The sequence below is a fragment of the Rhipicephalus sanguineus genome, chromosome 1 (assembly GCF_013339695.2).
Source record: "Rhipicephalus sanguineus isolate Rsan-2018 chromosome 1, BIME_Rsan_1.4, whole genome shotgun sequence".
Classification (NCBI taxonomy): Eukaryota; Metazoa; Arthropoda; class Arachnida; order Ixodida; family Ixodidae; genus Rhipicephalus; species Rhipicephalus sanguineus.
This window is the reverse complement of record NC_051176.1, coordinates 42,228,988-42,301,076: the sequence shown is the minus strand read 5'-3', so window position 1 is coordinate 42,301,076 and position 72,089 is coordinate 42,228,988.

The following is a 72,089-nucleotide window of genomic DNA, read 5'->3' as shown; positions in this document are numbered from 1 at the left end:
CTAATTACCGCGTACTTGGTGAGAAAGTCTCTAATTAGCTTGGTCTGAATTAGCGTGCTCTAATTAGCGCCGTGTTATTTAGCATGACCCTAATTAGCTCGGTCATAACTAACATGTTATTGAATAGTCCTGTATTTATCGTTAATGTTTTAATTACGACGACATAAATTACTCAGGTTTAATTCGCAAGGTTCTGAATAGTACAGAGGTAATTGCCGGAATCCTAATTAGCACTATACTAATTAACACAATCTTAGTGAGTAGTAAGGTCCTGATTATCTTGGTTTTAATTACACGTTGCTAATTAGCGTCGTGTTCATTAGCATGATCTTAATTAGTATGTTCATAGCTTTACACGGCTTCATTAGCATGGTCTTAGTAAGACGTGGCTTAATTAGCTTGGCCTTAGCATGACTTGGCTTAATCAGCTTCGTCATAGCACGTCCTGACTTAGCTAGGTATACCACCCAGCCAATTAGCTAATCAGCCGGTCGCACCTGCTCGGGGAGCAAGCAGACGATTAATAGGAGGACGAAGAGGGCACGCGCCGGCCGAGCAACGCGCTAGAATGTACAGGCCGACCATGGTGATTATACACATGGCCTCGGCGATTAGCTCTAGCGGCGGTGTTGTAAGGCGCTCGGTCGGAACTAATCTCAGAGGCCACGGTGCTGATTATTCTAAAGGATACTTAGTGCAGACATCAAACGCTTGAAAATGAATTCAAACTGCCCGCGCACACATAAGAAATATAGTTAGTAGAAGTTTCTGCCACTTTTCTTGCATGGGTGCACTTATGTACTCAGTGGAACGACAAACAAATGAAAGAAGTTGCCTCTAGTTTGAAGACACCACCCAACTTTCTCGACCGCCCTTGACGTGACGCCGCGTTCCATCGTAACCAATGGAACGGCGCGCGCGCTGAGGGATAGATTTCACCTTCTCGTACTGTTGGCCCGTTCAAAAAGGGGTGTCGCCAGAGCTCGGAAAGATCCCGAGTTTCGCCAAACTCGGGCCATACTGCATAGCACCCAAGCACACTACTCCGAACCGTTGCCCCGGTGTCTTATCTAGAAGAGAGGGCTCGCCAGGTATACGCGTGTTGCTATTGCATCCTTGGAACACCACATCGTTTCCGCGAGTACCGAGGAAAGCGTTCGGCGCGAAATGTTCGCCGCGTCGTGCCGTTGCCCGCTGAACGCAGTAGCCAACACGTTCGACAACGATGAAACGCACCTCGCCACTTCGCGCACACCAAAGTCAAATTCTCATCACAATAATTCACAAAACGCGTGCAAGTTCGCAACACCAGAACACGTGAGGGGGAGTGTCGTCGCAGACCAACTTACGAACACGCCTTTCCGTGCACCGCAAGAGCTGCACTGAATAACAATGACGTGCACCTCTCTTCAGGGGGCGCTAAGAAAAAGGTTTTTCGTAATAATTAAACACTGTCATACATTCTTGGCACATTGCACCTACATATAGGTATATATGCATACATAATAATGTTCGGGAAATAAATGTCATTTATAAAACAAAGATTGCTTTATCTTTGATTAAAACTTGGTTTTTCGCTATTAGTGTTTGTTCCCTCTAAGCATAGTCGCGCTTCAATCGCAGCACCTATAACTCACCCCTTGATGGCGTCGTTGGCAACAGGTTCTGAGCCGCTTTTCGTGCGAAGCTTCGCGATCTATTTGGATCGACATTGTCTTCTGTGCTAACGACGCGAAAGAAACCACGACACCATCTACTCGGCCGATCCCCTCCATTGGGTATGTGCCACGAGGAGATTTCAACAACAGCAGCAACAACAACAACCACAACACAGGTAGAGTGCCCCTCCCTCACTCCCTTTCTAACGCGAGAGCGTTAGAGAGCTCGTTCCGCAGAAATTCCGGTGTCAGCGTCACTGGTTGTGAGCGAAAAATCATCATCTTGTCCGTGACGGAAAACATAAAATAATGAAAAACAGCATATCCACGGAGTGAATGATGATGAGTGGGCGAAGCTGCGGAGATTCATCGGTAAACCCTGAATCTTCCGTGAATTCTGCCCAGTACATCATCACCGACGTGAGATCGGGCGCGTTTATACTAAAGGCTCGATGAGAGTTATGACGACTTGCAGCTCACTTTAATTTTACATGTAGGCTGTGAATTTTCATTGTTTAGAAAACCATTGCTTTAGAAAACATCTGGCGTCTTTCGTTAAGCAGCTGGCGTCATTTCGTTTTGCTTTAGAAACATCTGGCGTCTTTTCATTTTGCTTTTAGAAAACATCTGGCGTCTTTCGTTGGTTTATTTCATCAATCAACGGCGTTTTGAACAAAATTTTCATTGTTCAATCACGCACAGGAGAAATCTCACCAGGCACTACCTTGGAGGTAAACAATGGCTGCTAATGGGAATGAGAGACAAAAGAAGTCGGCTTTTAGCTAACACTTACACTTCTACTTCTACTAACGTTTCCTACTGGAACATGCCAATGGCTGCTAATGGGAAATGAGAGAGAGAAGAATTCGGCTTTTAGTTAACGCGCACGCTGCGAATTTTTTATTGTTCAACAACGCACAGGAGAAATCTCCCACCGGCACCACCTTGGAGGTCAAGATCTGGTACTAGCGTTACGACTGGTTACGCACTACTACTACTACTACGACTACGAGGGACGAACGGGTGCCGCCTTAAGGAGCTTCGCCCCTAAAAAATGTTAGGTTCGAGTGAGAATAAAACCCAGGCTGGCTGCGTGGCAAGCAGGTGTTCTACCACAGAGCCATCCAATGCTTGCAACTACCTTGAAATTAGCTTTAATGCTTCACAAACATACCGGTTGCGGCCTCGCCTCTATTGACACCACCACCGCCTTCGTTGTTGCGGCAACAGAAGTCGTGGCGGAAGGAGCAAGGAACCAGAGGTACGCCGACTGTTATGCCGAAGAGTTCCCGGCCACGTACCACGAGGTGCTTGCGCACTATAGGAAAGACCGAAAGAAATATCCGGAACCAAACGTGCGTCTGGACAGGTCGCAGGCGGTGGACCCGAGGCGGCTGCAGACGGGAACTTTCACAAACCCCTACCACATGCGCCACCTCTGGCCCGCTCTGCACCCGTTGCCTGGCTGCCCGTGGGGCGAGCACGGACGGGCCGATATGGCCCATGTACTTTGGGAATGCGCGAGAAATGAAGATAGGCTACGAGGAAGGACGAGGACAACTGAAGGACCCTCTGAAGCGGGCGCCTTGCTGAGCGATGGCAAACCGCCCTTCTCAGCGAGGCCCCCGAAGACTAGGAGGGGGCCGTCCAGCGGGCCAGGGCCGTCGCCGAGGACCTCGGAAGATGTTCCTTCAATGGTGGATCCCTGGCAGCCTAGCCCCGGGCACAATTACAACCGTTGGGCAAATAAAGTTTATTCAACTCAACTCATACGCGTCCTGTGTACAGGTGTCACATTACGAGATGTAATATCGCAGTAAAACGGGGTACAAGCCTATATTGACATCGGGCGTCACACCATGTGAACTGCATAAGGAGTTGGTGGCTTAAAGCCGGCCACCCATTACAAAAGGCACGCACATTACTGCGCGTATTCCCTTATGAAAATTTAGTGGGTGCATCGCAACTTCGAAAGCGTTTCACGCGCGTAAATGCTGCTGGTTTAAAGCATGCCACCCATTACAAAAGGCATACACATCAGTGCGCACATTCTCTTACACACACGTAGTGGGTACACTGTTGTCGTAAAAGTGCTGTTGAAGAGGGCGGAAACCTTTACTACAGGTATTGCGAGAGAGAGAGAGAGAGTGTGTGTGTGTGTGTGTGTGTGTGTGTGTGTGTGTGTGTGTGTGTGTGACAGAGAGAGAGAGAGACCGGGCAACTGAACATAATGACAAGCGAAATAGAGCATGATGAGGATGGAGCCGGATATCGCTATCGCGTTCAACTCTGAGAGGCGAAGCTCAAGCGTCCCCCAATTTTTCTTTGTTATTTATGTCTTTCCCTTTTACCTACTAAAGGGGCTCGCCAGCTCACCTCAATGCCCGCTGCTATGCTTTTTCTCCCCCCTCTTCCTATAGGCTTTCCTGTTTTCGCATTTGCCCTTTCCTCTTCCACATATTTGATTGGAGAGAATGTACGAGAATGTACGATGTATTTAAAAAAATAAATAAATAAAAATACACGCGCTAAGGCAGTCAGTCGCTGTCTTAAAACAGACAAGAGCACATGGTGAAAGGTTGGCTCCGACAAAACACCCTTTTCGAGGATCTTTCACCTCTTCTCAGGTCATAGCGACAGCAAGGAAAGCAGACTGTGAGACAGGTTTGGCAAATAATATCTTTTTGTTTAATACGAGCACATCAAAATAATAAAACTAAACATGCTTTTTTGCTAACGAAATATGGCTGCCGTATTTTCGCACGAGTTTGCGACCGAAAACTGTGCCTCGATCACTGGCTGGTGATCGAGGCACAGTCTTTACACCCACTGCTACGGACTGCGGCGCTTGCGTTAGCCGACGTGGCAGACGCAGGCAGGAGACAAGCGGGAACGGGTGCTGCACACCGGAAAGCGCTGTTCCAGAACGACCGGCGCTGCTTTCAGCGGTCGCGTGCTTCTGCCGCTCCGGGACACGCTGAAGAGGCAGGGCAACCACCGCTGGTGGCCGCTTTCCCTTCGCCCAGATGGACAGCGACACAACAGGACACGCTGCGAGCAGGGGGCGCAAAAACGAAGATCATGCCTCTGCAACCTCGCCTATATTGAGTCATTTCAATTGGCAAAGACATGCATCATCTAAATATACACTCTGCAACGATGTTTAACAGAGAACGGAAAACCTGAGTACGAAGGCTCTTAAATATTAGACATCAGTGATCGACGGTTGCCTTTGCATTGATTAGCCGGCAGCATGGTTTGCGCTTACACTAGGCTGAAACACTTGAACTTGGCGTTAGAAACAATGCAACAGAAGCCACACATAATAATAAAACATGCGAATTTAAATTAAGGACACGTGACATACATGTATTCAATAAAATATCAGCAAGGCGGCGAATTTCGGACAATGGGCCAAGGGAAACATCTGTTTCGTAAGTTCTGATTTCACTCTGTAAAACAATAATAAGTATGACCACATTCAAAAGCGATACGCAACAACCGCCCCAGCGTGGCTGAAAGGGAAGCGGAGGAGGAAGACGCCGTGGTTCGAATGGGCAGACAGCCGCCATCTTGATTGCCTTCGACGACAGTGTAAATTATTTCAAATTGGAAACCAGCCAGTAGGTCGAAATTTAGTTATGGTGTTGCAGTTCTGCAGGAGTCTACAACGAGAGGTAGCCACGAGTACTTTTCGAAATGTTTCCGTGATAGCGGAGTTGCACGCGTTTTGTGATCTAAAGGTGGCCCTCGCTTATTTCGCTTTTTCCTTCGCTACGCTACGTTCGTTTGCTTGAAATATTAAAAAGAATATCGGCGGTACTTTATGGGTCCTTTAAATAGACTATAAGCTAAAAGTAATATTTTCCTGAGGTACACCCTTAAGCAAAATTTGATAGACCACGGAAGCGCGAGCTGAAATAACTTTCTTCACCGTCCAGTGGCGAACCGTCTGCTGTCGAGAGCATATTCCTACACTTTTGGGTGTACGTGGTATAATGCAACGGTGTTTTACGCATCTGGAAACAAAGATCCTGCGTGGCGAGTTTTGCCAGTGTTTAAAGAACGCCCGCGAAGTATGAATGGTTGCTCTCATACGCTGCCGTACTGCAGCGCCGTACTGTAGAGCAGCGCTCTAAACCTTGCTTCGAGCGAAATAGGCACGCGCACCGTCAAGCTATCGCTATCAGGGTCGACGGCTTTTCCATGAAGTGTTCGGCCGTCAAAAATGCTGAAGCACTGGAAGCATTCTTAAACAGTAGAGTAGGAGTCAGAATGGAGTTGAAGCAACACCCTTAGATTTTCTACCTTAAACAGCAAAGGAAACCACTCAAATATCTTTCAAAAATATTAAGATCTCCACTGGCAGGGCAACTCCGGTCAGCCAGGAAAAGCTGCTAGAAAGCACCTAACGAAGTACTCTGCTGCATGCAGAATTATTTCGGTGGTTCTTCCAAACAGCAGAGCTCTTTTAACGGCGAAGCTGTTTAATCTGGCGGTAAATTGTGCTCCGTCGCGCAAAACACCGCTGGTGGGTATGCGTCATAGGCATTCGGCAAGCCCCACTTGCGAGTGCAGCAGGTGCGAGCGTTAAACGAAAACTCTGCTCGGTGAGGTGGAGCATCTTTGGTTGAAACAGCGCACGCAGGACGAGTACGAAGAAATAGGAGCAAAGGACAGGCGCTGTCTGTGGTCCTACTTCTTTGTTCTCGTCCTGCGTGTGCTGTTTCAACAAAACATGAACGCCTACCAACTCGTTCAAGAGTCCATTTCTATGAAGCGGAGCACGCGCAACATGTGAAAGAGACAGAGAAAAATAGGGATAGAAAAAAAAGAGAAACAGACAGAGCAAGCGAAAGAGAACAATAGCGAGGAATAAAGGGAATAAGAAATAAAAAGATTCAAGGACTTAAAAAGAGAGAGTTAAGAGATAGAAAGAAACAGAAACGAAAGAAAAAGATAGTAAAAACAAAGAGCGGGACACAAAGAGAAAGAAATAGAGAAAAAGCAGAGTGAAATAGAAAGAGAGGGAAGAAACAGAAATAAAAATAGAAAGAGCGAGAAAGAGAAAGAAAGTTCCTTTAAGCATTGCGGCTCTCCTGTGGCCAATTCTTTGATTGGATTGGATTGGATAAACTTTTATTGCCAATTCTTTGATGCCATGTTAGATAAATCTACTAACACCAATAATGGAAATGAAGGAGAGGGCTCTACATTATACTGTACGTAATCCCATATTCACGGCCACTGCAAATATATAGCTTCTGAAGACTCTTGGGTAGCATCTCAGTAGAGCGCGTCATTAGGCGCAGTAACAGTAATAAGTAGCGATTCTGGTTCTCTTGCATGTATATATCATTAAAACATTACTAAGTAAAAATATAGAGACCGAAATGCGAAGTTCAGTACATGTGTAAAGGCGGAGTCACTAATCAGAACTGTGACTTGATCTACTACACATTAGGTACATGCACTATGCCTTGCACCAGGAAGCCTGCACCAATTTAGCACACTAACCTCAGTGGTTCGGCCGTGGTCAGCGGGTGTCCCCTTAGGATCCGATTGGCTGAACTTGCACGCAGCATGGTGACGGGTGAAGGGGTTAGGACCGCGATGAACAGCGATAAGGGCAGCGTCGCCGAGTGCCGGTGCGGCGCTGCACGAAGCGGCGGTCCGTTCGGGGCCATTCACTGCAGGAACGAACCTCACTTGACCCGAGGCACCCAGGCTGTGTTCCTGCTCTTGCTGCGTGGGTGAGCGGGGGGTGACGTAGCCGTCCTCATTTGCCGTCGGCATACTGTCGCCGCCGAAGGGTAATGGCGTTTCCTTCATCGAAGTACGCGAGTCGATGAACTCATTCCTAAGATCCCAGGTATGCATCATTGCGTCCTCAATACCACCGTGAACGAAACCTTTGATGAGACGTTGTGGATGGCGTGCACAGCCTTTTTGCTGGAACGCTGCTTCGCTGGCAGTGCGCGAGCCGCATATGATGATGATGATGATGATGATCTTTTACTGATGGCGCTCACCCACAAAGGGAGATGGGCCGCGAACCGGGCGGCGGGATCTTTGAGATAAATACTTATGAAGCTAATGACAAACGCTGCAAGTTTAGACTAAAAGAGAAAAAAAACATAGCTTATAATTGAAAATTCCAGAGAGCCAACAGTCGGACTATCAGATGCGATGTTTGACGGATATGTAACAACGGGTTGTAATTATTAATGAAAATAATGCAATATACACTAGCATGGTAATTTTTTTGTTTCCAGTGTGTAATCAAACAGTGCATAGAGTGGACCTCCCTGTGGCTATAACCTAATGTAATGCCTGCAAATGATAAAATTTACACATCATTGATTTGTAATCCTAACTTTTGAAGGGGAGCGACGAGGCATGATGATTTCATCTCAGCCCCGTTGCTGTTCTTCGTTTTTTCCACTACGTGGTTTTGACCCGTGAAATTGTTTTGCAGGAACTTGGCTTTAACAAAAAAGAATTTTAATCTTAAAATTTACCCCATAATTTGTTTAGACCGATACTCTGGGGGTGGTGGCTTAGCAGTATTTATTTCCTCAAAAATTGCTCATTAGGGTAAAATTAGACGTCACGTAATTAATTTAGAAAGTGAAATTTCGCCTTTAGATATTTCTCTTCCGGGATTCCTTCTATTTTGGTTAGTAAATGGATATGTTCTAGCAGCTGTTCAAACTTTTGCTGTTCTAGATTCCACAATTTCTCCTTGTAGTAAATAAATTATATAGACGAGAGACTTCAGTTCCCATCAGACTTGATGCGGACTCCATGTATTTGACTAATCCGGCGCAGTTATTGAAGAGCCGAGAGACAGACTGTCTGTCAGAATGACTGCTACTGATATAGATGGGGGTAATTTTCGTAAAGCTAGGGCAATTGAATGTAATTCGACTTGGAAAATAGGCGTAAAGTCACGTAAATGAATTTAAAAAGACCGATCCAGAGACAATGATGCAATTTCTTTTTTGCACAAACTGAAGCATCAGTCGCCATCACGATGTTTATTTCTAAATTTGACAAATGGTCTTCGAAAATGCCATTTACGTATCTCTTTGGCAAATGCGTGCAGTTGTTGGAAACATATCGTCAAATTCTTTTCTGGGTATTTGTGAAGATCTGTTTAGCATCAGTAGTTCGTGGAGGTGCACTTGTAAGGTTTCCAAGAGTTTCTGTGCGAAAATGACGTGCGGACACCATAATGTAGACCATCGGCGATTAAAAAAACAATGTCGGCTCATTAATAAAAACATACTGCAGCATTCCCTGTGATGATGCATATATCTTTAGGAATGTTCGTATTGCTGGCATGTGGAACAGAGCAAGAAGAGATGGCAGGCGCCATTTTTATATGAATTATTATTTGCGACAAGTTTAGGAAACCTATGACATAAACGTAATGATTCGCGTTCTAGGAGTACCAGCTGCCGAAGTTTGTAGGTAGGTGCACCAGGAAACAAAACGCAGCCGAAGTTTACATGTCGGGCGAAGATGCAGGCAATAAATCATAATTAACAGATAACGAGTAAACCGGAGCATTTACTGCTTAGCCTACGTAGCAACCCGGCCGCGCGTGCTCTTTTAGCTGACCTATTTTCTATACGCGGACTCCATTTATTAGATGCGAAGCAGCTTATGGCGGGGGCTTTGCCCCTCACTCCTGCGTCCCACGGCGTCCACCCTCCACTGCGCATGCACATCCCCTCCCCTCTTTCTCCTCTCCACGCTCCCCTTCTCTCATCTAAGAATCCTCTACTCTACGGAGCGGCGCGCACGACAGGTGGCGTGACAGCTGCATACTCCGCTGGGGGCGCCACGGTAGTTCCGCGGTATGGAAACGACGGAGCGCGCGCGCCTCATTCTCTCTCCTGTGTAGCGCCGCGATGAGCGCTCGGGCCGCTGCCTCGAAACGGGAGAGGCGACGTGGCGATCCCGAACTTAGGGCTCGCGAAGCCGAAAGGAAACGTGAACGGCGGCAAGTGTACCCTGAACTACGGGCTCGGGGAGCCGAATCAAAACGCCAACGTCGAGCGGCGTTGTCTCTCTTCTTATACATTCTCATTCGTCCTCTCAATAAAATTACACCCTCTCCCGCTCAAGCTAACCACCTCCCCGCTGCTTCGCATCCACACATAGTTCCCTTGAGTGGGAGATGGTGTATTTTTTTTCAATATAAGTCACCCCTGAATACCTAACCGATCCAACCTACAAAATAATGTCTTCTTCGTAAAGCAATGTAATTTTTACAGGAAGACTTAGGAGGAAAATAACGATCGCGCTTTGTTTATTATCCAGGATAAGTCAATGTCCTCCAATCACGTTTCCAGTGTATTCACGTCCATCTGTAGATTTTGATACAGTGTATATACTTGTACAACTGTTGCAAAAAATGCGATGTCATCGTCATATACATACGCATGCACGCTCTGTTGTATAGGAATAGTACATAGTAAAATATGAAATAGCACTGGTGACAATACTGACCCTTGCGGAGACCTCTCGCATGTTATCTCTTAAAGAAGGCAAACCAGATTGTGAACATGAAAATTCCCTGTCGTTTCAAAGCAAATATACACATGCGACGAAGAAATGTGGTAAACCTACGTTCTAACCGAATTTATTAGTTTGACATGTTCCACGCAGTCATAAGCTGTGGTAATATCAGTGTTTCTAGCGCGGCAAATTGTTTTTTATTCCGAGCTAGTTGTATTGTGCTTGCCAAGTCAAAATAGGCGCGCCATATAGAACAGCCACGCCTGAATCCAATTTGGTATGGACTCAAGATCATGTTTTCATTCAACCAGTTATCTATCCCAATGTGTAAGGGTCTTTCTGTTAGTTTTACCAGATTAGCTGCTTGCGATTTGGACTTGATGTTTTCTAATGTAGGTCCACGCCGTGTTTTTTAAATAAAGAATTTTTTTCGCAATTCTCTGATAGTGTGCAATTCATGAATTTCTAATAGAGTATTTAACGATTGCAAGTAGGTCCTGTGGTAGAACCTTAAGTTCACTTTTTATTACCAATATATTAATGCGATCAGGACCTGGCGCAGAATTAGGCACTATTTTTACTACTTGCTCTAGTTCTGAAGCTCTGGCCTCTTCAGAGTCGTCACTTTTATCATGAGACCCTAAGTTGTATGAGAAGGCAGTGGTTAAGCGACTTTCAAGCCCTTTAGAAATGTTTTTCAAGAAGACTAGACAGCTCACTTGGCGTTGAAACCACCGATTCGACGTTTATGAGTGAAGAAATGATCTTTTTGGATTTCAGGAAGCTAAAAAGTGTTTTCCTGTTGCCAGGTTTTGAAAGGAACTCAGAATGTTGGCTATCATAACAGTCCTTCGCAGTGGTGACTGTTCTCTTAAAAATTACAACCGCATCTTTATAATCGCCCCAATTTCCTGATCATTGGTTGTAAAGTAGTTTTTGCCACTCAGCTTTTCTTTGTCTATAATCCCGTGAATAGTCCGAGTTTGACCAAGAATTAGTAGAACCTCTTCTAGAGACCTGACCTTCACGGTGAATTTAGATTTATTTAAGGAGTCTTTTATAACATAACTTAAATTCACGGCAGTTTGTTCTTCATTTCTATCTATCCAGATGGACAAAGCCGGACGTAGCAACTTTTAGAATGTATTGAAATTTACATGAGTGATCGAGTGCCTGGTTACTGAAGTCAACAGGCATACGCGGGACGCCGTTGGTAAAATTTCGTGTTCGATGAGGCATTTAAGGCATTCGCCTTAATAATGATGCTTTATTTTTCGCCACAGGAACAAGTGGAAAGTGCCAAAGGAGCATTAGTTTTGTCACGACACAAACTAATGTGAAAAGCGGTTCCTTGGCTGCGAATGTGGGCATAAGAACAAACACCAACAAACTCACTTGCAATATTTTATATGTAGCTGCGGTACCATGTGTAGGCTTACGTGGTACTTAGAAATACTAAGCGACCGAGATGTGCGTAGGAAACAAATAAGATGCCGTAGGAAAAGGCGGTATAGCTTTCTATACGACACGTGTGCCTCGCCCGGCAAGGACCTCTGTCCTTGGTCCTCTTTTATTTCTAATTTACATTAACGACCTGCCTTTGCATGTATCTTCAAATTTCCGCATGTTTGCAGACGACTGTGTCATTTATAGAACCGTTACTAACCCTTCTGACCACATCTTATTGCAAGAAGACCTCGACCACATCCTACAATGGTGTGATGACTGGCTTATGTCCTTAAACCCTACTAAATGCAAACTAATCTCCTTCACTCGTCGTCTAAATCCTCTTCGCTTTTCTTATAACATAGCTAATGTCCCTGTCGAATCAGTAACCACTTATAAATACCTTGGAGTCACCCTATCCTACAATTTGTCGTGGAACCCTCACATTGCTAGAATCACATCATCAGCTAACAAAACTTTGGGATTCTTAAAACGTCATTTACGCAACGCTCCGAGTCACGCAAAACTACTTGCTTATACATCATTAGTCAGATCAAAGTTAGAATATGCATCTCCCATCTGGAACCCGCCTGAAGTTGGTCTCACAAATTCTCTAGAAAATATTCAAAATCTCGATGGAGGTGAAAATGTTTGAGGCCCGTGTACTTAGATTTAGGTGCACGTTAAAGAACCCCAGGCGGTCAAAATTTCCGGAGCCCTCCACTACGGCGTCTCTCATAATCATATCTTGGTTTTGGGACGTTAAACCCCAGATATTATTATTAATATTCAAAATCGTGCAGCTAGATTCATTCGTGCTTCGTACTCATACGACATCAGTGTTACATCCCTCAAAGCAGAGTGCAACTTACCATCTTTGTCTTATCGCCGACGCATTGCAACCCTCTCATTATTTCACAAGTTTTTTCACTCGCCCCTTCATCGCCCTCCTTACATTATCCCCGCAGCTCACATATCTCATCGCACCGGCCATGCACTGCAAGTTTTTCGCCCACGTGCCCGCACTAAAACGTTTTCTGCTTCTTTTTTTCTCAGAGCAGCTAAAGACTGGAACGGCCTTTCCCACGATGTCGCCACAATCACCTGCCCATCAAGTTTCATGCATAGCATTTCAAATGTAACTTCGCATTGATCATTGTGACAACGCAACTGATTGTATATTTACCCACCCCTTATGTAATACCCTTTCGGGGGTCTTTAAGGAAATAAAAATGAATGAATGAATCTGCATGCGTACAGGGCATTTTCCTGCGGAGCCAGTGCCGGTATAACGCCTGGCTCGATGAGTAAGTTTTCTTGAAGCGGAATTTGTGACTGGGCAGCCGTGCACGTGATTAACCATGCGGGCACGAAGGCAACTCATCCTGCACTTAGCTCAAGTATAAATTGCGAACTTCCACTGCCTTCATTAGGCCTCCTTGGAATATCTGTTAGAGGTTACTAGAAAATCTACGGGCTACCACAGAGAGGCTACATGCCAGCAGCCGTGAAAAATAACTGATAAACAGATTCATCAAGCATTCAAGTGCAGAACGGAATGCTGGAGATTTGTTGAAACTGAAAACGACGCGGTGAGATGAAATCGTCATACTCCATGGCGCGTCATGGCGAGTGTCTCCAGTAGCGCAAGAAACAGGAATCTTAGCACGAGCACGTTTTCCCGATACATGCACAGGGTCGGAGGTATGGTTTTCCATTGCACGCATTTTCCCGTTGCTAGTCCACACAAATTTACGTTTATGTTCTTATTTCCTTTTCACTGCCATTCCAAGCAGCCTCTTTAGCGCTTGGCAAAGATGGTTCTTCACGTAAACGGCGCAAGTGGTTTCTAGTCTCAAGCCTCCCCTCGTGATACCAGTTATTCTTACTTTTCTCAGCGCGGCGTAACGTTTAGGTCTGAATTTTTACTCAACAAAAATGTTTGTTTTCTCAAGGTTGCGAGTTGGAACACGGTGGAAAGACTCATCGTGACATGAACAGGGAGCTCATTGATTGAATTGCCTGTTTGAGTCCTAATTGTAGCGAGGTCCTCATTTTATTTCTTCAGAACACCCTGGAATTCTAGATTAGGATATCCTGAGTTATACTCCTAATGTGTGAGCAGCCTGTATCGTACACGTGGCGCAAGATATGCGCATGAACTGTTCAGAGATGTACCTGATACGCACGCATTCAGTGCATATAACCGGCTGACGTTTTGCCGCCGTAGTGGAAAAGGTCTATACCTACTCGGTACCATGCTTGCTCAGGTATCGGCCGCATCTGCAATGGTTCAAGGGGCTGGCTGTAGGCAAATTTCCTGCAAACTGCACACTTTTGTACAAAGTCTTCAATGTCTCGACTCATTCCCGGCCAGAAAACGCTTTCACGCGCCCTCGACTTGCACTTCGTGATGCCTAGATGCCCTTGGTGAATTTTTCCCAGTATTTCACACTTCATGCTAGCAGGAATCACAATCTTGCACCCTTTTAACAACACACTTTGCACGTGTGTGAGCTCTCCGTTAAACGCTTTTAGCTGGCCATCAATAGGTGTGTTTTTGCTCAGGCTTTCCAGAACTTTTGCCAGGTATTTGTCCTTACTTGTCTCATTGGCCAGTCGTTGTTGGGTCCTGTTGCTGATACGGGATGAAAGCACACTCACGGCGTGTACCTCCGCATCGTCGTCAGTGAAATCGTTGTTGCAGTAGACAGTCGCCCGGGACAGCATATCGGCCAACAGGAGGTGTTTCCCTGGAATAAACGTAATTTGCAAGTCGTATCGAAGCAGGCGCAAAAAAAAGCGTTGCAGTCTTGGTGGCATGTCTCGGATTGCTTTCTGAGAAATCGCTATCAGTGGGCGGTGGTCTGTTTCCACGATAATCTTACGACCGTATGTGAAATGGTTGAATCTTTCGCACCCATACACTATTGCCATGACTTCCTTTTCGATTTGCGAATACCTTTGTTGAGATTCAGTGAGCGATTTAGACGCGTATGCCAAAGGCTTCCACGTGTTATTTTCACACTGTAACAAGGCAGCACCTACTCCGTTTTGCGACGCATCACATGAAATTTTGGTTTCCTTTTTTGGATCGAAAAGTGATAGCAAGGGCTGGCGACACATGCTATCACATAGCATCTGCCATTCTTTAGCGTGGTCTATAGTCCATTCAAAATGTGTGTCGTGCTTTAATAAGCTCCGCAGCAATACCGTTTTCTGAGCCAAGGACGGCAAGAACTTGCTGAAGTAGTTTGCGACACCCAGCATCCTTTGAACCGCATGCTTGTCCTTTGGTTCTGGCATTTGAGTCATGCACTTCACCTGATTAGGATTTGGTCTGATGCCCTCATGACTAATTACGTCACCTAGGAATTCTATTTCCTTGACACGCACTGCACACTTAGTCGCATTAAAAGTTAGTCCAGCTCGTTCTGCTGCTTGCAAGGCAGACTTGAGTCGTTGATCATGCTCCTTCATTGAAGAGCCCAGATTATCACGTTGTCAACGTATGCCTTTACACCTGGCAGATTCTGAAACACTTCATTCAACGCTTTTTGGAAAACCTCTGGTGCTGAAGAAGTGCCGAACGGTAACCTCAAGAAGCGGTATCGGCCAAAAGGCGTTGCAAACGTGCAAATTTTTGAAGTTTCTTCATCCAATGGTATCTGGTGGAAACCAGCGTTAGCATCGATGCGAGTGAACACTTTTTCACCGGCTAGTTCCGCTTCTACCCTACTGAAACGTTCCGTATAAAATCGTATGGAAAAAATATGGACTCCATACAGTTTCCTTATGAAAGATACGGAAAAAATATGAATTTTATGGACGCATACGGAAGTTGTATGGTATATATGGAAAGTTCATTATGGAAAATATGGAAGGATAAGGAAATTTTGCGGAGTATATGGAAAGGTCCTTATGGAAAATATGGACGGATAAGGAAATTTTACGGAGTGTATGGAAAGTTTCTTATGGAAAATATGGACGGATAAGGAAATTTTACGGAGTGTATGGAAAGTTCCTTATGGAAAATATGGAAGGATAAGGAAATTTTATGGAGTGTACGGAAACTTTCATAAGGAAGATGTGGAAACCTAAGGTGTTATGGAAACGTACGGATTTTGTAAGGTGCATACGGAAAATCATCATAAGCGTATGGAAAACGTGTGGATTGTGGCCTATGCGGAAAATGTACAACTTGTGTAGATACATTTTCACTGGTAAGGAAATCCGAGCTATAGTTGGTATGAATGCATTGTGGAATAGCGCAAATAAGACACAAGGACACAGGCAAGTGCCTGTATCATCTCACTCGCCTGTGTCAATGTGCGCTATTTGTGCTATTCGAGAATGGATACAACTTCTGCAGATATGACTGTGTGCAATACCCCCGTCACACGGCAATCTAATGTCATTTACAACGAATGACATTAAGTTAATGTCATTTTACCTGTGTTGCTGTCACACGATGAAAACAAATGAAGGAACAAGCATAAATTTAAGGGCCCCTTTTTATGTTAGACACAATATTATTGAGAACTACCACTCAATCAGAACACGTCAATATTGACGAGAACTGTTAGTTCTCATTACTATTGGCGAAAAACAAATGTCATTTTAAAATGATGACCATGACCTTAGGCCTCCTGAGCCGTGACTTTGGGAGCAATAAAAAATCTATGAAAACATGCTTGACATGCGCGTAGTACCAAAAATAATTTCTTATCACTAAAAGGTGCTCCTAGAATATAAACGCAGCCATTTTACACAACTTGCCACAGCTGCACGGCACGAACGAGGTCAAGCCAAGAGCCAGTTGAAAAGCAACGTGGCCAACAACTGACCTGGCTGCAGAAATGAGACAGCTGCAGCAATTTCGTGTAGCCACCGCCTCAATCACCACAACATGAGCAATCGGACGATCAACACCTGGGGGGGGGGGGGCGCTGACAGTGCGCCCCCCCCCCCCGAGTCGCAGCGCCTCCTTCCCTATTATGTCAGTGTGTGGAACTGACTTTGCGCCCCCCCTCTTAGGTGAATGGGGGGGGGCCGCTCCCCCTGCCCCCCCCCCTTGCGCGCACGCCTATGATAAGGAGGATGCATGGGTGCACTGGTGTTGTTGAGTGGAACCCATTCGTGTGATACGCATGTGCGGAAAACAGTTTTACGGCAGAAGTGAAAATATTTTTAGCGCGTAAGCTTCTCTATCAAATATGCAGAATATTTATTTATTTATTTCTGAATACTGCAATATTAAAAGATCATATTAAGGCGATTAAGAAATAAAGATATGCAGGCTTGAATAAACAAACAAGGCACAGTAATTAATGCAGGAATAAGAATCGTATATATGCAAAAGTATAAAATCACAAATAGACTTACCAAAAAGCACAAAAATATAACCCAACGTGAGCATTCACTCATGTTCATAGTCGTCTGTACGGTACGATGTTCATACTCACACCCCTCAACACTCACCCATACTCAGACTCACGGCTACTCACACCAATGAGTATGCACGTGGTGTCTACTCACACCTCTCGACAACTCTTACTCACACCTACTCACAACCAATGCCTATTCACTCACGTTAATACTCACGTCTAATCCCACCCGTCAACACTCACTCATGCCTACTCTTATTAATGAATATTAACTCGTGTTCATACTCATGCCTACTCCCACCCCTCAACACTCACTCATACTCACATGCCTACTCACGAAATGGTTCTTCCGCTGGCAGTTGTAACAAGCACGCCCGAACGCAGGACACTTTCTTGGCGCGTGTGTTCGCGCACATCTGGGACATAGGTAGTCTGGTGGCTTCCTGGCGTTGCTGTTTCCTTGACTCGCTTCTTGGTGCTGCCTTCCTGGCGCGGGGAAGTTCCGAATTGGATCCACTTGATGGTCCCGTAGCCATGTTTCTTGCTGCGCTGCTGTTGCTTCGGCTGCCTTACAAGTCTGTTCCGCTTTCTGTAGCGTGAGATTTGTGCTCCTCAGCAGCTTCTCTCGTAGTTTCTCATTTTGTATTCCAAAAACAATCTGATCGCGGATCATGGAGTCACGCAGGTCTTCAAAGTTACACAGACGAGCTTGTGTCTTCAAGTCTCGCACGAAGTGCTCAAAAGGTTCGCCTGGCTCTTGCATTCGTTTCCTGAACAAGTAGCGTTCATATGTTTCATTGCTCTGGCTCTCACAATACTCGTCAAACTTTTTGACTACCGTAGCGTAATCGGTGTTGCTTTCGCCTTCCGAAAAAACGAAGGTATTGAATACCTCTATGGCTTCTTCGCCTGCAGTTGTAAGCAGCAACGCAGTCTTCGTCTGTTCTGGTCGTGGTTGTCCAGAAGGTTCTGTAGCCGTCAGGAAGAGCTCAAATTTCTGCTTGAACAGTGGCCAGCTCTTGCCTATGTCTCCTGTGAAGCGTACTGCATCCGGCGGTCGAACAAATTCCATCCCGACTGCTCAGCGCGCCGTCGGCGCCTACGTGTGCGGCGATGGGTGCGCGGCACTTCTGACACCATGTATCAATGACCTACACGCCTGATAGCTGGTGGGGGAAAAGCCCGCTTTATTGAACGTCAGCCGGTTATATGCACTGAATGCGTGCGTATCAGGTACATCTCTGAACAGTTCATGCGCATATCTTGCGCCACGTGTACGATACACAGCCTTCCAAGTTCTGCTGCTCTCTCTTCTTGTGCAGCACATTTCTCAAGAAGCCAACAACAGCCAGGTTACACTAGTCATCAAATGTGACTCTTCTAGCAAGGGTTATTTGTCGGATAGGCGAGGCGTAAAAGAAGGATCTATAGCGAGGACGGTAAGTACGTTCACCAATTTGAGCATTGCAAAGGCAACTTTTCTTGACGTAAGTTGCCCCCATGACCCTATAAATAAGCCCTACAACAAAGCATGTAAATTAGATGCGAAATCATATATAGCTAGAATTGACACAAGCGTCACCTATCGACCGAATAGAAACTTCCAAAGACATGTGAATGCACTCGAAATAGAAGCGCCATTCATCCGCCAAAGAACTGCTTTTGCGGGCCTGAAATGTAAGACTTGCAAGTATTAAATTGACGTTGTAAATAAAGACACTCGAGCATTACGTCTATCATATAAATGTTTAATGGCATGTTTAATGAACTCCAGCGGATAAGGATAAATGTTTCAAAGGGAGCTATTGAATGTATCCGATATAATGGCTCTACAACAGAAACCAGTGACACTTAAGGCTTTTACCTAAGAATTTCTAACGGCTTTTACCGCAGTCAAAATTATCACTTTTAGCTATTGCTTACATGCGAGAGTGATGACACAGCGGAATACCCCCTCTTCTACGCTAACGATGAGAAGGAAACCAGGACACAGGCAGAGCGCCCTTCATTTTTCTTTGCTATTTATATTTCCCTTTTACCTACACAATGGGGCTCGCCAGCTCATCTCAATTCCCCCTCCTATGTTTTTTCTCCCCCAGCTTCCTATAGGCTTTCCTGTTTTCGCATGTGCCTTCGCCTCCTCCACTTTGTGATTGGAGAGAATGTACGAAGCTTAACCATACACGTGCTAAGACAGCCAGTTGCTGTATTAAAACAGACAAAAGCACATGTCGAAACGTTGGCTCCAACGAAACGCCCTGTTCAAGGATATTTCACCTCTTCTCAGCTAATAACGACAGCAAGGAAATCAGACCGTGAACAGGTTTCGCAAATCACATGCTTTTGTTTAATACTCGCACATGAAATAAATAAAACTAAACATGTTTTTATGGTGCCGAAATATGGTTGCCGTATTTTTGCGCCAGTTTCCGACCGAAAACTGTGCCTCGATCACCGGCTGGTGATCGAGGCGCAGCCTTTACACCCGTTGCTACGGGCTCCGATGCTTGCTTCAGCGATCGCGGCAGACGATGGCAGGAGAGACGCCGGAGCGGGTGCTGCACACCGGAAAGTGCTGCTCGAAAGCAACCGGTGCCGGTTTCAGCAGTGGCGTGCTTCTGCCGCTCCGTGAGATGCTCAAGAGGCAGGGCAACAAGCGCTGCTGGCCGCTTTCCGTTCGCCCAGATGGACAGCGACACAACGGGGCACGCTGCAAGCAGGCGGCGCAAAAACGAAGGTCATGCCTCTGCAACCTCACGTAAATTCTACCATTTCAATTGCCAAAGACATAGATCATGTAAATATACACTCTGCCCCGATGTTTATTTAACAAAGTACGGCAAACCTGAGTACGATGGCTCTTAAATTTTAGACATCAGCGATCGACAGTCCCCTTTGCACTGATCAGCCGGCAGCACGGTTTGCGCCTACACTAGGCTTGAACACTTCAACGTGGTCAGAAAAACAATGCAACAGATGCCACACATAATAATAAAACATCCAAATTTGAAATAACGACTCGTGACATACAGGTATTGAGTAAGAAATCCCGCAAGTCGGCAAATTTCGGACAATGGGCCGCGGCAAACTTCAGTTTCGTAATTTTGATTTCACTCTTTAAAACAATAATAAATATGACCACATTCAAAAGCGATACGCAACAACCGCCCCAGCGTGGCTGAAGTGAAGACGAGGAGGAACACGCCTTGGTTCGGGTGGGCAGACAACCGCCATCTTGATTGCCTTCGCCACCGGTGTAAATCTATTTTAAATGGTAGACCAACGAGAAGTCGAAACCACTCAGAGGTCGAAATTTATTTATGGTGTTCCAGTTGTGCAGGAGTCTACAACGAACAGGTAGCCACGAGCATTTTTCGAAATGGTGCCGTCATAGCGGAGTTACACGCGTTTTATGATCGAAAGGCGGCCCTCGCTAATTTCGCTATTTCCTTCCCTCCGCTATGTACGTTTGCTTGAAATATTAAAAAGAATATCGCCGATACCCTATGGGTCCTTTAAATGGACTTTAAGCTACAAGTAATATTTTGGTGAGGCACACCCGTGAGGAAAAGTTCACGGACCACGGAAGCGCGAGCCGATATCGCTTTCTTCGCCGTCTAGTCGCGAGCCGTCTGCCGTCGAGAGCATGGTCCGTATGATTTTGCTCACGGGTGCACGTGCTATAATGCAACGGTGTTTTACGCATCTAGAAACAAACATCCTGCGTGGTGAGTTTTGCCGGTGTTTATAGAATGCCCGCGAAGTAGGAATGCCTGCGCTAGTACGCTGACGTACTCCACCGCTCTAAACCGTGCTCCGGCACGCGCACCGTCAAGCTATCGCTTATCATGGGCGAAGACATTTCCATGAAATGTTCGGCCGTGAAAAATGGTGAAGCACTGGAAGCTTTCGTTGAAATTAGAGTAGGAGCTAGAATGGAGATGAATCTACACTACTAGATTTTCTACCTGAAACAGCAAATGAAACTACTCAAATATCTTTCAAATACATTAAGATCTCCACTGGCAGGGCAACTCCTGTCAGCCAGGAAAATCTGCTAGTAAGCACCTAATGAGCAACTCTGCTACATGCCGAAGTTATTGCGTACGCTTAAAGCATGGCATCTTTCTAGCGAGAAACAGCATCGGCTTTAGATAAGGCTGCGTATTTCGGCGGTTCTTCGAAACAGCAGCGTTATTTTGTTAGCGAAACTGTTTAAGCTAGCTGTAAATTGTGCTCCGTCGCGCAAGACACCGAAGGGGGGTATCGTCATACGAGTTGGGCAAGCGTCACTACCGAGTAGAGCAGGTGCGAGCGTTAAACGAAAACTCTGCTCGGCGAAATGGAGCACGTGAAACACGTGAAAGAGAGAGAGAGGGCAAGATAAGACAGAAACAAAAAAAAAACAGAGAAAAAGAAAGTGATAGAAAGTGAAAGAGAACAATTGAGAGAAATAAAGGGAATAAGGACATAAAACATAGACATAAAGAGAGGGAGATAAGAGATAGAAAGAAAGAGAAACGAAAAATATAGAAAAAAACAGAGAGCGGGACACAAAGACAAAGAAATAGAGAAATAAAAGGAAAGTAACAAAGAGAGAGATAAAAGCAGCGACAAAGAGAGAAAGAAAGGGAAGAAAAGTAAAGATAGAAAGAGGGAGAAAGAAAAAGATCAAAGAAAGAAGAAATAAAACAAACAAAAAAAGGCCACTTAGCTCCGCCCTTCCTTCACTCTTGGCACTACTAGTCCGAAGCTTCCATAATATTTTTTTGTAAAAGGAGGTCACGGTGACATGTGTGCTTGGAACAAATTCGACCGAAATGATTGACACAGCTGTCAAAGCCGAACTGTGCGAAACGTACCTAAAAATATAACGCACTCTAAGTGTACAAGGCATGCGCGTGCACCAATACAGCTTAAACTCAGATATGAGATACAAAACAATTGTTGAAAACAAGTTTCTTGCTGCTGTTTTCTGAGTAAAAAAATCTTAGTAGGGAATGTACCGTCGTACAGTACGGTAGGCTTTTTTTCATCCAGTTCAAGGATTTGCGATAAATTGTTGACAGCTGAGTGCGATTTGCGATATAAGATTTTACTATTGATGATTACCTGGGCTCTAGTGTGGCCCAGAGGCATAACTAAAACCATCCATGCACACATATGGAGAAAGTGACAGAGAGTAGTAAACAAATATATTCAGGAAACGGTACTTTGCCAGACGCTCATAAGCAATGCAACTCAGCGTGTGTGCAGCCTCGCAGCGGAAAAGCGCGGAGCAGCAACACAAAACTGTGGACACGTGTCCTGGTAATAATTGTTACAGGAGTAATCATTGGAATGTATATTATAATTCATAGGCATACTAAATGCGAAAGCACCTTCTTCTATTAAACTTTATCTCGCTCAATGTGTAGGAATGAACTGCTCTCTTCGCGATCTTCGAGTGAATAGATCGACAATGCAGAAGACCAAAGAAGCAACACGGCACATACCTTTGTCCCAGCTCTCCTCTGCCTTTGTCCCAGCGGGGGGCAGGGCCACATCTCCCGATGGATGCTCGTTGTCTGGAATTGAGACAAGCAACGCCACTTATTAGAAGGCTGCGTGCAAGCAGCACTTAAATAAGGAAGAACGGTGCTTCTATCTAAAAAAATTGACAACTTATTCTCTGTGAAACAGGCTGTCTTTATTTTCTGATGACTCCCATAACAGTATAAAGTTTTTGACATCAGCATTGAAAATCTTGAAACCTTCATAAGCAGCAGCATGGTTTTGGTGTGTGGTTGATTTATTTGATTAATATTGTCACTCTATTACAACTTGTAAGAGACGGCATGCTTTTGTCCATAGTAGATTCACAGCTCTGCCAGATACATTATTTTGCTGTTTGTAGACATCCTTCTAACATTCAGGCTTCGATGCACATGTTGAAAATAAAATATGAGATCTACGAGAGACCCTCTGCCCCCTTCGCAGAGAAATTCTATCCTAGGTACCCTAGAGTCCCTCTATTGTCACACGTATGCTTGAATCTATTTAAATGCTATGTTTTGTTAGCTCGTGCACAAACCAGCCGGGCACCTAGGAAACTTCTTACATTGAAACGCGAGAGCTTTACTCGCCGCTCAGCTATGTCGCAGAGTTTTATCGCTGAGCGTAGCGAAATGCTCCTAAGCTTTCTGATCATGTTCCCGAATGCCGCACGAATGGTTCCGTATATATTTTGCATTTCGATGTGCGTTCCACTTTCTTCTTCACATTCAAGCCGCGTCAGCGGGTTGAGTATGTGGCTAACTCGCCTAGGGACACAATGTTGCCTCGCTGTCTCTCTGCTATTCGCGTTGCCTCGCACTTCGGCGATATATTGTCATTTCCCCCTCGACGTTCGGTTTCTAAACGTAGGAAAAGCGTGCGTTTGGTTTCGATACAGCAACTTTAACACTTTCGAAGACGACTGAAGTTGTGTGCCGCTTTTGTGCGGCGTTTTTCCTATGGCGGTGCGGTCGCGCATTGCGCCAAATGACGCCTTCGCCCAAAAAACAAGCATGTCAGCACACGCCAGCCACGTCATCCTCTGTTGCGGTGATCGCGCTTGTAAGACCAATAAAAGACAAGCTCACTATTTTCCTAACAGCTGTCTAAATCATTAAAATAAACGTCAAAATCTTGCACCACGAGCATTCAAGGATGTTGCATTGTTCTAAATTACACTTTTGCGAAGTCATTTTGTACACACTCCCGTACATGTACAAAAAGATTTTTTTTATTGCATGGATCCACTTGTTAACGATTTTGCGGGCATTTGTAAGTAGATTCATTGTTTAGGACTACATTCTTCCTGAGGCGTGGACGAAATTACTTTCAAATTTCTTAGATATACTGCTGTGTACTCCTCCGTATTTTTATGTACCTTTTCACCCAGTTTATTGAGTGCTCGACTTGGAAGGTGGTGCCTCTGTTGAGATCAGGTTACCCGCATTCTACTTTCAATTGCAGACCCATTTCACTTATCACCGTACCTGGCAAAATCCTTGAACATGTCATATTTTCTATTCTCGTTTCATTTCTTAATCTACCTCTTTTTTCTCTTCAATTCAACATGGGTTTGGCAAGAACTACTCCTGCGAAACACAACTAATATCGTTGATGCGTAATATTTCTTCCTCTTTACACAAAGGTCAAGTTATTGGCTGTATTTTCTTAGATCTTGCTAAAGCTTTTGTGAAGGTGTCTCATCGCTTACTGCTTCTTAATCTCAGTACTCTTTATATTGCCAAGCGCGCTTCTTTTGCTATGTTTATGTAACTGGTCCGTTACACGTGTAATCACTGTCTTGCGCAAACCGCGCCCGAATGTCTGGGAACCATCCAGATTATTTCAGCATCTTCTTATAGGCTTGAGCGCGCAAACGCGAACAGTTAAGTTCGTTTTGGAACTAATGCGGCCACCAGCGATAAGGTTCGAATGTTCGTTGCCACATGTATAAATGCCGACACGCCTTACCGCTGAGCAGTTTTATCGCCGGCCAACGCCCTGTCCGCCGCTATCAGTGTACTTACAGCGTGTATTGCTGTAGTTTGAGTTTCATTTCCCAGTCACAAGTTCGGCCAAATAAAAAGTTTATCTTGAACATGCCGACTGCAGGCTTCGTTGACGTCCCGACCCGTGACAATACTGACCCTACCCCTTTGAACTGGATAGAATGCTGCCTAACTAACCGTACTAAATTTGTAACTGCCAATGATGCCGCATCCCCGCGCTGTGACGTAAAATCAGGCGTTCCTAAAGGCTCCGCCCTGGGCCCATTGCAATTTCTAATTTATATTGATGAGCTACCGATTGTAATTGGTAGCTTCATCAAACTATTTGCCGATAATTGTGTCCTATACTGCGAAATACCCAATCACCATGCTAACTTTATTCTTCAGAAAGACCTAGATAAGATATGAAAGTGGTGCTCACACCGGCTAATGTTCTTAAATCCCGCTAAATGCAAAATTATGCTTTTCTCGCGTCGCTCTGACTCATCCACATGTTTCGGCTATGCTATCAATAACATAAATTTTGATTACGTAACTTAGTATCAATATTTTTGTATAACAGAAGCGTAAAAAGGACAACAAAGTGGACAACACTTGTGTTATACAGGAATGAATCACCACCAACTAGCTCGTCTTTCTGTTTCGCTTCATTGTATCATTAATATCTCGGAATTCAGCTAACCAATAGCCTTTCTTGGCATGCGCACATTGCATACATCACTAACAATGCCAACAGAAGCTTCGGCTACATACGCAGAATTTTTTCTTAAGCCCCGTGCCATTAAAAATTGGTACTCTACAAAACACTAATGAGACCTAAGCCTGAGTATGCGTCATCTCTTTGGGACCCCGGTCAAAAAACATGATCAGCTATCATCTTTTAAAAACATCCATCACCTAGATAATTCACACAAACAGGAGCTCATCTCTGAAACTTTATACATCAGTGTCATTCTTCCTACATTCGTAACTATCTTCTTCCGTGTGTTTTTATTTCACTTTGCCGGTAATTGCAATGTGCGTGCATCTTCGTCGTCTCTGTCACGTGTGACTAACTATTTGCAACCTTTTTGCGCTTTGCAGGACGCAGCCGTTCTCCACAACGTGCAGGCTCTTGTGGGAGCAGGCGCGTGCAATGCTAGTCATCTATCGCTTCCGTTAGAGCAGCTTCACGAAAACGACTCTACGAGATATGACAACGCGGCTCGATATGTATTGGACATTTTACAGTGAATTCACTCAAAGAAGCAGGCACTTCACATGTATATACAAGGAAACAACATCTCACTTTTGTCTTTCGTTGTCGCATTGACTGCGAAAGCAGTGAAGCACGCATGACTAAATATTCTTGGCGTGTTCTATTCCCGCCATTTGTTGCTCACCACGGAAAAAACCACGCAATAAAAGTATTAAGCCTCGCGCGGAGTAACTGCATAAATATATCTCTGGGGATTAACGGATTACCTGAACTGGGGATAAAGACATCATCCGCATGGAGTATTTGAGTCGACCGACCGTTCGTCCGGCGAGGTGCGAACTGTGGGAACTAATAGATGTCCGGTAAGGTGTAAATGCGAAGACTAAATCTTAGTCCATTGAGGTGATCTGTGGGGACTAACAGTCAGCTTGTTAACTAACAGTCAACTATTAGACTCGGTGCCGTTAGTCCTTAACCCTTTCAGTCCCGATTTATTTTTTCGGAGTAAGCAACTGGTTCTTACAGTTTGAGATGCGCGTGATTATGGTAGTCCAAAAAGATGAAAAAGTCTTTGCTCGCACTTTTCAATGAGGAGTAAATAGCAACCGAATTATTTTTTGAATTAATTATTATTTCTTAATATTTCGATCATTTTTTGAAGTCTTACTTTAAAACTTATTTCGATGGGATAGCATAATACCCAACAGTCAAAATTCAAATTTTCGACAAAGAAGTAAGATAAATGCCCTACTTCTGCACGATGAATGAAGAAGCTGCCTCAGCGAAATGCGCGAGCAGCGCTACCACTTCTGTAATTTCTTCATTCACACGTAGCCTCGCTTTGTTGAGCGTACCAGGTTGGCACCATATGTAGAGCGGAAGCTAAATATGAGCTCTTGAAGAAGAACAATGCTTTATGATTACCAGGTGCTTGCTGATTGACTTACAAAATGTATGATTCCAATTGGAGTCACAGGCCTGGAAGGGTTAAAGGAATCAGTTGTTGTGGAAACCCCGTTAGTCCCCAAACGGACGAACGACACACCCTCTTAACACCCTTTTGCCATAGAGCATACCATTCGGTGTTTTACGTGCCACATAAACGATATGTGTCTGTGCGCTATAGGTGTTAAAATAGAATACCAACATGCCCAAGTTCACGCTTTATCAACAAAGAACTCCGGAAATTTCAACCATCTGGTGTTTTTCACGTGCGCTGACATCGCATAGTATACGGGCTGCTAGCATTTCGCCTCTATTGAAATGTGACCGCCACGGCCGGCCGGCAGGTCGGCAGCCGATCACCATACTCACAATACCACTGCTGCGGGCAAAGCTTCAGCGTCAAGACGCATTTTATCACAGCCGATCTACTAACACCGATAATGAAAATGCAGGAGAGGGTTCAACATTATACTATACGTAATCCTATATTCACAGCCACTGCAAATATACAGTTCCCGAAGACTCTTGCGTGGCATCTCATTAGAGCGCTCATTAGGCGCAGTACCTTATTAGTTCTCTTACAGATATATATAGTTAAATCATTGCTAACTGAAACTATAGAGACCGAAACGCGAAGTTGAGTGCATGTGTAAACGCGCAATCACTAATCAGAACTGTGACTTGATCTAGTACATTATTAGGTACATGCACTGTGCCTTGTACCAGAAAGCCTGCACCTATTAAGCACTGCACTAACCTCAGTGGTTCGGCCATGGTCAGCAGGTGTGCCCTTAGGATCCGATCCACTGAACTTGCGCGCAGGATGGTGACGGGTGAAGAGGCTAGGTCCGCGATGAACAGCGATAAAGGCAGCGTCGCCCAGTGCGGGCGCGGCGCTGCATCGAGCGGCGGTCTCTTCGGGGCATTGCCTGCAGGAACGAACCTCCGGTGACCCCAGGCACCCAGGCTGTTTTCCTGCTCTTGCTGCGCGGGAGACTTGGAGGAGACGTAGCCGTCGTCATTTGCCGCCGTCAAGCTGTCGCAGGCGAAGGGCAATGGCGCTTTCTTTGTCGAAGTACCGGAGTCGATCAACACATTCCCAAGATCCCAGGTATGCATCATCCCGTCCTCAATCCGTCGTCAATACCACCGTTAACGAAACCTTTGATGAGACGTTGTGGATGGCCTGCACAGTTTTTTTTCTAAACCGCTGCTTCGCTGGCAGTGCGCGAGCCGTAAATGTTGATGATGATTTCATCTGAGCCCCGCTCCTGTTCTTCGTCTTTCTCCACTACGTAGCTTTCGCCAATGAAATTGTTTTGCAGGAACTTGGCTTCTACAATAAAAGTGTTTTGATCTTAAAAACTACCGCATATTTTGTTTAGACCGACTGTTTCGGCGTGGCGGCTTAGCACTATTTATTTCCTAAAAAAATACTCGTCAATTTAATATTAGATGTCAAGTAATTAATTTATAGAAAGTGAAATTTCAGCCTTAGATCCCTATCGGAAAACCCAGTGGCACTGTCCCAGTGCCATACCTGATTATTGGACCAGTGTGGCGCTGGATACTGGGACGCTGGCACGCTGCACGCGGCACACTGGACGCTGGCGCACTGCACACTGGGCCACCCATTACGGGCCGAAATCGGGCTTTTAAATTGTTTCTAGAAGCAGTGGTCATACCCCGATCGTAATTAGGGCTTATACGCGAGCACCGCGACAAAAAAAAAGAGAGAAACCTCGAAAAAAAAAAAGACACCGAGCGGGCGTCGAACCCACTGCACCACACCTGGAAGACGAGACACCGACACTTTTTATTGCGATAGCAATTATATGGACAGTCTCGGCTGGATTTTGTCGTCGCCGTCGCCGTCGCCGCCGTCATGCACCGTATATGTATAAGTATGTATATATCTATAAAAGCCCCCCAAAAAATGATTCAGAAAAATGCTTCTGAACCGCGGAATCGAACCAGGGTCCTTTTGCTCCGCAGCGAGTGGCGCCATCCACTACGCCACGAAACGCAGATCCTCCACGTAGCTAACGACGAGCGTTATATACACACCATTTACCGCTGTGCGGACTCAGAGACGGCCGGCGATAATAAGCGTTTCTTCATTACCAGCGAGATGGCGCTACGAGCGCGGCGGGCGCATTTAAAAGTCGTAGGCGAGCTCGCTCGCTTCTTATACTTGCACAGGGAGACCCTCGCCCTTCCGCTGCCTGCTGGCGCGGTTTTCTCGTGGTGAGGGGAAGAGTAGTGTTTCAAACTTTCACCGTGATGTCCGCGCTCATGTTACGGAGCGTACGAAAGCCACTCGAGCTCAACGGACGCCGCTAAACGAACAAACAAAAGATGAGCGCGAACTATCAAGTGTCACAGCTCGACACTTGAAGCACGCTTCCTTCGCTGCTTCGGCCGCCTTTGCAACAGGAGCGCTGTTCAAACTGAGAGTATCCATTGGCGAGCCTGACTTCGTATAGCATTAATTTCGTGCTATCGCATTCATTGCTTCGCCCTTGCGGCGAAACTGTGACTTTTTTCTTCATGTTATAACTACCTCCGGTAGCCAGTATTTTCATTTTTCTCGTTTACAAACGCAGATTTCAGTTTCTTCGTGTTCGCGAGAACCTAAGGGAAGGTAGTTAATTTGTTTTTTTGTGTGCTGCCTAGGATCGGAACGTCTGTCTGGCCCGTTCTGCCGCAAAAAATATTAGCGTAACCGCAGATGTGTTGCGGCAATCGCACTGGCTCGCTAAGCAGTCAGTCATACCTACGTGCATCTGTGCATCTGACCTGGTCAGATGCACATGTGCATCTGACCTGCACACAGAAGGCTTTAGTTTTGTCACCCGTTTGAACACATTTTCTGTTCTTTTTGTTTACGTTCCGCGTACTATACAGCCGCAGTACAGCATCCTAGCCGAACCGGCCGTTAGGCTTAGAGCTGTACTCCGTGCGCCGCGATCGCTGTGAAGAACGTGGATATTCAATTACGAAGAATCTAATAACCGTCAGAATGTAGTTTTGATCATACTCGACTCAAGCGAGGCCATATTAGCACCTTCGACTACATGAATCAGAAGCTAAAAACTCCGAGATTGAGCGTTACATTGGCTCACTGTTGCCGGTGACGTGCGACTTTCAGCGGTACGAGCCCATATGGAAGGACTAGCTGTTAGCGTAGGTTGATGTTATTATCAGACTAATAATAATGTCATATTGTGTTGCGAATGATAAGTTGTTTCGATGCAGTTATATGAACTACATTTACGACACTTGATCACGCACTTCAGAGAAAGCGCGCACGCGAGCGCTCGACAGATGATTGCTTCAGCGTGTACAAACCTCCGTCGCTTAACTAAAACTAAAGCTAGATATGTACAGGACACACATCAGAATATTTTCAAGATATTCCGTAAGTCTTTCTTTTGACTTCTCGCGACCCAATACCAAATCTTATATGAATTCCACTTAGTGCGTCCAGTTTTTTCCAATGTGCTGCCAGTGTTCCCATTGCGCGAGCGGACACTGTACAGCGTGGCCAGTGCCTCCCAGTGCGCTGTAAGACACTGGGCCACACTGAACAGTGTTCCCAGCGTCTTTCAGCGCACTGGGCGGCACTGGCCACGCTGTACAGTTTGTCCCAGTGCCTCCCAGCGCACTGTAGTACACTGGGGCACACTGTACAGCGTTTCCAGTGCCACCCAGTGCGCCGAAAGGCACTGGAAGGCACTGGAAACGCTGTTTTTTCCGATAGGGATATTTTCTTCCACGATTCCTTCCATTTTCGTTAGTCGATGCATATGTTCCAGCAGCTGTTCAAAGTTTTACTGTTCTAGACTCCGTAATATCGCCTTGTAGGCAACGAAATTATATGGGCGGGAGACTTCAATTTCCATCAGACTTCATGCGGATCCTGAACCGATATGAGTGGGAAACGTTTGTGGGATTGAGCTTGCAAGAATAATGTACCATGTATTAAAGCACCCACTTTTGTTTGTAAGGAGTCGCTTTCAGCGATTTACGTTAGTTTCTATAGTCCTTGCCTCTCTATCTCATGGTCTATTTTCAGCTGAGCTACAAGTAGTGGCCATTTTCCTAGACTGTTTCAAATTGTACACCTGTTGACTTCAGCAAGCAGCCACTCGATCACTCATGTAAGTTTCAATATATTGAAAAAGTTGCTACGTGCGGCTTTGTCGATATGGACAGATGGAAAGGCAGAACAAAATGTCATGAATTTAAGTTGTGCTGTAAAAAACTCCTTATATAAATCTAAATTCACCGTAAAGATCTCTAAAAGAGGTTCTTCTAATTCATGGTGGAACTCGGGCTGTTCACGTGATTATCGACTAAGGAAAGCCGCGGGGCGAAAACTACTTTACAACCAATGATCAGGAAATTGGAGTGATTATAAATATGCGGCTGCATTGTTTAGGAGAACAGTCACCAGTGCGAAGGACTGTTATTATAGCCAGCATTTTGAGTTCCTTTGAAAACCACGCAACAGAAAAACACTTTTTAACTTCCTGAAAACCAAAAAGGTCATTCGTAAACTCATAAACGTCGAATCGGTGGTTTTAATGCCAAGTGATCAGTCTATGTCTTGAAAATCTCTCTAACTGCTTTAACTGTCGCTTCACGACTGCCTTGTCCTACAACTTACAGTCTCTTGATAAAAGTGACGACTCTGAAGAGGTCACAGCTTCAGAACTAGAGCAAGTAGTAAACATAGTGCCCAATTCTGCGCCAGGTCCCGATGGCATTAATACATCGGTAATAAGAATTGAACTTAAGGTTCTACCACTGGACCTACTTGCAATCGTTAAACACTCTATTAAATATTCATGGATTCCACCTTATCGGAGAATTGCCAAAATAATTCCTTTATTAAAAAAGCAAGGCGCTAGACCTACAAGAGAAAACACCACGCCCAAATCGCTAACAGCTAATCTGGTAAAACTTACAGAAAGACTCTTACACATTGGTACAGATAACTGGTTGATTGAACTTGTAATCACATTTGTAGCACAAAAAACCAGACGCAGACACAAGTAAGGAACACATACACTGTACGGGCGCTAGTCCTATGTATGTATTCCTTACTTGTGTCTGCGTCTGGTTTCTTGCGCTACGAATATGATTACAAGTGACTCAAACCAACTAGCCCGCATCACCACCTTGCTTGAATGAAAATACGGTGTTGAGCCAAGGCGAAATCGGATTCAAGCGTGGCTGTTCTATTTGGTGCGCCTCTGTTCACTGGCCAGGACATACCCAAAATCACAGCCCAACCGGCCGCTAGCATTTATAACGAAATACTCAGGTAGCCTCGGTAATTATTATCAAATAGTAGCAAGCAACAAATGCTTTAGAAAAGCGTTTCCTGAAGACACAAGGGTCACCTATCGACGTAGTAGAAACTTCCAAAGACATGTGAATACACGAAAAATAGAAGCGTCAATCAATTTCTTGTGCTTGCCTGAAATGTAAGACTTGCAAGTACCTTTAAATTGGCATAGTAAATAAAAGCACTCAAGCATTACGTCCAGCATAGAAAAGTTTAATCGCATGTTTAATGTACTCCAGCGAATAAGGATAAACATTTCAAAGGCAGATATTGAATGTATCCGATATAGTGGCTCTGCAACAGAAACTAATGAGACTTAAGGCTTTTCTCCAAGAATTTCTAACGGCTTTTATGACAGTCAGAATTATCACTTCTAGCTATTGCTTACATGCGAGAGTGATGACGAGGCGGAATACCCCCTCTTCTACGCTAACGACGCGAAGGAAACCACGACACAGGTAGAGTGCCCCTCTATCACTCCCTTTTTAACGCGATAGCGTTAAAGAGCTTGGTCCGCAGAAATTCCGGTGTCGGCGTCTCTGGTTGTGAGCGAAAAATCGCCATCTTGTACGTGACCGAAAAAATAAATAATAAAAAAATGTTAGACTCGAGTGACAATCGAACCCAGGCCGTCTGCGTGGCAAGCAGCTGTTCTACCACAGAGCCACTCCATTGCTTAGAACTGCAATGAAATTACCTTTAATGCTTCACAAACATACCGGTTCCGGCCTCTCCTCTATTGACACCACCACCGCGTTCGTTGTTGCAGCAACCAAAGTCGTGGCGGAAGGAGCAAGGAACCAGAGTACGCCGACTGTTATGCTGAAGAGTTCCCGGCCGCGCACCATGAAGGCGCTGCGCACTATAGGAAAGACCGAAAGAAATAACCGGAGCCCCCCGTGCGGCTGGACAGGTCGCAGGCGGTGGACCTGAGGCGGCTGCAGATGGGAACCTTCACCAACCCCTACCTCCTGCGCCGACTGTGGCCGGCGCTGCACCCGTCGCCTGGCTGCCCGTGGTGCGAGCACGGACGGGCCGATATGGGCCATGTACTTTGGAAATGCGTGAGAAATGAAGATAGGCTACGAGCAAGGACGAGGACAACTGAAGGACCCTCTGAAGCGGGGCGCCTTGCTGAGCGATAGCAAACCGCCCTTCTCAGCGAGGCACCCGAAGACCAGGAGGGGGCCGTCTAGCGGGCCAAGGCCGTCGCCAAGGACCTTGGAAGATGTTCCTTGAATGATGGATCCCTGGCAGCCTAGCCCCGGGCACAATTACAACCGTTGGACAAATAAAGTTTATTCAACTCAACACAACTCATACGCGTCCTCTGTACAGGTGTCACATTACGAGATGTAATATCGCAGTAAAACAGGCTACAAGCGTATATTGCCATCGGGCGTCACACCATGTGAACTGCATAAGGAGTTGGTGGGTTAAAGCCGGCCACCCATTACAAAAGGCACGCACATTACTGCGCGTAATCCCTCACGAACATGTAGTGGGTGCATCGCAACTTCAAAAAAGTATCACGCGCGTAATTGCTCCTGGTTTAAAGCATGCCACCCATTACAAAGGGCATACACATTAGTCCGCGCATTCTCTTACATACACGTAGTGGGTACACTGTTGTCGTAAAAGTGCTGTTGAAGAGGGCGGTAACCTTTACTACAGGTATGGCAAGTGTGTGTGTGTGTGTGTGTGTGTGTGTGTGTGTGTGTGTGTGTGTGTGTGTGTGTGTGTGTGTGTGTGTGTGTGTGTGTGAGAGAGAGAGAGAGAGAGAAAGAGACTGGGTACCTGAAAATAATGACAAGCGAATTAAAGCACGATGAGGATGGGGCCGGAAATCGCTATCGCGCTCAACACTTAGAGCGAAGCTTAAGCGCCCCCCAATGTTTCTTTGTTATTTATGTGTTTCCCTTTTACCAACCCAAAAGGTATCGCCAGCTCACCTCAATGCCATCTCCTATGTTTGTTTCTCCCCCCTCTTCCCATAGGCTCCCCTGTTTTCGCATTTGCCCTCTCCTCCTCCACTATTGTGATTGGAGAGAATTTACGAGAATGTAAGATGTATTTAAAATAAAAAATATTCGGCAGATCCCACGTACCGTGGGAATCGATGTTATGCGAAGCATGCAGGGGATGGTGACTGTGGCGTAATTTTTCACATTGAGCAAACGTTACGGAATGACGCTAGAGAAATGTGGTAGTGGTATACGCACACTCATGTGTATAAGAGTTGCATATGTATTAGATAAATAGTTGTTTACAGCTGCGTAACGATGCCAACAGCAACATGGTTATTACCAACACCAGACGCGGTAAGCTGATATGTAGTGCTTATATTATTCAATACTAGATAGCGCAAATCCGAACAAGACAAAGAAGGAACACAGATGCAAAGGACAGGCGTTACTCGCAACTAAGCTTCATTCAGGAAAGTTGCTCTAGATATATACACAAACGACTGGCACGCGCAGGCGCACTAGACGCACGTTACAGTCACAGTTGCAGTTGTTACAGTTGTTATGCCTATACTTGTCCGTTATGACGGAGAACATAGGCACGCACGGAGAACGAAAACACGCACGCACGCACGAACCCGTGTGCATGTGTGGAAGGGGTTCTTGACAGTTCTTGAACAAGGTCATCATCATTGTGATCAGTGAGCCCCAGCAGCTGGACCGGACTTGGTATTCGGATCCGTTCATGATCACGGCTACGATGCGTCTAAGTGCAGTGAACTGAGAGGTATAGCACAGCTGGTGGAAATCCTGGATGCCTTTTACGGTGAAATGATCTGTGATGTCTCCTGTGCTGCATGTGGCAGCGAGGTGTTTTGATTCCCTGTCCACATCCAAGCCGTCTTTCACGCAGTATAAGGACCAGGCGTTGTTGGGTCTTGATAAAGAAATGTTGAAGACGCCGGTAATGATGGGAGGCCTGGTTCTCTCCGCAGAATTATTGTAGGAGGCATTCATCCCGGCTTTTGCGTAATCCAGGTGGTCCACGTTGCGGGCCACATGGACGAGTGGATGGTAGTTGTGCGTCTTCCAGGACTGTTCTGTCTACAGCTTCCTCACTTTCCTTGCGTTCGCCGCGGTGGTGCAGCGGCTACGGTGCTCGGCTGCTGACCCAAAGGTCGCGAGTTCGATCCCGGCCGCGGCTGTCGAATTTGGTTGGAGGCAAAATGCTAGATGCCCGTGTACTGTGCGATCTCGGTACACGTTAAAGAATACCAGATGGTCAAAATTTCCGGAGCCCTTCGCTACGGCGTCTCTCATAATCATGTCGTGGTTTTGGGACATAAAACCCCAACAATTATTATTATCACTTTTCTTGCGTGTCAGTGTGTGTATGTTCGCGGTTACTGTGTTGGTTGAACTGTATCACCTGTGGCACATACTCGCAAAACATGAACTCTGGTATGTGGGTATGTGCCACACGTGACCGAGAGAAAGGGTTTTATGCCGTACGCGACAGGTATTTTGCGTTATTCATGTCATGACTAGTGAATCGTGTTCGTCATACATTGATCCCCTGCTATGCCAATTTTGGTATACTACAAGTTATGGAGACGACCTGGAGAGCGCCCAGACGTAGGCGGCTAGATAGATAGATAGATAGATAGATAGATACGTAGATAGAAACGGCCAAAGTGCCTGAGGTTCGCTAAGAAATGCTTCGCATTTAATAAATAAATAAGAATACACGCGCTAAGGCAGTCAGTCGCTGTCTTAAAACAGACAAGAGCACATGTCGAATGGCTGGCTCCGACAAAACACCCTTTTAGAGGATCTTTCACCTCTTCTCAGCTCATAGCGACAGCAAGGAAAGCAGACAGTGAGACAGGTTTGGCAAATGATATCTTTTTGTTTAATACGCGCACATCAAAATAATAAAAGTAAACAGGCTTTTTTGCTAACGAAATACGGTTGCCGTATTTTCGCACGAGTTTGCGACCGAAAACTGTGCCTCGATCACCGGCTGGTGATCGAGGCACAGTCTTTACACCCGACGCTACGGACTGAGGTGCTTGCATTAGCCGACGCGGCAGACGATGGCAGGAGAGACGTCGGAACGGGTGCTGCACACAAGAAAGCGCTGTTCCAGAACGACCGGCGCTGGTCTCAGCGGTCGCGTGCTTCCGCCACTCCGGGAGACGCTGCAGAGGCAGGGCAACGAGAGCTGCTGGCCGCTGCCCGTTCGCCCAGATGAACAGCGACCCAACAGGGCACGCTGCGAGCAGGGGGCGCAAAAACGAAGGTCATGCCTCTGCAACCTCGCCTATATTGAGTCATTTCAATTGCCAAAGACATGCATCATCTAAATATACACTCTGCCACGATGTTTAACAGAGTACGGAAAACCTGAGTACGAAGGCTCTTAAATATTAGACATCAGCGATTGACAGTTGCCTTTGCATTGATTAGCTGGCAGCACGACTTGCGCCTAGACTAGGCTGAAACACTTGAACTTGGCCTTAGAAACAATGCAACAGAAGCCACACAAAATAATAAAACATGCGAATTTAAATTAAGGACACGTGACATACAGGTATTGAGTACAATATCAGCAAGGCGGCGAATTTCGGACAATGGGCCAAGGGAAACATCAGTTTCGTAATTTCGATTTCACTCGGTAAAACAATAATAGGTATGACCACATTCAAAAGCGATACGCAACAACCGCCTCAGCGTGACTGAAGGGAAGATGAGGAGGAAGACGCCGTGGTTAATAATAATAATATCTGGGGTTTAACGTCCCAAAACCACGATATGATTATGAGAGACGCCGTAGTGGAGGGCTCCAGAAATTTCGACCACCTGGGGCTCTTTAACGTGCACCTAAATCTAAGTACACGGGCCTCAAACATTTTCGCCTCCATCGAAAATGCAGCCGCCGCGGCCGGGATTCGATCCCGCGACCTTCGGGTCAGCAGTCGAGTGCCATAACCACTAGACCACCGTGGCGGGGCAGACGCCGTGGTTCGAATGGGCAGACAGCCGCCATCTTGATTGCCTTCGCCGATAGTGTAAATCTATTCCAAATCGGAAACCAGCAAGAGGTCGAAATTTAGTTATGGTGTTTCAGTTGGGCAGCTAGGAGTCTACAACGAACAGGCAGCCACGAGTATTTTTCGAAATATTTCCGTGATAGCGGAGTCACACGCGTTTTGTGTAAGGTGGCCCTCGCTTATTTCGCTTTTTCCTTCGCTACGCTACGATACGTTCGTTTGCTTGAAATATTAAAAAGAATATCGGCGGTACTTTATGGGTCCTTTAAATAGCCTATAAGCTACAAGTAATAATTTCCTGAGGTACACCCGTGAGCAAAAGTATACGGACCATGGAAGTGCGACCTGAAATGACTTTCTTCACCGTCTAGTGGCGAAGCGTCTGCTGTCGTGAGCAAATTCCTAAACTTTTGGGTGTACGTGGTGTAATGCAACGGTATTTTAGGTATCTAGAAACAAAGATCCTGCGTGGCGAGTTTTGTCGGTGTTTCAACAACGCCTGCGAAGTATAAAGGCCTGCGCTGGCACGCTGCCGTACTGCAGCGCTCAAACCTTGCTTCGAGCGAAACTGGCGCGCGCACCGTCAAGCTATCGCTTATCAGGGGCGACGGCTTTTCCATGAAGTGTTCGGCCGTCAAAAATGCTGCAGCACTGGAATCATTCGTACAAATTAAAGTAGGAGCCAGAATGGAGTTGAATCCGCAGATGTTGTACCTGAAACAGCAAATGAAACCAATCAAATATCTTTGAAAAATATTATTATCTCCACTGGCAGAGCAACTCCTGTCAGCCAGCAAAAGCTGCTGGAAAGCACCTACGAAGTACTCTGGCGCATGCAGAAGTTATTGCATACGCTGAAAAGCATGGCATCTTTCTAGCGAGAAAGAGCATCGGCTTTAGATAAGGCTGCGTATTTCAGTGGTTCTTCAAAACAGCAGCGTTATTTTAACAGCGACGCCGTTTAAGCTAGCGGTAAATTGTGCTCCGTCGCGCAAAACACCGCTGGTGGGTATGCGTCATAGGCATTCGGCAAGCCCCACTTGCGAGTGCAGCAGGTGCGAGCGTTAAACGAAAACTCTGCTGGTTAGGTGGAGCATCTTTGGTTGAAACAGCGCACGCAGGACGAGGGCGAAGAAATAGGAGCACAGGACCGGCGCTGTCCTGTGGTCCTATTTCTTCGTTCTCGTCCTGTGTGCGCTGTTTCAACCAACGATGAACGCCTACCAACTCGTTCAAGAGTCCATTTCTATGAAGCGGAGCACGCGCAACATGTGAAAGAGACAGAGAGAGAAAAATAGAGATAGAAAGAAAAAAAAAAGAGAAAGAGACTGAGCAAGCGAAGGAGAACAATATCGAGAAATAAAGGGAATAAAGAAATAAAAAGATTCAAGGACATAAAAAGAGAGAGTTAAGAGATAGAATGAACCAGAAACGAAAGAAAAAGATAGTAAAAACAAAGAGCGGGACACAAAGAGAAAGAAATAGAGAAAAAGCAGAGTGAAATACAAAGAGAGGGAAGAAACAGAAATCTATATAGAAAGAGCGAAAAAGAGAAAGAAAGTTCCTATAAACATTGCGGCTCTCCTGTGACTAATTCTTTGATGCCATGTTAGCTAAATCAACTAAAACCAATAATGAAAATGCAGGAGAGGGCTCTACATTATACTGTACGTAATCCCATATTCACAGCCACTGCAAATATATAGCGTCTGAAGACTGCTGGGTAGCATCTCATTAGAGCGCGTCATTAGGCACTGTAACAGTAATAAGTAGTGATTCTGGTTCTCTTGCATGTATATATCATTAAAACATTGCTAAGTAAAAATATAGACACCGAAACGCGAAGTTCAGTACATGTGTAAAGGCGGAGTCACTAATCAGAACTGTGACTTGATCTACTACACATTACGTACATGCACTATGCCTTGTACCAGGAAGCCTGCGCCAATTTAGCACACTAACCCCAGTGGTTCGGCCGTGGTCAGCAGGTGTCCCCTTCGGATCCGATCGGCTGAAATTGCACGCAGCATGGTGACGGGTGAAGGGGTTAGGACCGCGATGAACAGCGATAGAGGCAGCGTCGCCGAGTGCTAGTGCGGCGCTGCACGAAGCGGCGGTCCGTTCGGAGCCATTCACTGCAGGAACGAACCCCAGTTGACCCGAGGCACCCAGGCTGTGTTCCTGCTCTTGCTGCGTGGGTGAGCGGAGGGTGACGTAGCCATCCTCATTTGCCGTCGGCATACTGTCGCCGCCGAAGGGTAATGGCGCTTCCTTCATCGAAGTACGCGGGTCGATGAACTCATTCCTAAGATCCCAGGTATCCATCATCGCGTCCTCAATACCACCGTGAACGAAAGCTTTGATGAGACGTTGTGGATGGCCTGCACAGCCTTGCTTTTTGCTGGAACGCTGCTTCGCTGGCAGTGCGCGAGCCGTATATAATGATGATGATGATGATGATCTTTTACTGATGGCGCTCACCCACAAAGGGAGATGGGCCAAGAACCGGGAGGCAGGATCTTTGAGGTAAATACTTATGAAGCTAATGACAAACGCTGTAACTTGAGACTAAAAGAGAAAAAAACAGCTTATAATTGAAAATTCCAGAGAGCAAACAGTCGGACTATCAGATGTGATGTTTGACGGATATGTAACAACGGGTTGTAATCAATAATGAAAATAAGCCAATATACACTAGCATGGTAATTTTTACAGGGAAAGCTGTTATGAGATCATTTCACCGGCCGTTTTTGGCGCCGTACTCTTCCGCCGCCGCCGCCGCCGCCGGTGTCCGTAACCAGTATCGCTCGAAATAAGAAAAAAAACGAAATAAAAAAATTCCAGGATGGAACGAGGTTCGAACCTGGGCCCTCTGCGTGTGAGCCCAGTATTCAACCTCTGAGCCATGCCGGTGCTTGAAACTGCTTCGCAAAAAGGTCCTATACAGGGTTCATGTCGGGAAGGAACCACATTAGCATATGCAATATAGCGTGGTAGAAGAGTAGCATAAGCACCAAGCGTCGCACAACGCGAATTCTGTAACCAGGCGTCACACAATGCGAATTGCGCAACGAGTAGGTTGTTGAATGCTTCCAACCCATTACAAAAGGCTCTGCCATAATTCTTCATCGTCATCAGTCACAGCATCAACAAAGTGCGCATAATGCCTTACATGCGTTTAGCAGGTACAACGGCTCTCCGTAGAATGACGAAAAATTGCACAGTGCCTGCGGCCCTACTTCTCAAAAATTAGAATGATTTATAGCGTAGTGATTTCCTCGCAAGTGCACTTGTATTGGTTGCAAAGGAAGGGCATAAGCGCAGGATCCATTTCATCGGTGTCTCAGTAAAATTACAATGATTTATAGCATAGTGAGTTCCTCGCAAGTGCACTTGTATTGGTTACCAAGGAAGCCCATAAGCGCATGATCCGTTTCCTCGGGGTCTCAGTAAAATTGCAATGATTTAGAGCGTAGCGGGTTCCTCGCAAGTGCACTTGTATTGGTTGCCAAGGAAGGCCATAAGAGCATGATCCATTTCCTCGGGGTCTCAGTAAAATTACAATGATTTATAGCATAGTGAGTTCCTCGCAAGTGCACTTGTATTGGTTACCAAGGAAGCCCATAAGCGCATGATCCGTTTCCTCGGGGTCTCAGTAAAATTGCAATGATTTAGAGCGTAGCGGGTTCCTCGCAAGTGCACTTGTATTGGTTGCCAAGGAAGGCCATAAGAGCATGATCCATTTCATCGGTGTCTCAGTAAAATTACAATGATTTATAGCATAGTGAGTTCCTCGCAAGTGCACTTGTATTGGTTACCAAGGAAGCCCATAAGCGCATGATCCGTTTCCTCGGGGTCTCAGTAAAATTGCAATGATTTAGAGCGTAGCGGGTTCCTCGCAAGTGCACTTGTATTATTGGTGGCCAAGGAAGTCCATAAGCGCATGATCCATTTCCTCGGGGTCTCAGTAAAGGTCTTCGCCCCCCCCCTTCTCTCTCCCACGTCAACGTATGTTATACAGCATGACGGGAGAGGGAAATAGCGACCGGGCGTCACCCAATGCAAATTACATAACTGGTGGGCCGTTTAAAGCTTCCAACCCATTACAAAGGGCTGAATCATAATTCTTCATCGTCATCAGTCGTCGCGTCAACAAAGTGCACATAATGCCTTACAGACGTGTAGCTGGTGCCTCGCTTCTCCGCTAAATGACGAATAATGGCTTAGTAGGTGCTTCCCAACTTCACAAAAAGTGTGATTTATGGCGTAGTGGGTACCTTTCTAGTGTACTTGTATTGTAGCCCTAAGAGAGCTTACAACGGGCTCTAGAAAGGCCGCTCTTCCAGCTTTCGCTGTGACTGTGCGGCGGTTTCAGCGCAGGCCTGGCGTTTTTTTTTGTTTCCAGTGTGTAATCAAACACTGCAGATAGTGGACCTCCCTGTGGCTATAACCTAATGTAATGCCTGCAAATGATAAAACTTGCGCATAATTGAATTGTAATCCTAACTTTTGAAGGGGAGCGACGACGCATGATGATTTCATCTGAGCCCCGTTGCTGTTCTTCGTCTTTCTCCACTACGTAGTTTTCGCCCATGAAATTGTTTTGCAGGAACTTGGCTTTCAAAAAAAAAAGAATTTTAATCTTAAAAATTACCCCATATTTTGTTTAGACCGACCCTCTGGGGGTGGTGGCTTAGCAGTATTTATTTCCTCAAAAATTGCTCATTAGGTTAAAATTAGACGTCACGTAATGAATTTAGAAATTGAAATTTCGCCCTTAGATATTTCTCTTCCGGGATTCCTTCTATTTTCGTTAGTCAATGCATATATTCCAGCAGTTGTTCAAACGTTTGCTGTTCTAGATTTCGTCTTGTAGGAAACAAGTTATGTAGACGAGAGACTTCAGTTCCCACCAGACTTAATGCGGACTCCAGGTATTTGACTAATCCGGCGCAGTTAATGAAGAGCCGAGAGAGAGACTGTCTGTCAGAATGAGTGCTACTGATATAGACGGGGGTAATTTTCGTAAAGTTAGGGCAATTGGACGTAATTCCACTTGGAAAATGGGCGTAAAGTCACGTAAATTAATTTAAAAAGCTCGATCCAGAGACAATGATGCAATTTCTTTTTGCACAGACTGAAGCATCAGTCGCCATCACGATGTTTCTAAATTTCACAAATGGTCTTCGAAACTGCCATTTAGGTATCTGATGTGTGCAGTTGTTGGAAACATATTGTCAAATTCTTTCCTAGTTATTTGTGAAGATCTGTTTAGCATCAGTAGTTCGTGGAGGTGCACTTGTAAGGTTTCCAAGAGTTTCTGTGTGAAAACGACGTGCGGACACCGTAATCTAGGCCACTGGTGAATAAAAAACGATGCCGACTGATTAATAAAAACATACTGCGGCCTTCTCTGTGATGATGCATATATCTGTAGGAATGTTCATATTGCTGGGATGTGGAACAGAGCAAGAAGAGTTGGCAGGCGCCATTTTTTGTATGAAATATTATTTGCGACAAATTTAGGAAACCTATGACATAAACGTAATGATTCGCGTTCTAGGAGTACCGGCTGCCGAAGTTTGTAGGTAGGTGCACCAGAAAAGAAAACGCAGCCGAAGTCTACATGTCGGGCGAATATACAGGCAATAAATCATAATTAACACATAACGGCGTAAACCAGAACATTTACTGCTTAGCCTACGTAGCATCCCGACCGCGCGTGCTCCTTTAGCTGACCTATTTTCTATACACTGACTCCATTTATTAGTTGCGAAGCAGCTTATGGCGGGGGCTTTGTCCCTCACTCCTGCGTCCCACGGCGTCCACCCTCCACTGCGCATGCGCGTCCCCTCCCCTCTCTCTCGCCTCTCCTACGCCCCACCCCTCTCTCATCTAAGAATCCTCTACTCTACGGAGCGGCGCGCACGACAGGTGGCGTGACAGCTGCATACTCCGCTGGGGGCGCCACGGTAGTTCCGCGGTATGAAAACGACAGAGCGCGCGCGCCTCATTCTCTCTAGAGTTACTGTATATGCTACCTTTAGGTAGCAGAGTTGCGCATCTGTTTTCCAACGCCGCTAGCAACTATGCATTGCGGAGAAGCTGACGCTCGGGCCAATTTTTGTATTTCTCGACGCCGCCGCTGCAGCTCACTCAATTTACACTAGTCATCGACAGCCAATGTTTATCGCCGGCCTTCGACACGCCAGACATGTTTATCCGCGACGCGGTAGGCATGTCGCCTGCAAAACTGGAGTGCGACTTCACCGCATAGCTGTGGTTGCTAGCCGGACCTATGCGCTACTCTGCTACCTAAAGGTAGCATATACAGTGACTCTCATTCTCTCTCCTGTGTAGCGCCGCGATGAGCGCTCGGGCCGCTGCCGCGAAACGGGAGAGGCGACGTGGCGATCCCGAACTTCGGGCTCGCGAAGCCGAAAGGAAACGTGAACGGCGGCAAGTGTACCCTGAACTCCGGGCTCGGGAAGCCGAATCAAAACGCCAACGTCGAGCGGCGTTGTCTCTCTTCTTATACATTCTCATTCGTCCTCTCCATAAAATTACACCCTCTCCCGATCAAGCTAACTATCTCCCCGCTGCTTCGCATACACACATAGTTCCCTTTAGTGGGAGATGGTGTAATTTTTTTTCAGTATAAGTCACCCCTGAATACCTAACCGATCCAACCTACAAAATAACGTCTTCTTGGTAAAGCAACGTAATTTGAACAGGAAGACTTAGGAGGAAAATAACGATTGCGCTTTTTTTAATATCCAGGATAAGTCAATGTCCTCCAATCACGTTTCCAGTGTATTCACGTCCATCTGTAGATTTTGATGCAGTATATATACTTGTACAACTGTAGCAAAAAATGCGATGTCATCGTCATATACAGACGCATGCACGCTCTGTTGTATAGGAATAGTACATAGTAAAATATGAAATATCACTCGTGACAATACTGACCCTTGCGGAGACCTCTCGCATGCTTATCTCTTAAAGAAGACGAACCAAATTGTGAACAAGAAAATTCCCTGTCGTTTCAAAGCGAATATACACATGCGACGTGGAAATGTGGTAAACCTAGGTTCTAAGCGAATTTATTAGTTTGACATGTTCCACGCAGTCATAAGCTGTAGTAATATCAGTGTTTCTAGCACGGCAAATTGTGTTTTATTCCGAGCAAGTTGTATTGTGCTTGCCAAGTCAAAATAGGTGCACCAAATAGAGCAGCCATGCCTGAATCCAATTTGGTATGGACTCAAGATCATGTTTTCATTCAACTAGTTATCTATCCCAATGTGCAAGAATCTTTCTGTTAGTTTTACCAGATTAGCTGCTTGCGATTTGGACATGATGTTTTCTAACGTAGGTCCAGCGCCGTGTTTTTTAAATAAAGAATTTTTTTTTTCGCAATTCTCCGATAGTGTGCAATCCATGAATTTATAATAGAGTGTTTAAGGATTGAAAGTAGGCCTTGTGGTAAAACCTTAAGTTCAATTCTTATTACCGATGTATTAATGCGATCAGGACCTGGCGCAGAATTAGGCACTATTTTTACTACTTGCTCTAGTTTTGAAGCTGTGGCCTCTTCAGAGTCGTCACTTTTGTGAGGAGACCGTAAGTTATATGAGAAGGCAGTCGTTAAGCGACTTTCAAGCCCTTTAGCCCCTTAACTGCTTTGGACGAGCAGAGCTCGTCCTGCCCAAACTGCCCCCAAAGTGCTTTGGACAAGCAGAGCTCGTCCTAGCGGAATAGGTACTCCCCTCTAGCGTTCAGGACAAGAGGCGCTCTTCTACAGATTAGATTGCGTGTAATCCACCAGATAGCAGCATTTACTTCACAATTTATTTTTCTCCTGCGGAAAGACCGCGGTTTTTGTATGAAAAGATGGCTTGCGGTGGCAGCCACCCATGCATAGCTGGCTCGTCTACACGAAAAAGAAGTTTTCATTTCCGTCATCTTCTTCGAGTGATCGTCATTCGGATACAGATGTTTATCTTGTGACCGAAAGTGAAGACAGCGATGGCGGTGAATTGAGCATCTCCTCCGGTGATGATCAAAACAGCTCAGAAGCGAACATCGCGAGGGCTCACCAGTGGATCCTGCTTGATGCGGACAATGCTTCCTGTGAAGCCTCCTCGTTTTCCATTCTTGGCCATTCCAGACAAGACTTTCAACTTGTCATCGCCAGATGACCATATGGAATATATTCAGCAGTTTCTTCAAAAGTGCTTCATTTGCTCTCAGAAGCGAGGAGAAAACGGGAACGGTTGAGAAAGGAAACTCGCTTTTGGTGCAGAAGCTGCAACAGGCCCCCTTGCGTTATTCTGTGTTTTGATTTCACTAAGTATTCGGTACCAATATTTTTTCAACATCTACTAGCTACTTTTTAGTACAATCAGATTTGAAATCAGCAATAAAAAAATAGGCACTTTTGGTTGGGAAATTTTGAAAAAAATAAAGCACTTAAGGGGTTAGAAATGTTTCTCAAGAAGACTAGACAGTTCACTTGGCGTTGAAACCACCGATTCGACGTTTATGAGTGAAGAAATGATCTTTTTGGCTCCCAGGAAGCTAAAAAGAGTTTTCATGTTGCCAGGTTTCGAAAGAAACTTTCGAAAGAAACAGTCCTTCGCAGTGGTGGCTGTTCTCTTAAAAATTGCTACCGCATATTTATAATCGCCCCAATTTCCTGAACATTGGTTTTAAAATAGTTTTCGCGACGCAGCGTTTCTTTGTCGATAATCACGTGAATAGTCCGAGTTTCACCAAGAATTAGAAGAACCTCTTTTAGACCTGACCTTCACGGTGAGTTTAGATTTATTTAAGGAGTCTCTTATAGCATAACTTAAATTCACGGCAGTTTGTTCTTCATTTCTATCTATCCAGATAGAAAAAGCCGGACGTAGCAACTTTTAGAATGTATTGAAATTTACATGAGTGATCGGGTGGCTGGTTACTGAAGTCAACAGGCATACGCGGGACGCCGACGGTAAAATTTCGTGTTCGATGAGGCATTTAAGGCTTTCGCCTTAGTAATGATGCTTTATTTTGCGCCACAGGAACAACTCGAAAGTGCCAAAGGAGCATTAGTTTTGTCACGACACAAAGTAATGAGAAAAGCGGTTCCTTGGCTGTGAATGTGGGCATAAGAACAAACACCAACAAACTCACTTGCAATCTTTTATATGTAGCTGCGGTACCATGTGTAGGCTTACGTGGTAATTAGAAATACTAAGCGACCGAGATGTGCGTAGGGAACAAATACGATGCCGTGGGAAAAAGAGGTATTGCTTTCTATACGACACGTGTACCTCGCCCGGCAAGGACATTTGCATGCATACAGGGCATTTTCCTGCGGAACTACTTCCGATATAACGCCTGGCTCGATGAGTAAGTTTCCTTGAAGCGGAATTTTTTACTGGGCAGCCGTGCATGTGATTAACCATGCGGGCACGAAGGCAACTCATCCTGCACTTTGCTCAAGTGTAAATTGCGAACTTCCACTCCCTTCATTAGGCCTCCTCGGTATCTCTGTTAGAGGTTACAAGAAAATCTATGGGCTACCACAGAGAGGCTACATGCCGGCAGCCGTGAAAAGTAACTGATAAACAGATTCATTCGCATTTACTTTCGTCACAGTGTAACCATTATCGTGAGCCAAAATAATGAAAAAAAATGGAAAGGACGAACGACGTAAACGCTATTTTCTTCATTACTCAAGTTTATAGGTGTACTTATAGGTTACTGTGTTTCGAGTGTACGACCGTGTATCTCAAACCTCACCGCAACGAGCTATAACAGGAACCTGACGTTTATTTTATTGTTATTCGTACAATTGGAAAACGTACGCCACCCGCGCCCTTTGCTACATCAACAAACCGGTTCGATATGAACTCTAGCGTATGCGCATTATCTTGTTGCGAGAAAAAAAAAACTAACGCGCAACAGGATAAATTTGTCAGGTGCTGACATTGTGAGTGCAATCGTGAAGAGCTCAAAGTTCGTTAACAAGGAGCTTTTCGTAACTTACTAATATCGGTAATCGTCAAATTTCTGGACGGACTTTGTAGCGCCGATAGTGTATCCATCCGCGCGGCCATTGCTTAAAGGGGCCCTGCAACACTTTTTCAGCATGGCCGGAAAACGCTGCCGATCGATAGTCGAGGCTCCCGAGAACACGCGAGCCAAACATTACAGTGCAGCCTAGAATTTACAATTAATTCTCAAAGTCAGCTAGAAATCGTTCCCTGTTCTCTTGAAAAATGATACCATAAACCCAAGGTTCACGATCACTGGCTGATTTGAGCGTCGTGAGCTGCATAGTTACCGCGGCAGCCGCGGGATGCCCCCACGGGCCTGCGCACGCGCTCCAGGTGACACTAATGGCATGCCGCGCGTTCGAAGAAAAAACGAAAAGAAAGCGCTCAAGGTGATGACGCGCCCTGACGAAGGCACGCATCGTCCTGCCCCCTTGTCAACCCCCTCCCTGCGTATCTTTCAGCACGCTCCGTAGTACAAAATGAGAAAGTGCTTGAAGCGTGCGACAAATTCCTGCAACTTTGCTCGTACAGGGGTATTCACACGTGGGAGAAATCCGCGGGGGACACGGGGAGATTGCGGATCACGTGGCCTCGACGTCACGGATTAGTGAGTGGGCGCGACCCTCCCCACCCGTGCCTCCTCGATGGATACGGGGACCTCTTCCCCGACAGGACAAGCGATCCCCCGGCGGTGGTAGATATAGCGGACTTTCGGCCTCTTGTTTCGCCACATTGTTGAACTTGCTCCTGCATAGAGCGGCAGTGGGTATCCAGTCTGCAGCTCGTCGTCAGCAGCTGGTGAAACGGGCGGTACAAGCCACCAGAGATGTATGGTAACACTGGTCTCCCCCTCCAGTCGCCTCGTCCGTGTGAGTGGGGGACACTTGTAGAGAATTCTCCTCGCGAGCTGCCGTCACTAGGCTCCGCCTTTATCCCCCGAGGATTTGTCTCCCGTGTGAATACCGCTTACATGACGGATTCTAAAAATTTTTGCGGCAGTCGATTCGTGAGGCAATAACCTCTTTTAATGAATCCATTCGAGCATTACTTAGAAAAGTGTTGAAGGGCACCTTTAAGCTGTGTAAGCTGAGCTCGCAGAATTTGCATATGCCGGTCGGACTTGCTGCACTTCTCTCCTCTCACTTTATTTCGTGCTTGGGAATGCCGTTATTCATCGAAATTCTGAGCGCAGCTGTGAAGAAACTACTTCGCGGCATGTTCATCAATTGTGGACCGGCATGCAAGAGTGTTCATCTGGAGGGACTGTTAGCCGCTTTTACACCAACTGGACCTAGACCCGCAATATTCCCTGCGGAGAATTGGACGTCTCAGCTTGTGTGCGAGATTATGTCAGCTTTCTTTCTGCTTATCTGGAGGGACGGAGGCGATCACCTTGGCGTGCATAAACTTCCGTAAAGGCTTATGTGGTTGGCGACTCCAAATTGGATTTTGTTGGCTGATCACGAAAAGTACTTCAGAATTGCAGAAGCAATGGCAATGACCAGTGAATCCAGTACCACAAAGAAGACTAGGTAATAGAGTGCAATCTCAAAAATGCCTCTTAACTCTTTCGTGAACGTGGGAAAATTGGCCCTATTTTGTGTGCTCTAGCAATTATGTTTTGTTATGAATAATATGACAGATACAGTGTAACATTATATATCAATATAAAGATAAGTGAATGTACTTTGTAATCGTATTACTTTAAAAAATTAATATTAGGGTTTATTATTCATGAGTATATATGAAAAACAAGAATTATTAAACATTGCATAGAACATTTTCAATGTAACAAGAAGGAAAAAAACACGAAAAAAATCTGAGACACGCAAAATGTTAGCCCATCAGTTTTCTATATTAGAGGACAGTTTGAATGATCTACCTCAAAAAATGTATGAGTTGTTAAGTCGTTTATTTGACGGCACTCAGCCACAATACGCAATGGCGACAGTTAAGTCAAAAGCACGTACTCTCAGCGCGAGCGGCGTTCTTCCAGGAGGAGCCGAAGAGGACGAACCACTAAAAGGCGCTGGAGAGCCCAACCCATTACTCAGTTCCAAGGCTTCGCTACAATTTATCACTATGAGCGGGTCATAGAAGGCCTTGAAGCGCTCCACGTTGAAAATGTCGCAGCCTCCACGGCGCATGTCCGAAGAAGGTTCGATCAGGTAGTTGACCGGAGATGTGGCTCGACGAATCGGTAGGGGCCTTCGAATTTCGGCAGTAGTTTTGAAGAGAGGCCAGCCGCAGTGGTAGGGACTGAGAGCCATACAAACGCTCCAGGGAAAAACTTTGGCTCAGAGGTGGTGGTGCCACCACGAATGCTTTTCTGCCGCTCTTGTTCATGCGTTGTAAAGGTCTTGGCAAGCTCGCGACACTCTTCAGCAAGCCTAGCTGTGTCATAAATAGGCACAACTCCGATGGAACCGACTTGTATGGAAGTATCGTGTCGATGGTGTGCAACGGGCGCCTTCGTGTACAGTAAGAAGGGCGAAAAACCAGTAGTGCTCTGAGGGGCGGTGTTATAGGCGTAGGTGACGAAGGACAGAATGACATCCCAATTTGTGTGATCAGCGGCGACGTACATTAAGAACATGTCGCAGAGCGTGCGCTTAAAGCGTTCGGTTAGGCACTGCATGGCACTCTTTGAGAATGGCTTCGACGATTTCCGACAAAAATACATGGCCTCGATCGCTGAAAAGCGCCTGGCCAATTTGAATCGGTGTAGCAGGAAGGAGGCAACGTCGATGGAACGTCGATGGAAAAACAGCAAAGCAAGGTACCGAGTAGTGGGCATTGTCGTCAGGCAACGAGGAGTGCGAGGGGGCGTCGGCGCCAGCATGCTGCCGTCCGTTGCTGTACAGCACGCGGATGTCGTAGTCTTGCAGGCGAAGTGCCAAGTGGGCGAGACGGCCTGATGGATCTTCCAGTGACGACAGCCAGCATAGTGCATGATGGTCGGTGACGACATGAAATGGGTGGCCATACAAAGTTATCTTTCTTTTTGTCTGCACAGTGAGAACTACATTGTTACATCAGGTTGCACGGTTATATTTTTCCCCTCTACAATTTTCCAAAGAACGTAATACAATCAACATAAATAAGAAGAGAAATAAATGTGCTATTGATCCATAGGTATTTAAGCAAGTTATGCTAAATAGCAGCACAGAAAAAAAATCAGATACCAAAAGGTAGCACTGAACACGGCACCAAAACATCCTACTTTATGGCTTCACCACACACTATGAAAATATTTAAAAATTGTGAGCTTCAAAAAAGTCTTGACGCTATTGAAAAAGGTAGAGTTATGTCTGAAAGCTCTAAGATGTAACAAAAATTTATTGTAATGTTGGTGTGCCACAAGGAAAAACGGGCCTTAGAAGTTGCATTTGTCCCGTCGTCAAGTTTCTTGATCTCACAGCACTTTTTGCATTTTCTCCGCTTCGTCAATCGGTAGCACTTGTTCTGAATGGTTCTGAATGTACTTGTTTTGGGAACGTTTAGTCGTGGAAGCTCCACGATACCAATATACTGCGGCAAGCAAATGAAGTTATGCATCTCTAAGGTCGCCACTATTTCCCAAGAACCATCCTCATCGGCATAAGACTGCTTCTATAGGAATTTCAACCACGCATACTCATTTACGTTAGCAGAAATCTTGTTTATTACTTTCGTTGTGAAAATGATGCCCAAAACCCCAATTTTCCTTGTGACACACATCGCTTCACTGCGGAACGCTACTCTAAGGAAATGGCCGGGTACCCTTCTTGGGCTGATCATTACTCTCTACTGGCGGAAGTTGATGGCACGAAATATTTACCACATACTGTTGAGGCACTACAAATAAAGGATGGAATAGTGCCAATATCCTCACAACATTTCAATCGGAGTCAAAAATTGATGTGGCAGAAAGCGTAACGTAACACCTGACCGGGCTCGTTCTACGTTCTTTTTTTAATCATCAAAACTATCTTTCCATGATTTGACATCATCCTCAGGGCTACTTCTACTAGAAATAGCACAAAAATCGATTGCGGACGCAGCAGAATTGGCCACGGAACAACGTTTACGAGAGGGTGTCGCTACCGGATTGTCTGGCATTTCCGCGAACGAACCAAGCAAACCGCTTTTAAAAATCTCCGCCGGTCGGGAAAAAACCGAACTACGCCGGAAACGAAACATTAGTGCTTACAGAAGAGAGCCTGTATTTTTAATTTCTCGCTCTGCGCGTTCGGGTCACCGGTGACCCACGTTCTATAGGCGCGGTCACGAAAGAGTTAAACTTACAATCTCACACTACAATCCTCAAAATACAGACCAATCTCTGTATCAGCGTTTAATTATTATTCACGGAGCTGGCCTTACTAGCGGCGGTAGCGCTGCTAGCGCATGACGAAAAGCGTGAGCGCAAAGCCCGACACTGAAGATCGTACCTCATGCATGACCCAAAGTCAGAACACGCAAAATGCTCTGGGGCTCAAAATATTCGCTGTGCCTGCTTATATCAGTCTCCACGCGTGTCACGAAGCCCAGCACGCTGGCTGTATTTCAGCTTACGTACTATTCCTTCTTGCCTATGTCCCCATTTCCTTGGCGGCCCTTTGTTCCATTACTGTCGTGCAAGTAATCAATCGAAGAAATTTCCGTGCTGTACAGTTACCTTGGTGTACTGTTACTGGAATAAAAACAAGCGTGTGAGCGTTAAACATCTCCGTATCGCTAAAGCGCTGTCAGCCACGTAGCTTTCCTCAGTAAACCTATCAACTGTCCTACATTGCATGGAGAACTGGATCAGAAATGCGAATGAATATTTGAGCACGCAGTGCATAAAATGCTATTTCAACTCATCGTGCAGGAATACGAGCTTTCTTTTTGTTGAGGGGCATCCAAATGAGCAACAATTAAAAAGTCACAGTTTCGCCGCAAGGGCGAAGCAATGAATGCGATAGCAAGAAATCGAAATGTCACACCAAGAACCAGAAGCATCTCGATACTTGCAGCGTGTCGCTGAAGCACAAAGAAGGACGCCCTAAGTGAACGCACAGGCATGCAGAGGCCAAGCGTGAACTAACAACTGCCACAGTTGTTACGCCTATGTGCTTGAGCAACACGCTGCAAGTTTCGACAATGGAGAATCAGACGCTTGCTTGCTAGCTTGCTAGCTTGACCCTTAATTCCTGGCTCTTACCCACTACGGGGGATCGGCCACGAAACCGGCGGTTAATACAAGTGGGGAAAATTAGAGTTCAGACACTCTTAGATATTTCTTCTTCTTTTAAACTGCGGCGCATGGAGTGACCCTCTGCGTCTCCTACCACATGGGGCGTCTGATGGAAGGTGTGCCCGCTGTTCTTCGTCTTCTTTCCCTTCCACGTCCCGAGTGGGTTCAGAAAATGGCCACTGTGTCGTGCGCGTCTCAAGGGCAGCATTCGAAATGGAAGAAAATTAGGAGCGCTGCGTCCGCAAATGTCGACAATAGAGAATCAGACGCCCTTAGATATTTCTTTTTCTTTTAAACTGTGGCGCGTTGAGTTACCGCCTGCGTCTCCAGCCACACGCGGGCGTCTGATGCAAGGTGTTCCCGGTGTTCTTTCTTTTTTTTTCCTTCCACATCACGAGTGGGCACAGAAAAGGGCCACTTTATCGTGCGCGACTCAAGGGCAGTCTTCAAACTGAAAGAAAGCTAGGAGCGTTGCGCGATAAAAAACACGCTCACGCTCCTCCGAGATGTGCTTACCACCAGCGGTACATGTGTATATAAATAGCTCACCTTTATTCTGGCAGCGCATACATGGCGTGTGGCTGAAGCCATATGGATTTAACGGGAATTCCTTCTTGATTGTCCTCTGTAATACATCCCAAAAGTACACGCCCTCCCAACAATGTAAGAAAACATGGTCAATAGTTTCTGGCTTATTACAGATAAGGCAGTCTGAGCCCCAAGGTAAGAAAAAGCACGCTCCTCAAGGAATACCTTGACATGCAATGTGCCTGTGTGAAGCTTAAAAAAGGACTTCGTGGAAGGCGCCACTTGCATTCTTTTAACACTTTTTAGCACATCCTGCCCTGGGCCTCTACTGTGTATGGCCCTGTACAGAGGTACGGGTAAAGTTGCATCACACACATCTTTGTACAGCTTTTTACGCGTCACTGAGAACAGATACTCATTAGAAAATCTAACAGACAAAAAGCGAACACTTAGAATCACCTCCTTGAGATACCCGCAGACTGCGCCATTCATGTGATCTGTGCCAACTACATATCCAGGTAGAGCCCTCATCAGCCTCTGGTGGCACAACGTGCGCAGGAAAGGGTCACTGACATTACGGAAAAAGAAGAACCTGTTTATGATTTGCCGAATCCATATGGTATCAGGTTTCTCCCAATAGAAGATGAACATGGATTGCCGTTAGACCTAATAATGTTAACCGGCCTTCACTGTTTATGGCGGGCTCGTATGGCTGGATTTTATTGCGATCCAGATGCACGGCCCGCACGGATGTATTTTCGTGAGTATATGGCCAAGTTTGTGGAACTCCAGAAAGGTCGGGAATTTGTACCTGAGTGGTTGTCGAGGGTAGAACCCTTGACTGCGCTCAAGCAATTTTAAACTTGTGTCTGTCCAGTAGGACTGACACAACTTTTGTCTTTCTTTCATGTTTGATGTACATGTCTAATAACAGGCAATAAAGCAAAACAAAATGGCGTGTGGCTGAGATGTCTAACGCAGCCCGCTGGGGAGCGAGGGGTTATTGGTTCGAATCCGCGGCCGGGTACTTCAGAATTTTTCTCTTCTGCTTTAGTTTTCTTTGTGCCTTTTTGATATATATATATTATAAAGGCGATTTATTGAGTGTGTAGCTGGTCGCTGATCGCGCAATGCACCGAGAGCAGTTCGCTAGCTCGAGCCTCTGCTGCACACTCGATGATGCTGCCTCTGCGCCAGAGTACTTCCTCTTCGTTACAATTGCCCCGCTGAAAAAAAAGGAGCCATCCTGGCGACTAGTCGTCTGCAGGGACCGTAGAACCATGATACGGCTTGAGTCTCTGAACGTGTACAACCTCGCGGTTACGACGTCGCAGGTCAGACGGCGGCGTGAGAGGCTCAATAAGGTAGTTCACTGGAGAAGTCTGTTCTAAAACGCGGTATGGCCCATCGTACTTGGGAAGAAGTTTGGAAGAGAGCCCTGGTGTGCGATGCGGCACTGAAAGCCACACAAGGGCACCCGCAAGAAAAACGGGAGTCGAGTTCTCGGCATCGTGGATTGCTTTTTGGCGGTTCTGGTCATCGGAGGTAAAGCGGCGGGCCAGCTGGCGACACTCTTCTGCGTGTCTGGCGGCGTCCAAGATCGGCGGGCATTCGGACGTGTCCGGTCGATAGGGCAGAATGGTGTCAATGGTGTGGGAAGGGTGACGACCGTAAAGGAGGTAAAAAGGGGAGAAACTAGTCGTAGCTTGCGTCGCGGTATTGTAGGCGTAGGTTATGAATGGAAGAACTAGGTCCCAATTAGAGTGATCAGGTGTGACGTACATAGCGAGCATGTCACCAAGAGTTCTATTAAAGCGCTCTGTAATGCCATTTGTTTGGGGATGATAAGCGGTGCATGTGCGATGTACAATAGCACACTCAGCGAGCAGTTTTTCAATGACCTCGGATAAGAAGGCACGGCCACGGTCGCTGAGGAGTACTCGAGGACCTCCATGACGCAACACAAAACGGCGCAGTATGAAAGTGGCGACATCCTGTGCTGTAGCACTTTGAAGAGCAGCAGTCTCGGCATAGCGTGTCAAGTGGTCGACTGCCGCTATTATCCACCTGTTGCCGGTAGTAGGCAATGGAAGCGGCCCATAAAAATCTATACCGACCCGATCGAAAGGTTGGGAAGGGCATGGCAGAGGCTGTAGTTCACCGGCGGAGACGTGCGGTGGAGATTTTCGGCGCTGACATTCGCGGCAAGAGCGGACGAAGTTGCGGACGAAGGTATACATGCCACGCCAGTAGTAACGGTGTCGCAGTCTTTCGTACGTCTTGAAGACTCCTGCGTGGCCACACTGTGGGTCAGCGTGAAAAGAGGAACAGATCTCCGACCTCAAGGCTCGCGGGACGACGAGCAGCCACTTGCGACCTTCTAGTGCATAGTTGCGTCGATAGAGGAGCTTGTCGCGAATCGCAAAGTGCGGAACTTGGCGCCGGAGCGTTCGTGATGTTGGGACTTTATAGGGGTCGGAGAGAAGGTCGAGAAGAGACGATGTCCACGGGTCATTGCGTTGCTCCACAGCAATGTTGTCGAAGTCAAGAGATGACAATGTGCTCTCACATGCGGAGTCAGCAGTGGCCGTCAGGGAGAGAGGGGAACGGGAAAGCGCGTCAGCGTCAGCATGCTTCCGTCCTGAACGATAAACCACGCGTATGTCGTAGTCTTGGATTTTCAACGCCCAGCGAGCAAGGCGGCCAGAGGGGTCTTTTAACGTCGAAAGCCAGCACAGCGCATGGTGGTCGGTCACGACGTCAAAAGAACGGCCATATAAATATGGGCGAACCTTGCCAAGCGCCCATACGATGGCCAAACACTCCTTTTCTGTGACGCTGTAGTTGGTCTCTACCTTGGTAAGTGTGCGACTCGCGTATGCCACAACGTACTCTGTGTGGCCAGGTTGACGCTGTGCGAGCACAGCACCCAGGCCTACACCGCTGGCATCGGTATGGAGCTCAGTTGGAGCTTGAGGGTCGAAATGGCGAAGAATGGGTGGCGTCGTGAGAAGCCGTCGCAAGGTGGTGAAAGCTTCGTCGCAGGCAGGGGACCACGATGATAGATCTTTACAGTCGCCGAGGAGTTGTGTGAGAGGTGATATGATGGACGCAAAGTTTCGAACGAATCGCCGGAAATAAGAGCATAAGCCAATGAAACTGCGCAGCTCTTTGATTTTAGTAGGTTTAGGAAACGCAGTGACAGCGCGCAATTTCTCGGGATCCGGGAGAATGCCGTCCTTGGATACAACGTGGCCTAGAATGGTGAGTTGACGCATGGCAAATCGACATTTTTTAAGGTTTAATTGCAAACCGGCGTTGGTCAAGCAAGTAAGGACGTGCTGAAGGCGGCGCAAGTGTGTTTCGAAGTCAGGGGCGAAGACCACGATGTCATCGCGGTAGCACAGGCAGATCTTCCATTTGAGACCACGCAGAACGTTGTCCATCATTCTTTCGAACGTAGCAGGCGCGTTACAAAGTCCGAAAGGCATGACGGTGAATTCATACAATCCGTCTGGCGTAACAAAAGCGGTTTTTGGGCGATCGGCCTCCGCCATCGGCACCTGCCAGTAGCCTGACCGCAAATCTAACGAGGAAAAGAATTCGGCACCCTGTAAACAGTCCAGAGCATCGTCAATGCGCGGTAGTGGATAGACATCCTTCAGCGTGACCTTGTTCAATCGCCGGAAATCGACACAAAAACGGATAGAACCGTCTTTCTTTGTGACGAGTACTACCGGAGACGCCCATGGGCTCTGTGAAGGTCGAATGACGCCTCGGCGGAGCATGTCATCGACATGGTCGGCAATGACGCGGCGTTCCGTAGCGGAGACGCGATATGGACGTTGCCGCAGCGGTGAGTGAGAACCAGTGTTGATGTGGTGTTCGACTGCTACGGCACGACCTAGAGATGTTTGTGCAACGTCGAAAGAAGGGCGGTAGTGGTGAAGGATGGTGAGAAGCTGTGATCGCTGCGAAGGTGTCAAATCTTCGGCGATGAATGGTCGAAATATATCTGTAGATGCTGGGTCAGGCGCGGAGAGGGCACCCAGTTCACAGACGGCCGTAGAAGACACCTCGTCGGGGACGGGAATGATTCGTGAGGAGTTGACCGTCTCGACGTGGCCAAGGCATTCGTGACAAAACAAGGACAGCGGCGATGAGTGATGATTATAAATGGGCATCGTGGTGAAACCTTCGACAAGGTCAAGAGCAGCAAAAGGCAACGGAAGGTCTCGTCGGGTAACGAAGATGTGGGATGGCGTGAAGAAGACCGTCCCGTCGGATATGGCGCTGCACGAGACTGGTACCAATGCCGAAGAGCCCGGAGGGATGTAGGTGTCGTCATGGACGACAAGGTTAGCGGTAGATTGAGGGTCAACGGAGGCTGGGTCATCGAGTAAGCATAATTCAACCTCAGCCCGAGCACAGTCGATTACGGCGTTGTGGCGCGACAGAAAGTCCCATCCTAAGATAATGGCATGGGAGCACGATGGAAGAACGATGAACTCTATTGTGTACAGAACGTCCTGAATGGTCACACGGGCTGTACAGACTGCGGTCGGTTGAATGGGCTGAGCGCTGGCTCAAGGAGGGACAGTCCGGAGAGAGGCGTCGTGACCTTACGAATTGCGCGGCAAAATCCAGCATCGATGACAGAAACAGCAGCACCGGTATCTACAATAGCGACTGTAGCGACATCTTCGACAAATACATCAATAACATTGGCAGGACAAGAATGAGGACTTGGGCAAACCGAAACTTGCGCAGTTCTTGCCTCGGGAACTGCGTCGTCTAGTTTCCCTCGTCGGTAGGTGCGGGCCGTCGACGCATAGGAGAAAGCGAGCGGCGGCGGGGAGAGGGCGAGCGAAGATGTTCCATTCTGGCGCGGCGATCAGCCTGGTAGCGAGCTTGCGCTGGTGCGGAGGGAGCGTAATGCGAGTTTGAGTCAAATTGGAAGTAGGGCTCTCGGGGGTTGTCATCAGTGGCTCGAACCCGGCGGCGGCAGTACCTTGCGACGTGTCCGGGGCATCTACATGCGAAGCATATCGGACGATTGTCGAGCGTGCGCCACGGGTTGGCGGCGGCTGTACTGACCCAGTGAACAGGAGGTGGGTGGTAGTTCAGAGGATGCCGGATTGGTGGTGCAGGTGCTTTGCGAGTGGGCATGGCAGCAACCGCAGCGTATGTGAGTGGAGCAGCCACGAGGTTTTGCTCGCGGGCGGCTGGCAGCGCCTCAGCGACCTCTCCTTGAATAACGCCACGGAGGGACGATGGTAGTGTCGTGGTAGGTTCCTGAGTGAAGGGCACCAGAGAGAGCTGGCGCGCGACTTCTTCGCGGACAAAGGCTTTGATTTCAGCTATCAGCGACGCGTTGTCGTGGCCGTTGGTCACACTCGACAGTGATGCCAAATCGTGTGCGGGAGGACGTCTTGTCAGAGCTCGCTGCTTCCGCAATTCATCATAGCTCTGGCACAAGCTAATAACGTCGTTGACTGTGATCGGGTTCTTCGCCAGCAGCATCTGAAAAGCGTCATCATCAATCCCTTTCATTATGTGCTTGATTTTGTCAGTTTCCGTCATGGCAGCGTTCACGCGTCTGCACAGGTCGACAACGTCTTCGATATAGCTGGTGAACGTTTCACCTGTCTCTTGTGCGCGTGTGCGCAAACGCTGCTCGGCTCGGAGTTTTCGGACGGCGGGTCGGTCGAATACTGCCGTAATTGACGTTTTGAACATCGGCCATGTTCTGACGTCTCCCTCGTGGTTCTTGAACCAAAGACTGGCCACGCCCGCGAGATAGAACGACACGCGTGTCAACTTGTCCGCGTCCGTCCATTTGTTTAGAGCGCTCACCCGTTCGTAGGTTGACAGCCAATCTTCAACGTCGTTGTCGTCTGTTCCGCTGAAGATTGGAGGCTCTCGCTGCGGAACAGTGCCAGGACAGGTGGCAGGTGGCGATGGAAGCGTCTGCTGGTTGGCGTCCGGCATAGCAGAAGGTAGCCGCCGAGAACGGAGATCCAGGATGGTAGGGGGACGGTAGAGGGAACGTTACCCAGCACGGCTCCACCAAATATAAAGGCGATTTATTGAGTGTGTAGCTGGTCGCTGATCGCGCAATGCACCGAGAGCAGTTCGCTAGCTCGAGCCTCTGCTGCACACTCGATGATGCTGCCTCTGCGCCAGAGTACTTCCTCTTCGTTACAATATACATACATATACATATCCGGGACATGACGGCGTCGACAGACGGCGACGGCAAGAATCAGCCAAGAGTGTCCATATAATTGCTATCGCAATAATAGTCAATTCAGTCGCGCTACACAGCAGTACGTAGTAGGTGGAACACAAGCTAAACGTGTACAAATAAAACAAGAAAACGTCACCCATTGCGAAAACGCAGACTGTCGCCGAAGGCGAGCAACCTGTTCGTTGGGAGAATGCGCTTCTCCCAAAAGTAATTGTAACGTTTGGCGCGCTGCGTGCATTAATTCGGGAATGAAGAGCTCACGTATTACCACAAAGCTGCAGTCAACGCATTTTGTTTGCCGTAAATCGGGTCACATCACTCACAACGAAGCGCTGTTGTGCCCGTTTGTATACGCGCCGACAATCGCCTATCCACACTAGCGCGGCGATGGTGCTGCCACCTGTAGCCCGATCTCGCGGCGAATAGGTGGCGCGCTGTGCGATTAAAGATGGCGCCAGGAGGAGGATAAACCCGTTTGTTAGGATTGGAATAGATAGGACGTGCGGATGTACGGCCCGTGCCACTTTGACCTGATGAGGTCATGAACTGCACTGAAGTGGATATGAGACGAAAAAATAGTTTCCCAAACCATGGAAACTGCGAAATGCTCGCCACCTCATTATTTACTGCGGTGTGTGAGGTTATATTTCGGCTAGTTTGCTGTGCATCAACGATGCTTTACGAAATCCTGTGCGCGCTACAGAAAACTTATGAGAACAGCACTCCAAGTATACGTACCGTACCTGCCTGTCAGATTTGCCGTACTAATAGGCCGCTAGCGAGTAACGCCATCGTTGCTGCACAGGACCGTATGTTTACCCAACGCCTCCGTTGGTTTAGCATGACGATGGGTTCTAGACATGTTGCGTCGTGATCATTACTTGTGGGGTGAGGAACGCGGAGTCCACAGTTCACTTCTCTCAGATGTTACAAGTTTGATGAGCACCTCGAAACGAATGCACACGCAAGCTTTTCGCAACGTCGAAGAATTTGTGAACAACGACGCCGTTCGGACGGTAATGGTCAAGTTCATTCGGCTACTCAGGGGCGCGGCTTGTGGACGCGATTCACGTTTCGCTTCCGCTCGTCGAGCTTGTTGGCATCATACGACCAGAAAAGCTGCGCTACGTACTACATCGTATCATAAAATTATGCTTTTATATTGATCTCAACACTATTGTACGTCAAGTACAGTCAAAGTGACATACGAATGTAAAAAGCTTGCCGTACAGATGGTCAACCAGCAAAGCACGTTAAAGAGAATCGTTGCTGCAGCACCTTCGTCGACGCTGTTGCTATCGGTGCTTTCACAGCTTTCAATGTCCAGTGAAAAATCTCCGTCGTGAAGGTGCACGGCCTCTTTCAGCATCACTGTCAAAATCAATCTAAAGAATTTCCTCCGACGAGAGCTGCCTCGCCTTCTCCGCGTTCTGGGCTCAGAGAACACTTTGCTTGCAGTGTGCTACCACCTCAACAGAGTAACAAATATGCAGTGCAGCGCTGGCTATGAAAGCAAAATACTGGTGAATTAGACGACGTTGAGAGCGTGGCTGCCAATCATAATTCGCCAGCTGGGGTCCACGGACGTGGATATACACATATTTCATAAATCAATCAATCAATCAGTCAATCAATCACGTTTCATCTCCGTCAGAATGCGCCAGCTCAGGACAAGATTGAGCCCGCAACGCGGTCGGTACTTGGTAGTACTTCGCAATAGCCATGGAGCGAACGCAGCCCCGAATGACTCAATGGTTGCTCGCAAGATTCATACAACTCTTTTCTGACAAAATGTAAGGTGTTTTAGTTTCGTGTATCACGTATTTATTACGGAGACCCTCATATAATTCAGTTATGGAAGAGGACATCGCGAGCTCAGGCGACACGACGCGTATAATGTTATTGGTTTAATACACTACAAAAACACCGACGGATATTATACACGGTGTTTCAAGAAATGTGTCCAACCTTCTAAGAAAATCAGGAAAATGCGATATTTGCTCGGGGCTTTCAGAATTGCTTTTTCTGTAGCGGCAGGAATCTTAAGGTGGTTAAGGACATCATTTAGGATAGTAATTTAGAAAGTTACATTAATTAACTGTTTAATTAGTGGAGTTAGGTGATTGTGTCAAATGGGAGAATTGACGTTCTTCATGCCAGGAACCCATCCGAGCATTCAGAATTCGAAAAAGCGTCCTCTAGTAATTGTTGTGGCGTAATGAAGTTCAACGAAATGCAAAGGCTTTCAACAGCGAAAGCCATCGGATTCGGTTGAATTTCATTATTTCGTAATTATTACTAGAGGCCCCCCTTTCGAAATTTCAATGTTGGGATGGGTTTCTGGCACGAAGAACTTCAATTCCCCAATTTGACACAACCACCTAACGCCACTAATTAAAAAGTTAATTAATTTAACTTTTTTAATTACAGTCCCAAATAATTTCTTTAACCATCTTAAGATGCCTAGCGCTACAGAAAAAGTCATTCACTTATTTTGGACGTCTCAGAGGAATATGGCAGTTACGTTCTTCCATGTTTCTCTTTAGGTTTCGCCATTGAATTTGGTTGAATTTCATTACTTCGTAATTATTACTAGATGCCACGTTTTCGAAATCTCAAAGTTGGGTTGGGTTTCTGGCATGCAGAACTTCAATTCTTCCATTTGACACAACCACCTAACTCCACTAATTAAAAAGGTAATTAATTTAACTTTTTTAATTACAGTCCCAAATAATTTCTTTAACCATCTTAAAATCCCTGCTACTACAGAAAAAACAATTCTGAAGGCAGCAATCAAATATCGCTGTTTCCTGATTTTTTTAGAAGGTTGGACACACTTCTTGAAACACCCTGTATACAAGCGAAATAGCGTGAGTTTCTGCATAAAAAGGCAGACACTAACATTTCACTAGCCTGCGTGGCCATAGAAAACTTCGGGGAGCTGAAATGTGTACGCTGTGTGCCATCATTGCCACCACGACTTGCCCAGGGTGCTTCACCCCGTATTTTCACGAAAACTTCGCGTCTCGCAAGAAAGTGTTTCTTTCCAACCAACGCGTTGACAAAAGGGCTAGCACAGCCGAAATAGGGAGCGGCTGCTGGTTTGTTAACCCTCCTCCTGACATCCGCTTGGTGGCGTGACAGCCTATGGCCATTGCGAATTGCTGTGTCGTGACCTGTAACAAAGTGCAGACAACACAAGGCACGCGATTCACGTGTGAAGCTCTATCGGTTCCCGGGTATGTCGCAACGAGAAATCAAGGCGACAAGCGTGGATCACCGCTGTAAGGAGAATCAAGTATGTGCTAGCTGACAGCGCTGTCTCGCCTTCCGTTTTGGCTGTCTCAGTTCATCGCTTTTGTTGTTTCCAACCCTTTCGTTCGTTCGAACCCGTGCGAAGCTGAATTTCCGCCTTGGAAATTCAGCTGTCTCGCTGCCTGTTATGTCTGTCTCAGTTCATCGCTTTCGTTCGTTTCGAGTACCTGACAACTTCGTGTTTTGATTCCCCGTATTCGTGAGACCTACTCGTCGTTGTTGAACGTTCACACTCGCGTTTACCGTGGTTAGCGTTGCGCGGTTGGTTCAATTCATTTGAACTCGGCACATTGTCAACAGTCCGGCGCCTGCAATTCACGCGTCGGGAAGGCTCCTATATCCCGCTTGAAGCTCAGCTAGCTGCCTCGCGTCTAAATCGGCGCGTGATGCTCCAGCGGCACGGATGACTTTACTCTAACCTGCTGAGGCGTTTTAGTGCCATGGCCGTATAATTTATATTTTTTCGCACACCGCGAACGTTTGTTCACGAAAGTACACGCCTGCTACTGCAAGCATGCCATATCAAAACAACAATCATGTGCTTCATAGTCCACAATGCAGAATATAGATAGCGTGCACGGCTTCATTTCGCAGTGCAGATGGACCATTACGTATCTTTAACATGACAGAATGAGATTTACTTCGAGGTATACGTCCTACCCGGTGTTATCGCGACTTGAGAAATGCATTTCGCGTTGTGTCGGACGTTGTTGTCGTCGATGGTATGCTTTTCGCCGTAAATGTAATCGAAGAGCCTTTCTCCTTTGATTATGTTTGCCTTTCGGTAGTGCCTGTGCAGCTGGGAAACCTTTTTGAAACCGCACTGCAGGCGGTACATTGTGAGGCGCCGCAAGAGCTCTGCACGTGCACGGAAGCGAGCGGCAGCGCGTTAGAGACAGGGGCGTAGGCAGAATTTTTTTTCGGGGGGGGGGGGGGCACCTCCTTGATCTGTAGTGGAGACGAGCAGGCAGATGTGGTCGAGTCATTTTGTGCTCTGTATGCTATGGGAAAAAAAAATTTCGGGGGGGGGGGGCACGGGCCCGGGTGTGCCCTAACGTGGCTACGGCCCTGGTTAGAGATAAGGGAAAAAGCGCGTTTTTTGCCCCCAGTTTCTATTTTTCTGCCAGAGATGGCGCTACCTGTCAACAGTAGCAGCGCCACTAAGCGATGCTTGTGGAGCCTATATGTTCAGTGTTGCTGTATTGCGTATGATTGTCTGTGCGGATCTGAGTTCTGTGTGTGTGAAGTAAGCTTCAGGCATTCTCAGCAAGGTCCAGTGTTACGAAAAAACGCACATGGTTCTTTTTTTTTAGACGTTAGTTCTAGCAGCAAGAGTGATTCGACTCTTGGAGGGATTTCATGCACTCTTCGCCAACCAGCATTGTAGAACTCTGAGGGAGTAGCGTAATTCCAGCCGAGAGTGTATGTACTCCATTTCAGAAGCGTGACTTTACTCTGGTGAGGACGCTTGTTCCCTCTCGTTCAGCCAGAGTAACAGAACTCTGCCGAGAGTGTGTGCCTGAGCAGCGGAGAGTTCCGAGCACTCCTGAAAAGGCAGTGAAATATGGAACAAGCGTTTACTCTCGCAGAAAGAGCTGCTAACACTCTCTTGCCGCTGTGAGTGTACCATCGTTCATGATTGCGGTTCTGTCATATCACAACTGTTGTTACAGTCGCGTGATATTGAACAAAATCCCGGACCCAACACACGTTCTGCTGCGGGCGATGTGCCCGTGAGTCTGACTTACTAGTCATCTTAAAGGGACTGAAAGGTGCTCAACCACACCTTATTTCAGATGTTAAAGTAGTTCGAGCTAAACAGGCGAAAAACGACCGCACATTAAATGAAATTCAACAAAGACTTGCCAAAATAGAGGAGGACTGTAGCTCGCTTGGTAAAATTAGGATTCAGGTGGATAAAGCGCAAGCGCTCGCAGAGAGCAATTCAGACAAGATTGCAACTCTGATGACCCGCTTAGATGACGCGGAAGATCGTGCGCGTCGTTGTGCTTTGGGGTAGAGGATGTGAGAGCGGAAACCTGACCCTTTCAAGTCCATCCTTTCTTTGAACTAACACAGCGCTGAGGCCTACACTATTTGCGTCAGTCTGGATTGTGGTCTGTGCATTTTCGTCGAAGTGGGCAAGTATCGGTGGCGACTGAAGACATCGTTTGAGTTCCAAGAATGCTTCTTCTTGGGGAGTTTCCTATTTGAACTCGACGTCTGTCTTCGTTAGGTTAGTAAATGGCTCGGCGATGCAGGAAAAGGCATTTACAAAGTCCCTGTTATAGGCACACAGACCGAGAAATCGGCGTACCGCCTTCTTGTCACCGGGTGACGGGAATGTATCGACGGCAGCAGTATTCTGGGAATAGGAGCGCACTCCAGCCCTGCTCATGGCATGTCCTAGGAAGAGCAGCTCTTCATACGCGAATCGGCACTTTTCCAGTACTGGCCTAAAGTACTGTTCTAAGGCGCCGGAGGTGTTCGTCAAAGCTTGATGCGAAGACGACGACGTCATCCAAGTAGAGAAGTGTGTCACTTGAAGCCTGCCAGCACTGCGTCCATCACACGTTGGAACGTCGCTGGTGCCGAGCAGAGTCCAAACGGCATGACCTTAAATTCTAGTAGACCGTCTGGCGGCATAAAGGCGGTTTTTTTTCTCGATCCCTTTCGTCGACTTCAATTTGCCAGTAGACCGTCTTCAAATCCATCGAAGAGATTCATATATTTTCATTCGATTCATTCGAATACCTTGCGTCGCAGCCAGTCCAATGTGTCGTCTATTCGTGGAAGCGGCTACACATCCTTCTTCGTGACTTTGTTCAAACGGCGCTAATCGACGCAGAACCGCAGGGATCCATCCTTCTTCACTCACAGGCGACGCCCACGGACTCTTGGATGGTTTCATGATGTCGTCGCGCAGCATCTCCTCGACTTCTTGCCTTATGGCTTCTCGTTTTCGCGTCGAAACTCGATAGGGACTCTGACGGTGTGGACGAGCACTTCCGTTATGCTACGTTGCTTCGCAAGTGGCGTTTGTGGAACCCTTGACGACGACGAAAAACAGTCCCTGTACTGTTGGAGAGGGCTTCGGAGCCGTTCGTATTTCTAAGTGAAAAGGCTTGGATTGATGTCAAATGTTGGTTCAGGTGTTCGGGTTACCGTTGTAGCTTCGGCAGCATTCGAGAAGGCGAAGGCATCGCTGCCACGATTTCTTCTAGATACGCTATCGCTTTGCCCTATATATATAGTTGAGGTGTTTTTTGTACGCGTGGCTAATGCTCGTCAGTAACACATTTTCTTTGCCTTCATGTAATCCAGCAATTACGCGTGCGATACAAGCTTCATGGTCTGTCAGCAGGTGTCGATCACACTCGATAATGCCTTCTACGTCAGCTGGTGCTTTTGTGCCGACTTGTATCATGACGCTGGAGCGTGGTGGAATCGTCACTTGATCATCGAGCACGTTCAAGCAACGTCGCGCAGGTCTGTATCCAGCGGCGTCGCTTTGTCATCTGATATCATTATCGACTTGCCTCCTAAGTCGATGAGTGCGCTGTGTAGGTTTAAAAGGACAGTACAGGCAAATAACAATTTGCGTCAGAGTGAAACACCAGTGTTTTAGAACGTATAAGGCGACAGTTTTATCGACAGCAGTGCTCTGCTAATCGAGAAATTAAGGTTAATGTACGACACCAAATGCGCCACGAGTTGGATATTTTGGAATGATCCCGATGACGTCAAGAGTCCCGAGTACAATTAATGACTATACTCCATCGCACCACTACCGTTGCGCACTACCAAGGCTACGGGATGCAAGCAAGCCACCCACTTGCGCAGCAAAACATATTTCCAGATATATTGTTAGTTGCCTTACAATTGGCAGGGTTGAGACATTTGCGCCTGTTTGGCACGTGTTACATCACATTGATGCGTGATATGTTTATTATTCTTCGCATTGATGTCATGTGCGTTTAATTTCTGTATCAAAACCGCCGGTAACTGCGGTTACAGATCAACATGGCAGCAGCCATGCAGACGCGACCGCCCGCTTCGACCCGAACTTGCCCTTGCAATTCGACCACTGTGCTGGCAGCAACAAATAAACGGTGAAATGAGCCATCGCTATGTGCCATCTCACGCTGAGGACAAAGCATGAGGCCGATTTCGCCGTTATTTGCGAAATCAGCTGCTTGTTTACCCACGCCAGCTAAGCCTAACGCGCTGAGAATTTGATAACGGTTCATGAAATTAGCGCAATATAGTCGCGAACACATTGTTGTCGAAGCGTCAGCACATTCATCTAAAGCAAATACAAGCGTCAGTTCGTAACCTACGGGTCACACAGCGCATGATGACAACTCGATAAATTCGAAGCGGAGGGCACCGGCAGCGATGGCTGCAGCCATATTTCTTTTTTTTGTCGATGCCATTTGTTCGCTTCACTCGCCCTACGCGTGCGAACAGACGCCAGGGAGACGCTGAGCAGACGACTCGACCCGGATGATACATGTGGAGGGGATCATATCCCTTCCTGTTGGCTAAGGGGCCCTGTAGCCTTCACAGTACTGAAGGGAACATCTGAGATGGAGTATAGGTGACCAAACCAGTTGAGATAAAAAATGAACCTTCAGTGCAATACAACACGTAATAAAATGCTGCTTGTCGGCTTCTGAGTGATTCAAGGAGAAAACAACCACTTGGCCTTATCATGTGGAACGGCGCAAGTTCAATAGTTCCGTTTTCTCCGAAATGCGCGCCTCAGAGGCAGTTTCGGTATCGCGTACTGCTGCGTGTGCTTTGCAAGCTCGCGAAAGTCGCTGTGACGGAAAGTTCGACAAAATGCTGCGTGCATGTGATGTTGCCGGATGCCGAAACTGGGTACGCCGCTTGAGCTGCAGCAAAGAAACCGACGTGACTTCCCACTGGGTGCCGCAAAACGAATCCCTACGCTCGAAGTGGCTGAGTGCCGTGCCTCTGCGCTAGCGTCGCGAGCCAATGTCTCGTTGTTCGATTCACCGAAGACATCCATCGCGACAAGCTTCGATGACCGTTGTTGCTGCTGTGGATCACGCTACGTTCGCTCTGCTGCTACTAGTGTCGGCGGCCGCGCAGTAAAGGCGGGCAACGTTTGCAACTGCTACGTCAGAAGGCCCGTTCAGGCGGATGATTTGAAGTGCGCTTACGCCGTGCGGACTACAAAAAAAAACGATTTTGTTTCAAAATAAACATTTCCTTGGCACGAAAGTAGCACAGCGAGGTTTCTGGACCGCTATTTCAACAATCAACGTCGACTTAATATTTGCTTTTAGTGTCGTTTAAGAAGTTCATGCCTAGGAGGATATCCCTTGAGCACTGCTCCAGGATTACGAAGCTCGTAGGATAAGTCCGGTTATTAATCGTTACACTTGCTGTGTAGATTCCAGCCGGCGTTTTTAGGTGACCTTCAGCTCTGCAGATGTCGGGGCCTTACCAGGTGGTACTAACTTTCTTCAACTTCGTAGCGAAAGGCCAACTGATGACGGAGCACTCGGCGCCGGCGTCAACCAGAGCGACTAGTTTGTCGTCTGGCTTTGCAGCTAAGTCGCGGCGTCGGATCGTGGCTGCGTCGCCTTGTTCCGCTGATGCTACGTCGCGCCGTCAAGTATTCTTTCATCGGCGAGGTTTTGTTGACATCGATCCGTTGCGCTAGCCGCGCATTCTGAAGATTTCGTCGCAGTTTCGTCGTCGGTGGCGGAGGATTGTCGGTATTGCGACGAACAGCAACCGAACCTCTATTGATTGCTGCTTTTAGTTTTCCGGATATGGGCTCACGGATCGGCCTCGGGCAGGGCTGGTGTACTGCCGGCCGCGCAATCAGGTGTAGCGGCCTGGTGGCCGAGAGTGGGAACGTCGTCGGGGTGTCTACTGCGAGGTAGTCCGTGATGTCATCTGGTCGTTCACCTCGCTGTGGACCCGGCACGTTGACGTCGAAGCCGCGCAGCCACATCTCGCGGTACAGGTACCGGCGGTAGGTGGGGCCGGCTTTCTCGCAGTTACAGCAGAGCAGGAGGTTGTGAGGGGAGCGCTATGCGTCGGTCTTCCCCGCAGTGTAGCGCTGGCTGACAGGCAGGCGAGATGGCATCCACAGCGGCGGGGGTAGCTGGCGTTGAAACAGCGGTGGTACAGTGTCTTGGCGCTGCTGCATGTGTGGACCGCGACGGCGGACAGCAGCAGCGTCGATCGTGGCTTCAGGCTGAGGCTGGGCTGTCTCAGGAACCCCAAGTCACTCCAGTGCCGAATTTCCTCTTGTACGATTTCTGCAATCGAGTACACTTGAGGGCGTTGTGAAGGTGACAGCTTGCGCAGCTCCTCCCGCAAGATGGCTCGTATGGTTTTGCTCAGGTTGTCGGAGCCGAGGGCTTCAATATCTGCGCTCTTTGGAATCAATCGGCGATTGTGCTGCCGGTTGCGCATTTCTAGGGTCTTCCCGATCGCTGTTGTCTCCAAGAGGAATTAATGTCTTGGATGGGTTCTTAATCAGTCCCACGAAGAGCTTTTGCTTTACCCCTCGCATGCGGAAACGAACTTTCTTCTCCTCAGGCATGTCAATGTCGACGTGGCGCAAACGTCGGGTCATTTATTTTGTGAACATCATGACGTTTTTAGTTGGCAGCTGCGTCCGCGTCTCAAGGAAAGTTCCAGCCCTTTATTTACGCACGACGCTCGTGAAGGTGTCCAAGAATGCGCTGCGGAACAGATCCCACGTTCGAAGTGTGGACGAACGATTCTCGAACCAGGTCCTCGCTGCGTATTGCAAATAGAAAGAAACATGACGCAGCTTGTCGTCAGAGCCCCAGTTGTTGAAGGTCGCGACACCGTTGTACGTTTCCAGCCATCTTTCCGGGTCTTCAAAAGATAATCCACAGATGGTTGGTGGCTCCCTTGGTTGCTATGGCAGCATAGGCGCAGGCGTCATGAGTGCTGCCGTAGTCACTGATGCGGTGGTCATGGTCGGGGTCTTCCTGACTCTTGTCGGGTAAAGCCTAGTATTCTGGTGGTAGTCCTTTTGGCCTGCGGCTAGCCCGATGATCCGGGATGGCTTTGACGTCCTCTTCACGGCTAGGGCTTGTTCACGGCTTTTCGCGGGGGCGCGAACCACGGGAGCGATTCTCGGTGTATCCACCTTGTGGACTGTCCACTTCGGCTTCCACTGATTGGCTGGAGCTCAGAGAGCAGCATGCTCCGCGTTTCCAGTGCTTCTTCCGCAACGTCATTTAAATGTAACGAAGCTTTCACATATCTTAACACAAATGGGAGGGACAGAATGCGTTTCACCGCAACGAATGCTGCCACCGGAGATGCGCTTTTGGATGCACATCTCGGAGGCCGTGTGTAGGCTCTAATCACGTTAGCCCTTAAATTAGGTTTAACGCAGCCGCCCGCCTGACGCACCTGGAAGGTCGGTACGCATTCGCTACATCGTTCTCGAACATCTGAACACGTTCAAACGCAGGTTCAGACTTGTCTACTCTGTTTAAGGGTCCTGTTACTGTACACTTTGTCCACTTTATTTCTCTCTACGCTGGGAATGTGCTAGCGGGTTCGGTGCATCGACGTGGCGGAGAGCGCCATGACGTCATGGTTCGCCGCTTTTTCGAATAACTGAATGCGCCCGCCGAATTGGACATGTCCACTAGATGGATACATCGAGAATACTCCCCAGCACCTCCACTAGATGTGATGCGGTTCTGACGGCGAGCAAAGCAATCGCAGCCGGTAAAGATGAAACTCTTTATTTGGGCGAGCTTGTGTCTGATAAAAGAACGACACTCAAAGTGCAGCAATATCAATGCACACAGTCGTCGGTCGCCGAATAATCTGATCATCAGTGGAACGCGTTATCTTTTATACATCGCTCATCCGTCAGCGTTATCACTGGTGATCGCGTAAGCTCTCGAATAAACTTGACTATTCGCGTCCTGCGCGTAATCTTAACAGAATGATCTCAAACAATCGCGAAGCTTCCCAAACATTGCGGCGCGGTCTGCGCTGAGCGTTGCTAACAGTTTTTGTAGGTAATCCGCGAATAGATCAAAATAAAGCAATAAACGCGCGTGGCAATATCACGTCCTACTACTAGAGTGTACTATAACAAGGGAGTGTTCGGAACGGCCGCAGTACCAATGTGCAGGAAGTGAAGCCCAAACATGGTCAAGCCGCTCGTGGCGCTGCGATCAGTAGCCTGCAATGTGGCGTCGTTTAAAGGACCCCTGACACCAAAATTGAAACCTCGAGATCTTTGTGTTGTTTGACTTTCCTGTATACGGGGGCACATCTGACCGATTATTAGTGACGAACGTTGCCTTTAAGATATCTTAATTTGGTTTTAAAGTAAGCGTGAGTGCTCACTTGAGTTGGCTGCACCTTGCGACATCCTGGTATGACGTAGATAGAGGCCCCGTGTGACGTTCCACGAGTAAAGCAAGTATTGTGGACGTCACAGAAGGTTTGCGGGGCGCGCGTGCACAATACGACGACTGGCACCCGGCGAGGCCTATTGTTCCTCACCCCTCTGGCTCTGTTGTCGGGCTGCTCTCGAGGTAGTTTTCGTGAGGGGACACGCGCTTAACAGGTTTAACCCATACCGAGGCACCCACATACTTTCAATCTCTACCGCGCGCGGGGCCCCGATTTGAAAACCGCGCTGTCAACGTCACCACAGCTTGAGTGCACGTGGTCTTTGACGCTCCCCCGCATGGGGCGCCAGTTTCTTGTGGTTTTTAGGCGGGCGTTTTGAAGTGATGCTAAAATGGTCACAATTAACTACGCTAGAATTAGTTGTACGATACGCTAGAGCATTTACGATTTAATTTAGAGATTACCAGACACAAAGCTACAAATTACAGCAAAAAAGTCACCAACAAAAATTTCGCTGTCAGGGGTCCTTTAAGAATTGAGCGCGACTCCGCCAAAGTGGTGCAGGAGTAGAATGCCCGCTTCCCAGTCAGAAGGCTCGGGTTCGAATCGCAGCTCTAGATGGTGGGCTTTTATTTTTAGTGTCACCTGTTATAGCTACATTGTTTTTTTTTTTTGTTTCTTAGAACTAGCTTCAGCTGCTACGTATTGCTACAAAAAGTAACGTAAAATGTGAAGTCTCCGTTTCGTGTCGCGTATTCGCAAAAATCTCGCAGGCCACACTTTACGTTTTTGTCATATACTGTGCAGTGGCGCTGCAAATAGTTACGCTGACTGTCAAAACTTTTCCATTTGACTTCACATTTCACGTTACTTTTTGCAGTAACGCGTAGCAACTGAAGCTAGCTTTAAGAAACAAAGGAAGACCAATGCAGCTATAACAAGTGACACTACAAATAAAGACCCACCACCTACAGCTGGTATTCGAACCCGGGCCTCCTGAGTGGGAAGCGGGTATTCTACCACTGCACCCCTTTTGCGGAGCTGCGCGCAACTCTTAAATAAAGGGGCGATGACACCCACTTTTCGACTATAATCTGTGTTGTGTGCGTTAATTCTTGCGCGTTCACAAACAAGCTGACCAAAATTTGGCGCATTTGGTCGAGCGCTAAATTTATAATTGAATATTTTTATAAACATGCGAGCGGCCTGAGAGTTGGGCAACAGCGGCGCACTCGCGAGCAGT